The sequence below is a fragment of the Neltuma alba genome, unplaced genomic scaffold (assembly GCF_004799145.2).
Source record: "Neltuma alba isolate B1F8T4 unplaced genomic scaffold, ASM479914v2 tig00011241_pilon, whole genome shotgun sequence".
Lineage (NCBI taxonomy): Eukaryota > Viridiplantae > Streptophyta > Magnoliopsida > Fabales > Fabaceae > Neltuma > Neltuma alba.
The window spans coordinates 44,171-107,254 of NW_021635959.1; the positions used below are offsets into that span (position 1 = coordinate 44,171).

At 37.3% G+C, this 63,084-nt stretch overlaps 7 protein-coding genes and 1 non-coding gene across 13 annotated transcripts in view; 5 read left to right on the top strand and 3 right to left on the bottom strand.

The window, feature by feature from the left end:
• The window catches only part of LOC114762749 (cell division cycle protein 48 homolog), a 4,729-nt gene extending 2,832 nt beyond the window's left edge, over positions 1–1,897 (bottom strand). Inside the window, exons 1-4 of the mRNA XM_028952314.1 lie at positions 1,785–1,897; positions 1,491–1,656; positions 1,050–1,278; positions 1–652 (exon numbers count right to left, since the gene is read on the bottom strand). The exon at positions 1–652 is cut by the window's left edge and continues 115 nt beyond it. Of these exons, the coding sequence (XP_028808147.1) occupies positions 1–652; positions 1,050–1,278; positions 1,491–1,656; positions 1,785–1,813 (1,076 nt within the window). The 5' untranslated portion in view covers positions 1,814–1,897. The remainder of the gene's footprint in view (positions 653–1,049; positions 1,279–1,490; positions 1,657–1,784) is intronic.
• A 3,510-nt stretch (positions 1,898–5,407) lies between these two features.
• Positions 5,408–12,174, top strand: LOC114762711 (ABC transporter G family member 3-like). 5 transcript variants are annotated; one of them, XM_028952262.1, is made up of 13 exons: positions 5,408–5,527; positions 5,641–5,786; positions 6,396–7,021; positions 7,127–7,206; positions 7,656–7,942; positions 8,573–8,744; positions 8,993–9,106; positions 9,356–9,478; positions 10,142–10,333; positions 10,426–10,512; positions 11,109–11,381; positions 11,544–11,651; positions 11,792–12,174. In XM_028952262.1, exons 3-13 carry the CDS (start codon positions 6,550–6,552, stop codon positions 12,047–12,049), a joined length of 2,166 nt encoding a protein of 721 aa, XP_028808095.1. In that variant the 5' UTR covers positions 5,408–5,527; positions 5,641–5,786; positions 6,396–6,549; the 3' UTR covers positions 12,050–12,174. The 5 variants fall into 5 exon arrangements, with proteins under 5 accessions (XP_028808095.1, XP_028808094.1, XP_028808097.1 ...); XM_028952261.1 differs by lacking the exon at positions 5,641–5,786; XM_028952264.1 differs by lacking the exon at positions 5,641–5,786 and having other exon boundaries at positions 9,359–9,478.
• A 3,117-nt stretch (positions 12,175–15,291) lies between these two features.
• Positions 15,292–17,399, bottom strand: LOC114762761 (UDP-glycosyltransferase 86A2). Its single transcript, XM_028952334.1, has 2 exons — positions 16,821–17,399; positions 15,292–16,600 (listed from the first exon to the last, which is right to left on the bottom strand). Exons 1-2 carry the CDS (start codon positions 17,359–17,361, stop codon positions 15,615–15,617), a joined length of 1,527 nt encoding a protein of 508 aa, XP_028808167.1. The 5' UTR covers positions 17,362–17,399; the 3' UTR covers positions 15,292–15,614.
• Positions 17,400–27,210: 9,811 nt separating this feature from the next.
• On the top strand, positions 27,211–32,733 carry LOC114762767 (dolichol kinase EVAN). Its single transcript, XM_028952341.1, has 14 exons — positions 27,211–27,672; positions 27,830–27,942; positions 28,276–28,461; positions 28,619–28,723; positions 29,168–29,238; positions 29,326–29,406; positions 29,482–29,693; positions 30,240–30,429; positions 30,560–30,625; positions 31,279–31,367; positions 31,480–31,594; positions 31,790–31,841; positions 31,922–32,022; positions 32,231–32,733. Exons 1-14 carry the CDS (start codon positions 27,470–27,472, stop codon positions 32,342–32,344), a joined length of 1,698 nt encoding a protein of 565 aa, XP_028808174.1. The 5' UTR covers positions 27,211–27,469; the 3' UTR covers positions 32,345–32,733.
• Positions 32,734–38,695: 5,962 nt separating this feature from the next.
• On the top strand, positions 38,696–39,527 carry LOC114762712 (auxin-responsive protein SAUR50-like). The gene has a single exon (XM_028952266.1). The coding sequence runs from the start codon at positions 38,725–38,727 to the stop codon at positions 39,199–39,201; it is 477 nt and encodes a 158-aa protein (XP_028808099.1). The 5' UTR covers positions 38,696–38,724; the 3' UTR covers positions 39,202–39,527.
• A 1,998-nt stretch (positions 39,528–41,525) lies between these two features.
• Positions 41,526–41,721, top strand: LOC114762776 (U2 spliceosomal RNA). Its single transcript, XR_003742283.1, has one exon. It is a non-coding gene; the product is annotated as a U2 spliceosomal RNA (small nuclear RNA).
• Positions 41,722–46,143: 4,422 nt separating this feature from the next.
• Positions 46,144–47,561, top strand: LOC114762721 (uncharacterized). 2 transcript variants are annotated; one of them, XM_028952276.1, is made up of 2 exons: positions 46,144–46,301; positions 46,876–47,561. In XM_028952276.1, exon 2 carries the CDS (start codon positions 46,887–46,889, stop codon positions 47,274–47,276), a length of 390 nt encoding a protein of 129 aa, XP_028808109.1. In that variant the 5' UTR covers positions 46,144–46,301; positions 46,876–46,886; the 3' UTR covers positions 47,277–47,561. The 2 variants fall into 2 exon arrangements, with proteins under 2 accessions (XP_028808109.1, XP_028808108.1); XM_028952275.1 differs by having other exon boundaries at positions 46,144–46,292.
• Positions 47,562–50,605: 3,044 nt separating this feature from the next.
• LOC114762729 (heavy metal-associated isoprenylated plant protein 3) lies at positions 50,606–52,160 on the bottom strand. Its single transcript, XM_028952287.1, is given in 6 exon segments — positions 50,606–50,877; positions 50,879–50,976; positions 51,076–51,163; positions 51,294–51,514; positions 51,783–51,933; positions 52,033–52,160. Coding segments are annotated over 6 exon segments (735 nt in total). The 5' UTR covers positions 52,042–52,160; the 3' UTR covers positions 50,606–50,709.
• Between the last annotated feature and the right edge of the window lie 10,924 nt (positions 52,161–63,084).

Here is a 63,084-nt window from a genome sequence, read left to right on the forward strand (position 1 = left end):
GGATCAATGCTGTTTGGACGATTAGTAGCACCAATAACAATAACATGAGACCGAGATTTTAATCCATCCATGAGAGTCAAAAGTTGTGAAACAATCCTCCTTTCAACTTCACCATGTGTCTTCTCTCTCTTGGGCGCAATAGAATCAATCTCATCAATAAAAATTATGGATGGTGCATTCTTTTCAGCTTCTTCAAATGCTTTCCTGAGATTGCTCTCACTCTCCCCCGCCAATTTAGACATAATCTCTGGTCCATTAATACAAAAGAAGAAAGCTCCAGTTTCATTAGCAACAGCTCTTGCTATTAATGTCTTCCCGGAACCTGGGGGTCCATACAATAAAATTCCTTTGGGAGGTTTCACACCAATTGATTTAAAAAGTTGAGGATGCCTCAATGGAAGCTCTACCAACTCACGAATTTGTGCCATTTGTTTCCTAACACCACCCACATCATCATACCCAACTTCATCCAACCTTTCCTCGTCCTCCCTTTTTACAGGCTCCCCTTCACAGAAGATTTCAGTGTCTGGAGCAACCACACAGTACTCCCCAGGATCAGTCTCAATGACCTTGAACTCTACACTTCTCATCCCTCCACGGACAAGAAACAAATCCCCCTTTCTAACAGGGCGGTAAGCCTCCAAGAAGTAAGCTGCAAATTCAGCATATGCATTTAATATTTATAGATATATGATTAATACAAAAACAAAAAAAGAAAGTTCATAGGAAATCAATTACAAATTCTTCAAATATATAGATCAGGCGCTTCATTTTCTATCGCAAGAAAGAACTTTCCCACACCATATAATTCAAGAAAATAACTGGATATATTTACAAAGCACTCCATGAAAACCATCATATGCATATAAGTCAAGTCAAGTAGACGTTCAGCAACCGCATATGCATAACATAGAAAAGAGAGTGCCAACTAGAGAAAGCACAAAGGATTCCAATAATAGGCACAAAACAAATCAGAAGTAATCAAGTCTTGGAACTTTTGAAACTGGAATTCAACTGACTCCCACAAAGAAAGCAGGACAGAAACTCACGTTTCAAGTAAGCGTCAAACAGATTGCCAGTGACCCCTTCAACAGTATCATCGATAGGTAGAATATGGACACGTTTCCCATACTTAACATCGGGGCACTGATGCACAGATACAACATCGCCAAGACGAACCCTCAAATTTGACCTTACAACTTTATTCATTCTGATCTTGGGCTCCTCACATGTGTCATCAGCAAGAGCTATGCAAATTGTATCCTTTCGCTTCTTCCCCTGTGATACGAACCAGAAACCATGCGTGACTCAGAAGAACTCTCGAAGAAACCAACATAACACGAAAGAAACAATAAAAAGCACTCCGATGTACAAAGAATTGCCAAACATTAAAACGAAAAACCAAACAGGTCAAACTAATATTTTCGGCCGACGAAGAAAAAGGAGTGAAAATTTGAGCACAGAAGAAGAGACAATGGCGAAATTTTCACCTTGATAAGGATTGTATCGCCTCGGAAAAGCTGCAGCTTTTCCATGGTCTCAGGGTGCATCGACACCACTGAGTTGTCGTCGTTGACGGCCTCATCTACAACCAGTCGATTCGGCGACTTCTTACGCTCCAAAATCGCCGTCGAGAAGTCCTTCTTCCCTGATTTCCTGAAACACAAACGAACATCGAACATCAGACTGCAGACAGGACAGCAGATAGAATGAAATCGAACTGCAAAAGCGAGCAAAATTTTTGACAGTGAAAAGCGAAAAATAGCATAAACAAGTGAGCTCACGAATCAGATGATTCAGCTTGGTGAGACATTGATCGTATTGAGGATCAAAGCACAAAACTTTCTGGCGATGAAAGAGGAGAGGGCAATGCCGGACGGGAAAACAGTACAAGGAGTTTGGCTAGGTTTCGAATTTATAAGAATTTAACTTAATAAGCTTATTTGGCAAGAAAAGTGTTCGGACAATTACTTTATCTTTTTTTGTTAATAATTCAAAATATTTTCAAATCACTTATCCCGTCTACAGGGGAATTATTTTATCTTTGTTGTAAAAGAAAGACTATTTTTTTTTTTACCAGCAAAAGAAAGACTAATTATATATAGACACACACATAATTATCATATTTTTTCACATTATCCTTTTTTTCATACAAAAATTACCTTATCTTTTTTTTTGTAAAAAAAAAAAGAGTAATTATGTATAGACACACACATAATTTTGTTTTTTTTAATGCAAAAGAGGGCTAACAGCCCAAATTACAAAAAAATCAAAACCCAGTATAATCATCATCCACAAGAGTCTTCATATTGTCCGGATAAGTGAAGCGTCCATCAGCGAAGAACAGGATATACCCATTTTTCCATATTATCTAATTATCCAATATCTGATTTGGCAGACCTTAAGTTGGGCCTTCCTCGACCTATAACCCATGTGACCCTGAATGAGGCGATTCCTCCTCAGCTTTGGGTTTGCATTTACATAACCAAAAAAAAAGGGTAAAAAAAGCCATCTTCAACCTATCTATATTAATTTATCAAAAAAAAAATCTATCTTCTATCTATCTATATTAAATATTGATGTCATATGAGGAGGTAGATTTTTTTCCTTTATTTTTAAAATTTTATTTTATCATCAAACTGTTAATTAGCCATCCAATAGCATTACTAAAGTCTTTTCCTGTTACCAAAATAATCATATTAAACAAAAATATTGCTTAAATGATCATTTAGACGCTTGCGTTTTTTTTATTTTTATTATAATATGAAGTTTAGAAATTTTTTTCTGCGTGTTGCATGTGATAACATAGAAAATTAACTTTTAAATATACATTTAAAATATACAAAGCTGATTGATTTTATAATCCTAACATTTTTTTACAATTTTTAACCACATCTCCTAAATTTGTCCATTTGGTTATTACATTGTTTTATCATATTATAAAACTGTTGGTCGGCCATAAAGATATTCTTGATGAATTATAAATTTAACCCGACAAGGGGCGAATGTGTAAATAATAAAATAAGACATGTTTTAACACAAAAATTAATTAACAAATATTATCTTCGGTCCTTGATATAAGATCTCGTTTAATTTTTATTTTGATTCTAAATATAAAACAATAATCCACTTGTCTCTTATATTTAGGTTTTGTTTTCAAAGTAGTCTTTTTAATAATGTTAGTTCTGACCAATAAACTTGATCAGTAGAGATGTTTTATAAAAGATAACAACTACTCTTCCGGTCCTTAATATAAGACCCATTTAACTAATTTGATTAGATTAAGGAAGTTAGGTAAGTTAGTTGATTATAAGAAAAACGATACATTTTTCCTAAAACACCATAACCATCTTTCTTAATACCACATCTCCCTCTTCTACTTGATTATGGTTGAGACAGTATCCATGAGGGTAATTCAGAGAAAATTGATAAATATGAGAAATGGATCTTATATTTAGGACTATAAACCAACTCAAAAATTGGTTCATATATTAAGGACCGGAGAAGTATTTATTACAAATAACTAACTTAACTTATTTTCTTAATTTATTCAAATTAGTCAATTAGCTTTTATGTTTAGGATCAGATGTAGTGTTATTTTATTTAAAATATATATATAATGGCGTTGATGAATTATAGTCAGGTGCATTTTTAAAATAGACTAGAGGTATTTATAACTAAAAAATAAATTAGTGATCAGGCGATTTTACGCTAATGAAAAAAAAAATTGTTAGGTCTAAAATGAGGGGAACAATAAGTATTGCCGATTGTTATAAATATAATATCTAGTTTGCACTACAAACTACATATTATATTTAAGACATATTGATACCACTCGTTATGAAAGAAAACAAAGAAATGAAAATAGGAGGTACAGAGAGGGACCAAGAGAGAGCAGATGAATGAGAAATTGGAATTCATCTGCGGTACAAATGACTTGAGTAATTCTATCTATAGCTTATTCTCCTATACCTCAATGTCTTAGGGAATAGACGAAAATACTCTTCCGGTCCTAAATATAAGACCCTTATACATACTAGTCTTATACTAGTATGTATAAGGGTCTTATATTTAGGACCGGAAGAGTACAATATAAACAAAAATACCAAACACTAATGTAACCAAAAAATAAAATACCAAACACTAACAATCATAACTAATGATCTCTTCTAATTTTCATATGACAATGCCCCCTTCAAAAGATCCTTGCTCCTCAAGGATCATTAACTGGAAATCTAGAAATTACTTCTGAAAATTATACAGAGATATACAAGTAGCTTCTTCACTGGGCATACTTCTCTATTGAACAAGAATTCTAGTAATGATCATCTTCTTCTTTCTCCCAACATTTCTATTTAGAATCCTCTCAGAAAAAAGAGTTACATAAATAGTCGGCCAATCAAGTAGTAGGCGTATTTGCTTCACACTCGGGTTAGGACAAAGTTTCAACATAAAAACATGAAACGTAGAGTGAATTTTGGACTCAAGAAGTTATTTTAGTATAGCTTTGTCGGTATGCCTTCCAGATTAATAAAAAGTATACATTTTAAGTTTGACCTGATTTTTATGATGTTGAGATTAATTAATTGGATTTTTTGTCAGCTGAATTGAACAAAACCGCTTAAAACAATACTTTTTATATTCATGATTTTCACTCGAAACAATACCCCATCTCATGAGGCGCAAGCCAACATATTGGGATGTGGTTCAATTCAAGCCATCTTGTTGGTTGGGGAAAAAAAAGGTCAAGTATTAGCATAATTTTTCCCCCTCTTTTCATGTGTTCGAATTAAGTGTTAAACTTTCAATTCATGTAAAAAAAAAAAAAAAGTTTTGGAGATTGATTGGCTCAAGGCAAGTATAACTTCTTTTAAATGTGAAGTCAAGCAGGACAATCGATCAGTTTTATCGATGGTTTCCTTAAGGGTCCACTGTTCGGCGAGGCATAAACATGAAAAGAACAAACCTTGAAGCGTTTAAGCAGTTCTGATTTGTCACGGTGACTGTAGACTGATGTTCATTTTTTATAGCACAGAAGAAAGATTGAATTTATTGCCAATCATGAGATCACACCAGAACATTAAAAATGTTCTTGCATGACCCCATTGAGAATATAGTAGCATTTGATAGAGTGCTCCATTGTCGAATGATTTATCAGGTTTCATAATGTTATTATCATTACTCAAAGGGCTTTGCAATCAATTATTAAAGCATCAAGTCAAAGGGGTCCCAAAACACAGCAGGGTGGGCACCTGGTACCTGGAAGCCATCATCATTACATTGGAGAAAAAGAAATGCTACGCGGCGTAGGAAAAGACAAAAAAGATGGAGGAAAATAAAATAAAGATAAAGTGAGATGCGAAATGCTAACAAAGCATGCAAAAAAACCCCGGGATAGGCGGCTTCAATCAGTAGTGATCTCCCACTCAATATATTCAGAGCGTATCCGCGAGCTCTCCTGGTCATTGCTCAGCTTTCGAATTCACTCTTCTCTTTCTCCCTTCTCTTCTATCTTGCTTAGATCCAGGTTTGTTTCTTGCTATCTCCCCTATTTTTTCCCTTTCCGAACTCGTTTGTGGAGGTTAGCTCCATATGCTTTATTATAAGTGGTGGCTTTGTGCATTTTGGTTGGTTGGTCAGTGCAAAGTTCGAAAAGAGGAACCTTTAGTTTTCATGTATTTGGTTTTGCTGATGTCCTGCTACTTAAGAGGTGGGGCTTCTGCTCAATCTTTATTACCCGCGAGGAACTCTATGTGCCAGCGTACGAGGTTAGGCTTGGTCCTTGGGTTCGTCTCTTTTCTCAGAGAACACGTGTACTTTGTCTCGGTGAACAACTGAACATGCATGAGTTTTCTCTGCAGGATTTCATTCATGCTCTTTCACTAATAGCTTTATGCTCCTGACTATTGAGTTCTATGGCGGTTCTTCCCTCCGCCCCCTCCATGTTTATATTTTGGGTTTTGCTTGAAGATCTCACTGTGTGTGTGATTTTATCCGTTGGCTTTGCCATCGTATTAGGTTTCTCTTCTATGAGCAACAGTGAAGGCAGCAACACACTTGAGCTCTTAATGTGCTTATATCTTCAGAACTCTGGTTTTACTTTTCACCAAACCAAAACCCATCATGGAAATCCTAAGGAATATTCTACCTTATTGACTAGATTTTAAGTCATTTACCATAGACAGGCAAACTTATTTTGCAATGTCGAGTTTAAAAAGTCTTCTTTTTTCTCACTGTTCCCATTATCAGAATTAGTCCCTTCTTCCGCCCATGGTTACTTCGTTACCCCCCCCCTTTTTTTGTTAAAATAATTTGTCGTTGTGTTACTAAATAGCGAGAGTAGATGAAATTCTTGATTTGGCATTGACCTTTTGAACATTTCATTCCCTTAACAGGCTGCCAAAATGCAAAGAGTTCTGTTAGAGCCTGATGTTGAAAAAATGAGACTTATGTGCTAGAAGTTTAACAAGACAGCTGTATCGATAGGATGATGAGAAATATCCTGCTGACAATGATGTCTAATATTTGATGTCTTGAAAATTGAATATAATGGAAGAAATACAGTCTCAATCAGATAACTATAGGTCATCATCATCAGCAGCAAGCAGCCCAGCAAGCAGAGTGCCGTCAAGTAGCTTCTTTTACCTGCGTAAACCTGGTTCACTTAGACAGCCTATCTCATTTGAGGATTCACCAGAGTGGGAGGATACCAATATTGATGTTAGAGTTGAGGAAGGAGGTGACTCTATTAATGTTGCGACTACTTCAGCTTCTCCATCCCTTTCAAAGCTCAACAGCGGTTCCTTGCCATCCCCACATCTACCAGATGGTGCAATTATTCCCAGAAAAATTGCTGGGGCTTCTGTTGTGTGGAAAGACTTGACTGTTATGATAAAGGGAAAAAGAAAATACTCCGATAAGGTTGTCAAGAGTTCAGCAGGTTATGCATTACCTGGCACTATGACAGTGATTATGGGTCCTGCAAAGTCTGGAAAGTCTACATTATTACGAGCTATTGCAGGTTTTGAATCATGCTTCCTTTGTCCTTGCTTAATAAGCTTTCCATCTTGTTCATTTCTCATATACTTGAATGGTTAAAGCTAAAATGACTTTCCTTTTACACCAGGAAGATTGCATCCCTCAGCTAGAGTTTATGGCGAGGTTTTTGTGAATGGAGCAAAATCGCACATGCCTTATGGATCATATGTGAGTTCAGTATCTCACATTGTTGAGTCTTTGATTTTTTCCATTACCTTGATATTAATGAACGGTCAATCATAGTCTAATTATTCATCATATATCACACTTTTATATGCTGCATTATTCTAAGGTCAGAATCTTAATGATTGAAGTTGGACGTGCTAGCTTCAATGTGTCTTTGTGCCATTTTAGTTTTGGAAATAAGCGTTTTTTATTTCTGTTTGTTATGTTATTATGCATTTTCCGTACTGACTGATATGTATGGTGATCTCTGTTGCATCTAGGTAATTATGATTTTATATGCCCTTGTATTATCTTATTGTGTGTGATTAATTTGGAACTTGATTAACAATTAGCTTTTACAACATTTTCCTCATATGAGCCTGTAGTCATCCCAAGAAGAAACTTCTTCTGCTTTGGATTGTTTGTTTTAATTTCGTTTTTAATTTCTGCAGGGGTTTGTGGAGAGAGAAACTGTTCTGATAGGATCCCTCACTGTGAGGGAGTTTCTGTACTATTCAGCCCTGCTGCAACTTCCTAGTTTCTTTTGTCGGAAAAAGAGTGTGGTGGAGGATGCCATCCATGCAATGTCTTTAGGTGACTATGCAAATAAACTTATTGGGGGACATTGCTATATGAAAGGCCTTCCTAAGGGGGAGAGAAGACGTGTTAGCATTGCTAAGGAGCTTGTTATGAGACCGCATATCTTATTTATAGATGAGCCCCTTTATCATCTTGACAGGTGTTTATTTCAATTCTCTTAAACTTTTTTGCACTGATTTTCTCTGCTCTATATTTGGCATGGCACTTCTGAAGAATTCTAAAATTAGTTGCTTCATATTTACTCTTACAACAATTTATAATTTCATTAGTAGTTTGGCAAGTATTAGTTGACATGCATTACTCTATAGGATCTATGAAATGATGTTCTACAGTCTATCTCTGTATGCTAGACCTGGAAACTGTTTAGTTAACATGCTATTGCATCTATCCTTGTAGTTTTTCATGTGCTTCATGTGGTTCTCAGAATAATAATCTATGTTTGCTAGGGCCTAGACCATAAAGTATGAAATTTCTTGTAAATTACAAGTTTAATTATTTCCCATCTTTTTATATGCATTGCATTCATGTTACATCTTTTGAAGACCTAACAACACGAACTGCTTGGTCTATTCTCAGAGCATTGCATCAATGTTATTCATCCATATGCCTTATAGCTTTTATCTTGAGTAGGTCCCTTGTATCAACACACGGTTTAAGATGAGCTGCATTGTTCATGTCTTATGGACAGTGGGGATCCATACACTTCTTATATTTTCTATTCATGTTGATAATATTGATGATTCTTGCCATTTAATTAATTTTCCTTCAGTGTCTCTGCACTTTTAATGATGGTTACATTGAAGAAGCTTGCAAGCACTGGTTGCACTCTTATTTTCACTATTTATCAGAGTAGCACAGAAGTATTTGGCCTTTTTGACCGAATTTGTCTGCTTTCAAATGGAAATACTCTTTTCTTTGGAGAAACATTAGCCTGCTTACAGGTAAACAACAGTACCATCCAGCTGATTTGATCTTCCACATGAAACCTGAACGAGAAGCTATTAAGAAATCACCAACTAAAATAGAAGGAGGCAGATATTGATTTTTATGCTTGATAGGGTTGCTATTTGTAATGTGAAGATATGATATGAATGGGCTGCAAGATTCATAATATCCTTTTCTCTTACACTCTTTGCTTTTAAGTGCAATATTTACTGTATTCCTAACTGCTGTAACTCTGTTGATGAAGCACTTCTCAAATGCTGGATTTCCTTGCCCAATCATGCAAAGTCCTTCAGATCACTTTCTACGTGCAATTAATACAGATTTTGACAGGATAATTGCAATGTGTAAAAACTGGCAGGTACTTATTTCTAGTGCACAATTTTCTTAAGTTTTTAGTCTGGTTGGTGTTACATGAGGATAAGAATGTGAGAATTCTTGCACTGTAAACATATGTGGATATGCAACCTATATTTATACTTGAAACTATATTACAACTAGGGGAACCATGGCCAGATGATTAATCAGGTCAATGCATTGTTTTTCTCTTATTGGCTAACCAGATTAAATGTATTTGATACTATATTGACACTGTCAATTGTCATAATAGCAGGACGAATTTTCCTCAGTGAACATGGACACTGCAGTTGCTATACGGACACTTGAAGCAACTTATAAAACATCTGCAGATGCTGCTGCTGTGGAATCTATGATTCTGAAACTCACTGAGAAAGTATGTTGCTATTATATTGGTCGAACTAATTTCCTTATTCATCTAGTGATTTTGCTTGGTAAAAATTATAGTTTAGGCTTCAATTATCGATACATATAGGTATTTGTTTATGGTCCTTGATTTTAAACCATGTCATAGACGGGCGTAGCAAGAGGGGTATGTTCTTTGTAAGTTGTCATATATGCAGCGGTCCTTGAACATGGATAGATTAGATTGTGTTCTCACTTCGCAATATTTATTGTATGCAGATAGTCCCTGCATGATACTAATCTTTTTAATTAAGTAAAAAGTTAATTTAATTATTGGCATAGTTATTAAGTGGAGGCACCTAGTTAGGAAGCTATGCGTTTGATCCAGTCAAAGATACTTCTAGTGTGTCAAAGGGAGGTGTCCCTGTTGGTTCAGAAGAGTATCTCCGTCTCTCCTTATTGAGAAAAGGTGCCTCCAGTTAGTAGAATGGAGATGTGCGTGCCTCCACTTAGTAGAATGGAGATGTGCCTTTTCTAAATTAGCTGTGTTAACAACGAGTTCTTTGTCTGACAATGAGGCCACTACTTAGTTTTGGTGCATCCACTAGACTTTTATCAGGCTGTGTCTATGTCCAAGGGGAGTCACTGTTGAAAATTCCTTTTACATATATTTGAAAAGATGCTTATTTCACAGGAAGGCCCAGGTCTCAAAAGCAAGGGCAAAGTTGGTATTGGAACTCAGATAGCAGTCTTGACGTGGAGATCTTTATTAATTATGTCAAGGGAGTGGAAATATTACTGGCTTCGCCTTATTCTTTATGTGCTTCTCACACTCTGTATTGGCACTGTATTTTCTGGTTTGGGGCATTCTCTGTCGTCAGTTGTGGTGAGTCTCAGCATTGTGATTGCATTTTATCTTTCAATTGTTGCTTTTGCGGCTGTGCGCTTATGTTATGCTTCACATCTTCTGCATTGCAGGCAAGAGTTGCGGCAATATTTGTATTTGTAACATTCTGCTCACTTTTAAGTATTGCTGGGTTGCCTGCACTGAAGAGAGAAATTAAGGTAATCTTGTTGCTACTTGCATACAAGTATTGCTTTGCAACAATTTGAAAGTTTCCGTTTGATGTGCTGTATTATTTATAAAAGTAAGCATTATTTTTTCATATGGGATGTAGTTAGAATCTGTTCAGCCTTCCCCCCCACCCTTTTTATTTGATGCCCTGTCCTATGCAGACAGCAGCCACTCGCTTTAACACGTGAATTATATGGAGCTTGCTTAATTGAAATTTACAAGCCTAGAAACCTTTTACAATTCTCAAATTCATACTTTTGTTCTTTTCTCAATTTCTCCAGGGAATAATTGCTGGGCTGAGAAGCCCTTGTGACAATTTACTGCTTAAGTCATATATTGTTTCAAGTATAGTAAAATGCTAGCATTCACAGTTTATTTTGACTTTAAAGTAGGACGAGCACTCTATACTTCTCAGCAGCAAAATTGAAGAGGCAAATATGTTTTACATGCTTTTAAGTCTTCTGCTGCTGCTGCTGTTTTTGGTATCATTAGTTTTGACTTTATCAAGGCTTATGTTTTTTATTCAATGGTAACATTCTGCTCTCAAGACCTTTTCAAGGGAATAAACTATTTTGCTGTTTTGCAGATATATGCCTGCGAAAAATCTAACCAGCACTCCAGTGCATTAGTCTTTTTGCTTGGGCAACTCTTCTCCAGCATTCCATTCCTGTTTCTCATGTCGATTTCATCCAGTCTAGTCTTCTATTTCATGATAGGGCTGCGAGATGAGTTCAGCTTATTGATGTACTTTGTGCTGAACTTTTTCATGACTTTGTTGGTGAATGAAGGACTTATGCTGGTCGTCTCTACTTTATGGGAAGAAGCTTTTTGGAGTGTATTGACACTGTTGTGCATACATGTGAGTTCCATTGCCTGCTGATCAGTTTCTGTGTAAAACACTGACAGAACTTAAATGCTGCTCAATTAGTTTATATCGTACGGCATGTCCTATGAACTTAGGCACCGTTGATTACCAAGCATTTCCTAAACTAACCTTCAATGAAAATATATGCTGATTCAGGTGGTCATGATCCTTTCTGCTGGGTATTTCAGAATTCGAGATGCTATGCCTAGACCAGTTTGGATGTATCCAATGTCTTATATAGCCTTCCATACATATTCAATCCAGGCAAGTAGATGTGTTATGGTTGTACGTCCCGCATGGTTGGAAAATTCAACAGGCTGGCTTGTTTATATGTATGTCAATGACAATTTTTCTTTTTACATGGGGCTTTTCTTTGAAAATGTTTAGTGTATTCATATTTGTAGGGGCTATTGGAGAATGAGTATCTAGGCACATCCTTTGCCGTTGGGCAGGTGAGGACAATATCTGGCTTTCAAGCCCTCCAAAGTGCTTACAATATCTCCCCCGACAGTAATTCCAAATGGAAGAATTTGCTGGTTTTGTTTCTTATGGCGGTTGTTTATCGAATTTTCATGTTTTTAATATTATGTTTTTGTATGGGTAGAAAAATATCCATGTTCAAAAGCTTTCGGTGTAATCGAGAGACCACAAATACAAGATGATCATTGTTCATGTGAACCTGTCATTTCGTTTTGCGATCTTATCTTGAAAATTGAGGTGCAAACATGAAGTTTCTTGTCCGATACAGCCGTGCTTGATTTATTCAGAGATCGTTTTTACCTCGGAACTCAACTTTTCCATAAAAACTGTCCTCTTATCTTCTGCTGCGTTCCTTGCTTCATCCTGGATTGCGACCTCTGGATATTTCACGTTTCTCGGAACATCATTACTGTTGAGGGACGTTTAAGCACTTAATTACTTTAGGCATCTTAGTAAGAAACAGTTTACTATTCCTCTGAACTTTCAGACTAGATTTTAACAGCTGCCACCAAAGTGTGATAATGATCTGTGCATATAGATCGGAAGACAAATCTCTACTAGGGAAACTGTTCAACGGTCTCTCTCGATTCCGCTTGATGAAACACTTGAATGAAAATTGACATGATTGATGTGAATTATGATATGCTGCACCTAGTTTGTAGTGGCTGAGCTTGAACCTAATATAACTCATAAGAGATATTGATGGGTTTTAAAGGCTTAGATTGCAATAACTGATTTTCGAGTGTTCGGCATGGAATGGCGATCTGGAACATCCTCGATTTCGGTTATCGACTTCTCCTTTTAACATTAGTTCGTTAATTTATAAGCGTTCTTTCCATTTTCTACTAGTATTTTCTATGCTATATCTCTACATCACATCATTAAAATCAAGGAGTCTTCTTTCATTTTTTATTTTTATAATTATTTTTGAGATGATGTCGAGATATTGCATGAAATATAGTTATCAGTAGAGAATTAAGATCCCATGCTAAATAAAGAATTTTCATGGAATTAATAATAATATATTTTTTGAGAAAATTAGGAGTACATTTTAGGGAAATCACTATGAGATTCTAAAAAAAGAATATAATTACTAACAAGTCTCACAATAAATGAGTAGTATGGATATGTTGTTATTTTTTATAGGAATAATATTTGCGTCAAATTCTTTATATTTCTTATCAAGTTTTTTAATCATATATAGTCATGCTCGCTATTTTTAAAATATTATCATTAGATTATAAACCCACATGAAAAAATAGTACATATAATCATGTATGATTGGAGAACTTGATATATTGAATATAGGAAACTGGATATAAGTATTTTTCTTCTTTTGCAAAAACTTATCATTAGATACAGTTCACTTATTGTAAGACTTTTTAATAATTACATTCATTATTTAAAGATGATTTTTTCTATATTTCAATAGAACTATGAGTATCATCCGTTGATAGCAAAAATTAATTTAGAAATTAATTTTCTTCATGATACACAAGGTAAAAATGAAAATCTTTTTCAACTACTCCATATACAAAGAGTTTAGATACTCTTTTGACTATGCTTCTGCTCTCTCAAGACTTGTTTCGTGAGATATCAAGTATCTACTAGCTTTTTTCTCATTTATTTTTATTTTTACTAGTCATATCCAGCTATTTTAGAGCTTGCGCTCTCTTTCTTCTTGTCCTTGTACTTATTCTGTAATTTAGACTCATTTTATCCAAATATTAAAGGAAAGGACAATTTTTTTTACCAAAGATGAAGAGTAGAATACCAATAAAGAACCTTACTTTGATTCTTCCTCAAAATTCACGCATTGCATATTGGTAAATGGATAGCTTCTTGACCACTTAGATTTTGTCTGTCTATTGTTACGAGGAAAAAGTTCTAAAATGATTGCTTCAAAGTGGAATCAGTGACTATTGAACGTGTTTTTGCCATGAGATGTAGTGACTTAGATATTTAGGTTCCCGACGAAGCATTCCATACTCTTCTCAGAAGATCCATCAATGCATGCCCTACTGTCTTCTTCATCTCTTTCGCGGTGCTCTTGATCTCAGCCCTCGAATTTTCATCCATCGAACCACTCACATCCTCTGATGCCACCTCCTCCTCATCAGCCCACATCAATCGCCCAAGTTACATACTAGAAAATAGACTTTCTTGACCACATAGATTTTCTTTCCAAGAAAAACAAGATCCTTTTATTTAAAAAAAAAAGTTCCAAGATTGGTTGTTACATAGTGCGATTAGTGATTATTGGCCATGTTTTTGACAAAACTTTTGGGTTTCAAATCATTAACGAAGCGTTGCATGTTTTTAGCAGAAGATCTATTTGTCATCGTATCCCTTAGTGTCTTTCACGTCTTTAACACATTGCTCTTCAGCTATGCCCTTACTTCCTTGTCCGTTAAAAGGATCAAGCTTTCCAACACTTCCTCCTTGCTAATTAAGCCACACCAATTTTCCGGGTTAATTCCAATCTTCCAATGATCCCCCACTAGCTTCCGATTAGCAAATTGGACAGTCACTAGTAGGAAGCAGAGCAAAGGCACTTCACTCAAATGCCTTCTAATATTGAACGCCACGCGTAATTAGTCAGAAGCCCCGATTGCAGGGTGAGTAAGCACCTCCATTTTATTACAACAAGGGACTATCATTCCATGGCCATGAACGGCCCCTTCAAATCCCACCAATGGGAAGTGTTAGTCTTAAGAGGAGTCAAGATCCGGTGAAACTATCCAAATAAAGTTCACCTGAGTTAGCAGAAGACCATTTGCGATCTCGCAAAGGTCACTTCTAGGAACAAAGAGAGGGCTACCAACACACACACACACAAGACAGAGTCGTGACACTTGGAAGCTAGCCATGAGATGCAGTCCGAGTTTGACTAGAGGCCGATGGGCACAATCATAGCAAAGTTAAGTGGCATGTTATGTCTAATGGCAAAGAAATATGGGCTTGCAAAGCAAAAATTAAATGGGATTCCAGCTCTACAAAAAATCTGCACGCATGACTTCCTTCAAGGTCTTAGACGTTATTTGGTTCCAGATTTCGGAAGTTTTCCTTCCTTGGATCATTAATGCATGCCCCAATGTCTTCATCTCTCTCGTAACGCTCTTAACTTCTACCACCAATTTTTCATCCATCGAACCACTCACATCCTCTGACACCACCTCCTTCCTCATGAGCCCACATCAATCGCCCAAGTTGCATGCTAGTAAATAGGCTTTCTTGACCACATAGATTTTCTTTATAAAGAAAACAAGTTCCTTTTATCGAAAGAAAGCAAGTTCCAAAATGGATTCCTGTATAATGCGATTAATTCATCTTCAGTAAATACAGTATGTTACAGTAAATTCTCAAGAAAGTTCCAAAATGAGTTGTTATATTCAGCAGATTTTTTGCTCTATATACAAAGATTTTAAGCTCCTCGGACTTTGCTTGTGCTCTCTCTGAGGATGTGTTTGGTGAGATATCTAGCATCTACTTTTCTTTTTCTCATTTTTTTTTCTTTTTTTTACTAGTCATATCCAGCTACTCTAGAGCTTAAGCTGTTTTTGTTTTTGTCCTTATGCTTACTTTGTAGTTTAAACTCATTTTATTCCAACATGAATTTGTCTTTAATTTATAAAAAAGGTACAGAGTTCAATAATAACAACAAATTTTAATTTAACTCTTCCTCAAAATCTGCACATCGCATATCAGTAAATGGAGTGTTTATTAATTACTTGGATTTTCTCTCTCTTATGAGAAAAATAAGTTCCAAGATGCTTGCTTTAAAGTGGAGTCAATGACGGAATGACCATTAGAAGTGCTTCTAGCATGAGATGTAGAGACTTTGGTCTTTAGGTCTCTGACAAAGCATTCCATATTTTTTTTGGAAGATCCATTTGTCATCAATGCGTGCCTCAATGTCTTCTTCATATCTCTCACAGCGCTCTTGAACTCTGCCCCCATTTTTTCATCCATCAAACGATTCACATTCTGTGACACCTCCTCCTTCTTAACCAGACCACATGCATTGCCTAAGTTGATCCCGATCTTCCAATCATCAACCACTAACTTCCGATTGGTGAATTGATCAGTCAATAATGGAAAGCACAGCAGAGGAACCTCGCTCCATATGCTCTCTAATATTGAATTCCATCCACAGTGAGTCAAAAACCCTCCAATGGCCGAGTGAGTCAACACCTCAATTTGGCTGCACCAAGGTATGATCATCCCACGACCATGAATCGCCTCTTCAAATCCAATAGGTAAAGGATGCTGATCTTCAGAGCTCACAACATCAGGTCGAAGCACCCAAAGAAAATTCACATGGGTAAGCAAAAGCCCGTTTGCGATTTCTAAGAGATCACGTTTGGCAACATGGACAGTGCTTCCAAAAGAAATGTACAAGACAGAGGCACGAGGCTTCGAATCGAGCCATTGGGTGCAATCGGATTCGGACCAGAGGCTGGTGGGCACGGTGCTCTTAGTGAAGCCGAGTGGGAAGATGGGTCCGACGGCAAAAAAGGGGACATGGGCTTGCAGAGCAGAGATGGTATGGGGCTCCAACTCCTGAACCGTGTTGCAGAGCACAAAATCTGCACCTCTTACTTCTTTGAAGGCGTTGAAAATTATTTGATGGCACACTGTGGATGTATCCTTTTCTTGCAGATATGACATCATGTCTTTGGGATGGATGGCTTCCACGCCCGGTATATAGTCAATAGAGTCATCACGAGCATCTGACCTCCAAACACATGTACGTTCATGAGTTTAATAAGCAAGAAAATAATGAGACAAGTTACTACAGAACTGCATTATGTGTATTAATCGTTCAGCACATCTTCGTATATTTATGAGTATTATACCCGCAAGTCATGAAGTGATTACGTTATAGCTTACTATAAACAGAAAGACGTATGTATATATAGAAGAGATTAAACAGAGAGATAAACTAGTTACCCTGGCAAGCAAAATGACCATTCTTTCTGAGAAGGTTCATGTGGTAATAGAGAGAGAAAACCAAAGCAGGCTCCGTCCAAAAGGAAACATAAAGGAGGCCAAACTTCTTGGCTATCATGGACGGCCACACAAAGAAAGTGTCGGCGATCAAGCACGTGACCGGGGGCACAGATTGCTTCACAAGCTTCGCCACGAGCTCTTCCACGTGAGCCGAAAACACATGCAACATGGACTGCATAAATTGCTCGTGGTGGAGAGAGTGGTCAAACCCCACCGGAAGTCCGTCGGAAACGGTGGTATAGCGTATGTCGAGGCCGGAATCTCGGACGGCGGCAAAGATGTCGTCCTTGGGGTGGGAAGAGTCGGAGGCGGCTCGAGAGGTGTGGTGGTGGATGGAGTGAGTGTTGACGAAGGTGATGACGAAGCCACATGATGCGAGCTTGATTGCGAGATGGACGGAGGGGATTACGTGACCTAGAGTTGGGTAAGCGAAGAGAATGGCGTGAGGTGGGTGTTGTTCTGGTGAGTTTGGGAATCCCATGCTGCTCTCTGGTATCGTTAATTATAGAGAAGAAGAGTGGGTGGTCTCTTTCATTTGCGGTGGCCAGCCAGCTAGTTGGGTTTTAATTATAAGGAGTGATGTCTGCTGCGGCAGCAAGTAGCAAAACGAGTGAGGTGGATTCCATGTGGATCTGACATGTTCAGAATAATCAATTTGTGGTTGGTGGCATGTGGATACCTCTGCAATTTCCATAGAAATTAAATATCCCCCCAGTTGTTAAATTAATAATTATGAAGCAATTTGTTTGCTTAACGGCATCAAATCTATATTCTATCTATGCTATATATATCATTCACCTCAATATTTTATAAACATGTGATGTCCTCACTTCTATACATGATAATAATTGTCGCATACTCCTCTAATCCTATTTATAAGTCACTCTCAACATGCTTTACAAATTTAAACACAATAATAAATAAAAAGTAAAATTGTACATCTATACAAAATTTTTTTCTCAATAACTATAAATAGGACTAAAAAATATTTTCTCTCTCTTCCCTGTAAATAAGATCAAAGGAATATTCTATTAGATGAGATGTGCATGTATTGTCATTATATTAATTGGTCGCCTCAGGACGCGATCCCTCTTCCAGTTAAAGGAAGAATACCTAATATTAATAATAATGGTGCCACTTACTCTTCCCATCACTTCCATTTACAAGTTACTTTCAATCTTATACTATATCAACTCTCTATTAAAATATAGTAACTTTGTAGTTTTACTTCATTTAGTATATACACCTTTTAAAAAAATAGTTATCTATACTATAATAAATAAATGACAATACAGTATATTTACAATAAAAATTTAATAAATTAATTTATAAATAAGATTAAAAAAATCTTTTCCTTTTATCATATAAATAGGATTAGAGGGGTAGTCTCCAACCACTCAGAGTTTTCCCGCTCGTTTTAAGTCTTGACACAGGCTGGCTCTAGCTAAGCTGGCCCGACATATAATGGGAAAACTGTGAATTCCAAGAAGCTTACCTTAATGTACAATTAATAGAGAATTATATGCAAAAAAAAAAAAAAAAAGTTGATGGAAACTAAGAGCTGGCCCCCTCTTGCTCTTCTCCGAACCCAGCATCTTACGATGTCTATTCTCATTATTGCCAGAATTATAGTCGTTTTGTTATTTGGCATTTTGGCCACTATTATAAAAACACGAGATGGTACGTAACCCTTGATTGAAAAAACATGAAGGGTTGAACATTACGAAACCTTTTCGTGCTCATTAAATTTGGTTTGTCCACATTTAATACACATGGTTTAAATTTAATTTTTTTAATGAGTATAAAATCCAAAATAAAAAATAATTTTTAATTTAGAAATTAAATTTTTAACGAAGGCACGTGCTTGGCATGCCTTGCGTGATTGCGTCCCTGTAGTTTGATTCCGTAGTGGGTCGTACGGAGTTGGCCACTAGCTGTTTGTATTTTGTTGGATGTCATGACCCAAGAGGCAGTAAATGGGCTGGAGAATATCAGTAATGGGCCGAGTAGGAGACGCAGCCGAAGAGTTAGGAAAGCCTCATGGAAATTAAGAGAATAAATAGCATGGAGTGAGGGGAGTGAGGACAAGGAATATGACGTGACTTCTTTCTTTCTGTATCTGTGATTTCCTTTTTCCCTGTCTGGACCACACTGTGGTATTTTCTGTTATCCTCTGCTATTCTCTGACCATTCGGTTATACGTATCTTTTGGTTACCATTGTAATCCCGGAGTAACCTCTGGCCTTTTGATTGCAATAGAGTTATTCATCTCATACAGTAAATTGTTGGTTTATTAGCATCTGAAAGTGTGACCATAACAATTTGGTGCTTTCATTGAGAGTCGACGATGGCGGAGGCTACCAGATTCAAGGACATGCAAGCTGAGTTCAAGGCGGTGTGCGAACAGATGAAACACCATGAATCAAAGATCACCGAGACGATCCAGAGTTTGGGTGACATTGTTAAGCAGCATGAGCTGAAGATATATAAGCAAGAGACCAATAATACGAGCAGGTTGAATCGAATCGAGGCAGCCATTGAAGCGATGGTTCAATCCCCGGATACACGGTTTGAAAAGATCGATAAGTTGGAGGCTGCTTTCGCCGGGATGAGTAAGGAACTAGAGCTCCAGCAGCGCAATACTGAGCGTATTAATCAATTGATGACGTCAGGTGGGTCAACGATAGAGATGAATTCATTTGCAGGAGGGTCACACGGACAGCCATATCATTCTAGACAAATGAAGATTGATTTTCCAAAATTTGATGGGACTGATCCACAGAACTGGATATTTCGAGCAGAACAGTACTTTACGTACTATGAAATATCAGAACCACACCGTCTGGTCTTGGCAGCTATCAACATGGAGGGAGACGTCATTCCCTGGTTCCAGTTACTCCAAAAGACAAAGGTGATTTACAACTGGGCTTCATTAACTCGAGCCCTGGAAGCAGAGTTTGGGCCATCGCTGATGGAGCAGCCTAGATCAAAGCTCTTCAAGCTCATGCAGACTCATTCGGTGGAGGAATACTGCAGACAATTTATGGCTTTAGCGAATCGAACCGAGGGAGTATCTGATGATGCATTGCTGGACTGCTTCACGGGAGGACTCAAGCCAGAAACCAGGAGGGAGGTGATAGCGAGACGACCTCCAAATCTGCAGAAAGCCATTGAAATTGCGAAACTATTCGACAACCCTGAGACGACGGTCGGAACAAAGACGAGAAATGCACTAAGTCCCCAGGGGGTCAGCACCAAGACCGTGGGGCCAACGTCGAGTGGGTTTAATACAAGAAACTCTGCCCCGCCTCTGCTGCCTACGCCGACGACCAAACCACTCGGTCCTATAAAGAAGATGACCCCTGCGGAGATGATGATTCGGAGAGAAAAGGGGTTGTGCTATACGTGTGATGCGAAGTTTACACCCGGGCATAGGTGTCCCAACAAGCAGTATATGATCATTGACTGCGACGAAGAAGAGGGGCACGGAGAGGGACCAGATGCATCTTTTGGAGACGGTGTGGGAGAGGGTCAGGAGGAACCCGTCTCTATCCATCATTTATCACTCCAAGCGTACCATGGGTCACCTGGTAAAGCCACAATCAGATTTGAGGGAAGGTTGAGGGGAGAGAGCGTTCAGATCCTTCTGGACGGGGGGAGCTCTGACAGTTTCATCCATCCCCGAATTGCGAGTCATTTGAAGCTGTCTATAGAGCCTGTCCAACATGTACGGGTGATGATAGGAGATGGAAACTCAATGAAGGGGGAAGGTATTGTGAAGAAAGTGGTGGTGTCGATACAAGGACACCAGCTCGAGTTTCCTGCTTTTGTGCTACCAATTGCAGGATCTGATATTGTGATCGGGGCTTCGTTGCTAGCGACGTTGGGGCCTCACATAGCCAACTATGCTATAGGAGACTCTTATATCAAGTTTTATAATAATGAAGACTTCATAACCTTGCGTGGCACCAACCGAAGATTGACATATCGAGCCGAATACCATCAACTTCAGAGGATGGTTGATACCGATGCTGTGCTAGAATGCTATTTGCTGCAAATGGAAGCCACTACGCTGACAGGCAAGGTAAGTGTTACGGAAGAGGCTTTGTTACCCGACGATATGCAGCACCTTGTGAATAAGTATGAGGGGGTGTTTCATAAACCCCATGGATTACCACCTCCCAGAGAACAGGATCACCGAATAGTTTTGGCGGAAGGAACCAGCGCAGTGAAGGTAAGACCATACAGGTACCCTTACAGTCAAAAGGCCGAAATAGAAAAAATGGTGAATGAATTATTAGACGAAGGATATATTCAGCCAAGCACCAGTCCGTTCTCTGCTCCAATTATATTGGTTAAAAAGAAAGATGGTACTTGGCGTTTTTGCGTGGACTACCGCGCTCTGAATGCAGTCACTATTAAAGACTCATTTCCCATGCTGACTGTGGACGAGTTGCTTGATGAGTTGGGCGGTTCAGTGTTTTATACTAAGTTGGACCTACGTTCAGGATACCATCAAGTGCTCATGTATCCAGAGGATAGGGAGAAAACTGCTTTTAGGACCCATCAAGGATTGTACGAATGGGTTGTAATGCCATTTGGGTTGTCAAATGCCCCTGCCACATTTCAAAGCCTTATGAACTCAGTCTTTCAGCCTTTCCTACGAAAATTTGTTTTGATTTTTTTTGATGATATCTTGATTTACAGTCCATCATGGCAGCAACACTTGGAACATGTGGAACGGGTTCTTGAGACGATGGTGTTTCACCGGCTATTTGCGAAGATGTCTAAGTGTACTTTTGGGCAGACTCGAGTGGAGTATTTGGGACATATCATCACTGCCTCAGGGGTTGAAATGGACCCACAGAAAATAACTGCAATAACACGGTGGCCGGTTCCTCAGGATGTGGGGCAGCTGAGAGGGTTCCTCGGTTTGACTGGATACTATAGGCGTTTTGTCAAGCAATACGCTAACATAGCATGCCCTTTGACCAAGCTTTTACAGAAAGATGGCTTTAAATGGAGTGAGGAGGCTCAGCAAGCATTCGAGCGATTACAAACAGCTTTGGTGCAGGCTCCATTACTAGCATTACCAGATTTTTCGAAGCCCTTCATACTGGAAACTGATGCCTCTGGGAGAGGAATAGGTGCTGTGTTGAGTCAAGACGGACACCCGATTGCGTATTTCTTGAAGCAGATGTCACCAAGGATGCAGGCGCAATCTGCTTATGTCAGAGAATTATTCGCGGTTACTCAAGCCGTAGCCAAGTTTAGACACTACCTGATCGGTCATCATTTTGTGATACGGACAGATCAGGAAAGCTTAAAACATTTGAAGGGGCAAGTGATACAAACTCCAGAGCAAGAAACGTATTTACCGAAGCTTATGGGCTATGATTTTTCAATTGAATATAAACCGGGGAAGACAAATCAGGCGGCAGATGCTCTGTCTCGAATTGCACATATGGCTTTGATTCAAATTCAGTCTTCATTGATGGAAGAAATTCGACAAGCAGCTCGTACCTCACGCCATATCCAAGACGAGATAGTGAAGTGTGAACAACACCCTGAAACGATGATCGGGTATTCGGTGAAAGATGGTTTATTACTGTGGAAGGGACGACTGGTAATACCTCATGAGTGTGCCGAACTGATTCACCGTCTCCTGCTCGAATTTCATTCTTCGGTGATAGGAGGACATGTTGGTGCATTTCGAACTTTTCAAAGGCTAGCTAGGCTGTTTCATTGGTCTAACATGAGAAGGGACGTAAAGCGCTTCGTAAGACAGTGTTTAGTGTGTCAGCAAGCCAAACATGTACAAACTCATCCTGCGGGGTTGCTGGCTCCATTACCCATTCCCAAGGCTGTATGGGAAGATATTGCTATGGATTTTATTGTGGCTTTACCGGTCATTAGGGGCTATTCTACCATCTATGTGGTTGTTGACAGGTTAACCAAATATGCACATTTTATTCCCTTAAAAACATCATTTACAAGTCAACATGTGGCTGATGCTTTTATTCAGAATGTGGTTCGGTTACATGGTTTCCCTCGAACCATTGTTTCAGATAGAGACCGTGTTTTTATTAGCTCTTTCTGGAGGCAGCTGTTCAAATTACAGGGAACGGAATTGCGCATGACATCAGCGTATCATCCTCAAACAGATGGGCAGTCCGAAATCCTAAATAAATGTGTAGAAATGTACTTGCGATGTTTCGTATTTGAGTGCCCACGTCTGTGGCTAGACTATCTTCCCTGGGCGGAGTATTCATATAATACTTCTTATCACACTGCTATCGGTATGACCCCCTTCAAGGCACTTTATGGACGTGATCCTCCTCACCTGTTGGCCGCTGCGCTCTCCGATGAGCTACCCACAGATCTGTATCAATTGCTTCAGTTACGAGACGATATATTAGCCACACTGCAGCGAAACTTGCAGAAAGCTCAGGCTAAAATGAAGAAGTTTGCTGATAAAAAGAGAACTGACGTCCACTTTGACGTAGGTGACCTGGTATTTGTAAAATTACAACCGTATCGACAGCACTCCCTGGCCCTTCGGAAACACCAAAAATTGTCCCTCAAATATTTCGGTCCCTTCGTGGTTGAACAGAAGATTGGCTTTGTCGCTTACAAATTGCGGCTTCCGGAATCGGCAAAGATACACCCTGTTTTTCACGTTTCACTACTCAAGAAATGTGAGAATGATGTCGCAACACCGTGTGTTCCTCTGCCCCTTCTCACCGAATTAGAAGGACCAATTTTACAGCCCATCGAAATTGTAGAGAGCCGGAACGTGCAACGGGGAGGTACATGGATTCAACAGATCTTAGTGCAGTGGCAAGGAGGTGACTCACCTACCTGGGAAGATCTGACCGAGTTCCAACGGTCATATCCTACATTCGACCTTGGGGACAAGGTCGCGGTCTCAGAGGGAGGCAATGTCATGACCCAAGAGGCAGTAAATGGGCTGGAGAATATCAGTAATGGGCCGAGTAGGAGACGCAGCCGAAGAGTTAGGAAAGCCTCATGGAAATTAAGAGAATAAATAGCATGGAGTGAGGGGAGTGAGGACAAGGAATATGACGTGACTTCTTTCTTTCTGTATCTGTGATTTCCTTTTTCCCTGTCTGGACCACACTGTGGTATTTTCTGTTATCCTCTGCTATTCTCTGACCATTCGGTTATACGTATCTTTTGGTTACCATTGTAATCCCGGAGTAACCTCTGGCCTTTTGATTGCAATAGAGTTATTCATCTCATACAGTAAATTGTTGGTTTATTAGCATCTGAAAGTGTGACCATAACATTGGACGATGCAATTACGAATGAATAATCGCGAGGCATATAATTGTACGTTGAGACAGAAGCCATCTGAGACGGATTCATGGGTGTGCCCACTGCCTTGGAACGCACAAGCGAAGAGAGGTCCAAGCGTCTTGCCCTGTCCACCCCATGTTCCCCCGCGTGTGTATGTTTGTTTACCAGCCCACGACCCTCTGCCCAAAACGCGTGACCTATTTATCACCCAGCAATATGTTTTTATTTCCCATTATTGTTCCCCATCGATCTTATTGCAATTCTTAATTTAAATATCAAGATAAAAGCGTGTGTTAGGGTTTTTCTGTTGTTTTATTACCCCCTGTAATGTAATACTACTTTGTCTTTCATATTTACTTAATTTTTTTCAAGATAGTCTTTCTAATAATTGTAGTTCTAGCCAATATAGTTGATTAGTAATGATATTTTAGGAAAGACAACACTTATTTATTACAAATAACTAACTTAACTTTTTTCTTTAATTTCCTCAAATTAGTCAACTGGGTCTTATAATTAGGACCAGAGGTAGTATAACATAATGTAATTTAAACATGATTTCATAGGAAGAAACTTTAGATGTTCTTCCATTATGAAGCAGCCGGCTTATATAATTGATCAGTTTTTAAATTCTTGCTTGTTAAAAGGAATTTAAAAAAGTGTGCTCCTATTGATAAATCATGAATATGATGACATTGGACGGTTATTTTATACAGTATTGTTTATAAAATTTAAAATATAAATTGATTTTTTTTTTCAAGTCCCCTTTCCCCGATAGAGAAATCAAACTCAACAGGTTATGCATCCAAGAAACTAAAGAAAAAACATTATTTGGGCTTTGACCCCTTATGCATCCAAGAAAAAGAGGGTCTGCAGGAAAAGCTAGAGAAAACAAAGTTTTTTCCCCTTCTTTGTTTAAAAAAAAAAAAAAAAACAGAGAGGCAAATTTGAGAATCAATTTCGCCTAGGTTACCAAAACCTTGTTCGGCTTGCAAACCCAAATGGCTCATACTCTATTTACATCTGATTCTATGTGGTTGTACATACCAACAACGCAAAACACTCATATGTTATTATTCAAAAAGTATAATACTCCTTACTAGCAACATTGTCAGTTACTTCAGAGCTTAGGCTCTCTGTGTTTTTTTTTTTTGGGGGGGGGCTTCATACTCTGCATTTTATTCTAATATGAATTAGTTTTTTTTTTTTATCAAAAACAATACAAAGAGTTGAATACTAATAATAAGAAACAACTTATTATAAGCTCACATCCACTCTCATGTATATAAAGGCTTGTAGTTTTTAAAAGTTATATATTATCCATTGTACAATAATATCTGCCATAGTTTTTTTAAAAAAAAAAAAAAAATAAGTCCCTTAGCAGTGATTTTCTCTGGACAAGTTTTTGCCGCTAGACTTGGAGACTTTGACCTTCAAATCCGTAATAAAGCATTCTAGATTTTTTTTTTCCAGAAGATCCATTGCTTGTCAACGCACCGAAGTTTCTCATCTTTTTTAATATTTTTCCTAAATTCTCCTCACCATTTTTTATCCATCCAACGGCTCGCATTTTTCGATATCTCCTCCTCCCTTATCAGCCCACATCGATCACTCAAGTTGATCCCGATCCCCCAATCATCAACCACTAGCTTCCTATTAGTAAATTGATCTGTCAATAAGGGAAAGCACAGCAGGGGAGCCTCACTTCACATGCCCCCCAATATTGTATTCCACCCACAACCACAAGGAGTCCAAAACCCTCCAATGGCTGGATGCGTCAACACCCCAATTTGACCACACCAAGGTATGATTATCCCACGGCCATTAACTGTCTCATCAAATCGAAGGAGCAAAGAACGCTGACCTTTGGAGCCATGGCATCGGGTGGAAGCACCTAAATGAAGTTCATGTTGGCAAGCAGAAGCCCATTTGCTATCTCCACAAAAAAGTGTTTGGGAAGATGAAAAAGTATTTTTCAAAAGCATTTTTTTACCAAACAAGATAGACTCTTCCACATATTTATTTCGTATACCGTAAAAATATTTTTAAAATCATAACTTAGCTCCTGTCTAAACACCCCCCAAAGTGACGCTTGGCAATTATGGGCATAGCTTCCGAAGGACACGTATAATACGGAGACATGAGGCTTGGTAATGAGCCAATGGGTGCAGTCGGACTTAGACCGGTGTTTGAGCCTGCAAACCTGTGAGATGCATGGGCCTTAGTGAGGAGAAATAACGAAGAAGCAGAACTTTGATTTAACCCCGAGAGAAAATGAAGAAAAAAACTAGAAAAGTATATATATATTTTATTTGGACGAGAGAATAAAAGTGGGAGACTAAAGAAAAATTGGGGGAGAATTTATCTCCAACTCTATGGAGAAAAATAAGAAGAAAATTTATTTTAGAAGTATAGGCAAGCTGTACAAAATTCTTCGAAAACAATGTTATATCTCGTTCAAGATATATAATAAAGACGGTGGCTTCGGAACCGCGACCACCACAATTGGACGGCGGACTGGAGAAACATCACTACCTAGAAGACTTTTCTTTTTATTAGGGTTGAACTTGAAACTGCCAATAAACACGTGTTTTTTTTGGTTTTAATGTGCATATGTTCGGATTGTTTATACAAATTATTTTTTTTAAATAAATTAATAGTATTACAACCCAAGCCTCTATAATTTTTTATTTTTGAGATAAAACTAAGAAGGAAATCAAGGGATGTGTATTTGTAGTTATGCAGTTTTATTCAACTGAAGTCTTTCATTGTTTAAAAACAAAAAGGAATAGTTTAGCCTATAAGGTGTTCTTTAAAAAAAAAAAAAAAACCGAAGAAGAATGACGTGCCGTGCAAAGTTCTGCGGTTGAGGTTGGCCGGCCCATAAGGGTGAACCGTTGAAAAATGAAAAGCGCGGGTTTGACGGCTGACCTCGGGCGGGCGACCCAGTCATGGATCGTCCAGTTGAAAGGCAGGATTGTCAACAAGGATGCCAGGCCCAGCCATGATGAAACCCACAGGATGAGCACATTCTGTCTCATCCTTCGTGATCTAGTTCTCATCTAACCAACCTCTCATCAGCAATCAACAATGATCTTTATAAAATTCGTGATCTAATTCTAATCTAACCAACCCCTTTCCTATGTTTCTCACTTTTGTCTCTGAGCTGAGATAGGGGTCATGCGACTGCCTGTCTCATCTCTTCCCGCGTAAACCCTTCTTCCCTCCTTCTCGTCTGTGATCCTTGTCGTCCCCAAGTTTTCATCCTTCAGATGGGGACCCTGTCTTCTCTCACGATGTCGTCCTTCTTCACCGGCGAGAGAGCTGTCGTCCTCTTCTTCATCTCTCTCATCCTCTGCTCCCTCCCCTTCTCTCTTCTTTCCCACGCCCTTACCCTCTCTCTCCTCACTCTTGCCTCCCTCTTCCTCGAGATCCGCTTTGAGGCACCCAATTCTCTCTCACTTTTCCCCACTCGGTATGCATCACCTTCCCCTCTTCCTCAATTCCCCTGCCATCCAATTCTACTGAATTTCATGTCCCATGCCCTCTTAATTTATTTATTTTTTACATCCCACCATCTCAATTATCGAATGGATGCTTGGCATTAAGTCTTAAACTTGTTTTTCTTTCAGGCCTGGTGCCTCATCTGGCATACTGCTTGGGACGGTCACTCTGCCGGCGGTCATTCTCTCAAAGATGATACAGCTATCAAGAGGATTGTCGTTGGGTGAAGTTAAATTTGAAGGTATTAGCTTCCCGAATAATAATAAATTTAATCACTTTGGGATTTCAATGATGCGTGATTCGAGGGAATCAGCTGCTTGCCTGCTTGGTTCCGTAACTGTTGAAATTCTTATCAAATAAAAAAAAAATGCCCTGTTGAAATTCAATATTCAATATTATTAAAATTTGACTAAATTTTATGGTTTGCGCATGTTTTTATGACCTTGTGACTGGATTGCCTTCTGGTTCTCTTAAAACTACCAGCGCCTTGCTTTTGTTCTGTCTACTTCAGGAAGATAAAAGTTATAATTTTGACAATGTAAATACAAATATTCCGTTTTTTTCCCTTATATAGAGCTTCACTATCTGACATTGCAATACTGGGCAACGTCTGCCAGCAGCGTGGGTGTACTGATATTCCTCAGCTTGAGTCTGCGGCATGCACCATGTTCACGGAGTGATCGGGTTTTAAAGTTCAGCTTATGCTTCATGTTCTTACATGCTGCATTGTGCTGTGTGTCCCTTGCTACAATATATCAAGGTGGTGATTTTTTTTTACAAAAAAAATTTACATGCATGCTGGGCCTTTCCATACAGCCTAATTTGTTGAAAAGAAAAGGTTCACGTTTGCGCATTACTTGGGCAGAAAGTCCTTTTAAATAGACATCCACTAAACTCCCAATTACTCTTTCATACAGACTTGCACCCAGCACTAAAACTGTCCTGGTTCGTTTGTCACGCATTGGCAGCAGTGAAGTTAATTCAGCATTTTCTCACAACTTTTCCATCTTGTGCTTCCATTGGTATGCTTAGATGTTTCAGTCAGGAATTCTAGTTGGTACTTTGACTCTAAATTATAGTTTTGTCAGAAGGGGAAGCAAGATAGTTTCTATTGAGCTCTTTTTATAATTCATGAATTTTTCTGAATTTGATGGGAGTCATTACTCTTCCAAGCAGTAATGTATACGGGACAGTAAAAGTGTGAACTATCCGAAGCAAACTTCCCAGTATAGAGGGGTCTTTTAACATGGGATGATGAGCAATTTTTTTTTTTTTTGGGGAGTATAAACAAGATGAGCAAAACTTTCTTATTACCTAACCTGACTCAGGTGTGGTAGCATTAGTTTGTTCATTTTTTTACGGAAAAAATATGTATAAAGGTTCTATTACCACCAACATATAATCATATCTCAGGATAGTTGTTTGGTGGATCAAGGAATAATTTGTTGTTTTTCTTCTGTTCTTAGGGGAGGCTCTTCTTGTGACTTCAGGTATTGTTCTATATTTTGGTGACATGTTATTGCGTACGATGGAAAAGGTTAGTGTTTCTATACGAAACCATATTGATTGCAGACAAATTAGATGAATATATACTTAATTTCTGGTGATTACCTTATTTATGCAGCTATCTGGACTTTCGATGTCATTGGAGTTGCATCCTACAGAATATGGAATTAATCGAAGTGAGATAAGCACTTTTATTCAGGTACGAGTTCTTAACTAATGAATTTGATGATAAACTTTATGTCTAGATCAATAAAGGTTGTCACTCCTCTTTCAGGGATTGTTGCTTGGCCTTCTGCTGTATTCATTAGCTTTCAAATATATTATTCAAATAGGGGAGTGGTTCATCAAAGCTGCTTCTGCTGAAACAAGATACAATGAGATTGGAAGATCTCTTGTATTTTTTGCTTCCCTTGGATTTGTCATGATTGTGATTGGACCATCATGGATGCAGTTTGTTCAGGAGTTTCATGTGCATCCCATTTTTTGGTATGAAATCAATATCTGGTTCATTGGCACTTTTTCTGATGATTACTGGTTTTTGGATGTCATGTGTGTTAAGTGGCATCGTGAACGTGTGGTGGTAATTGTGGGTTGTTAGGAGTTAGGAAGTATAGCTCTTATCAGTTGTATGTTAAACAAGTATATTGTATTTGTCATGCTGATAATCCCAATATGAGATTGCATGACTTACTCGGACTTTCAATCTTGTATGGAAGTTTAAAGCGTAACTAAAATAGTAAAATTTATACGTGATATTTTGTTTGTACCATGCAACCTGTATTTGTATGGAGATAAAATGGCAGTGGAAATGGTTAGGCCTAATCCAACTAGGTCTATAACTTGGGAAAATTTGTAGTAGTCTTGTCCTTCAGAGTTATGTTATATAAAAAGAAATCTTTGCCAACTGGTTGACATGGAAATTAGGAAGGCGGTCTCAGCTTCAATTCTCACTGACAACTGTTGTGTTTATCATCATCTTTTTTCATTGATATTGTCATATCACTAATTCTATTCTTGCAATATCTTTTGCAGGGTTTTTTCTTTTGTATTTTCGGAGCCTGTCAAAAGACTGTCATTATGTATATATTGGGTGTGTGTCATCTGCTTTTCTGTTTTGCGATTCTATAACATTTCAAGAAGCAGTAAGATTGAGAGGATTCTTTTGCGGAAATACTACCATATGTTAGCTGTCTTGATGTTTTTGCCTGCTCTTATCTTTCAGGTGATTTCTTGATGGCTTTTTTTTTTTTTGGGGGGGGGGGGGGGAGGGGTTGTAAGTATTATGATGAGCAGTGCATTAGCTGTGTGTCAGACATAATGCTCAATTTACTTACTGCTCTTTTTGCTTTCAGCCAGAGTTTCTTAATCTAGCTTTTGGTGCAGCTTTGGCGGTTTTTTTGACTTTAGAAATTATTCGGGTAAGTATCTAGACTCTCCTTCAATGGAGCGTATTACTTGTCACAGAATTGGTGCTCATTGCTAGCAATTGATTACAACTAAGTGTCAGTATGTGGTTTGAGTCCAAACAAAGCAAGCTATAAGGTTCCAGCACTGCTATGATGACCACCAATGCTTTTAAAACCGGACGACCACTGAATTGGTGGAGGAATTTTTACTATATGAGAGGATAATGTTTCGTGAAATAATCATTAAATTGTCATCACACTTTTGGTTTGGATTTCTAGAAATTGTACTCAAACTTTTTCTAAACAACTATAAAGATTTTGGTGTTTGTAGCTTAGGAATGGGGTATTGGTAAACGAATGCAGACTCTTAAGCCTTGGCTCAAATGATGCTTAAGCAAAATGTGTACTGTATCTTCCTCTGATGTTGACTGATGCAATTACGGAAAATATTCAGTGCGTGTTAGATTGAATATTTAGAATGCCTTAATTTCTAGATCAGAACTTTCCTTCTTTTCCCTTCCCAATTGCAAAGGTTCTAGTATTGTGACAATGCTTCCTAAGAGTAGGAACTTAGTTCTGTCAAATGTTTCAGAGAAGGCTAATTGGTTTTGCACTTATGATTACATATTTATTGTTGGCCGTTGCACCAACATTATTTGACTCAGGTGTGGAGAATTTGGCCTTTGGGACAACTGGTGCATCAATTTATGAATGCATTCACTGACCATCGTGACTCTGATCTCCTTATTGTCAGGTATTGCATGTCTTTTTCCCGTACTATCAAACTGTAAGGCATATATTGTTATGTGTATAAGAGTTCCTGCTTCTGAGCAATACCGTTACATGATCTAATGTTCTTTTTTCAGCCATTTCTCACTCTTACTGGGCTGTGCACTTCCTATTTGGATGTCTTCTGGGTACAATGATCGACCTCTAGCCCCTTTTGCAGGAATATTGAGTTTGGGAATTGGGGATACAATGGTAAACTTAATCTTTTTTGCTATTTGGCTTAAGTTGTTGTCTTTGCGTTGTTTGATTCTTCATTTGCGCTAGTCTAGGGATAAATGTTAACATTGCACACGTACATGAGTGAGGTTGAAGTAAATCAGTACGTCACTGCTGCTTTAATTCCAATTGATTGTTGATCGTGTACCCTTGCTTCTTTATGATGTTAAGGCTTCAATGGTTGGGCACAAGTATGGTGTTCTGAGGTGGAGTAAGAGTGGCAGTAAGTATTTTGTTCAGTAGTGAATACTGATCTGTACCAGAATTTTCCGGTATGACGAGAATGTTCTTCCAATTTGCCAGAGAAAACTATTGAAGGTACGGCCGCTGGTATCACATCTGTCCTGGCTGCTTGCTCATTGCTCCTTCCACTCTTAGCGTCAACGGGACATATTCTTACCCAGGTATCTCGCTCTCTCTCCCCCCCCCCCCCCCCCTCTCTCTATATCTGTGTTTTTGTGAGTTTGACGGTAATATCGGTTCCTTCCGCCAATATGCATATGCATGCTGAAGCTTTCTGGCTAACTCGATCGGACTTGTTTAAGATAACACGGGATGTTTTCATAGCTCACTCTACTTCTAGCTGATGTCTTCTTTACCAACTGTTTGCAGCATTGGTTCTCTCTACTAATAGCTGTGACCGTAAGTGGTTTGTTGGAGGCCCACACCGCACAGCTTGACAACGCATTCATACCACTTTTCTTCTATAGTCTTCTCTGTTTGTAGATGCAATTCCTTCCTCCCCAAAATAAAGTTGCCTTGGATGAGCAGCGACGGAATCCAGCGGAACCCTTCAAGATTTCTCATGACGAGCTTTCTCTGCTTACATTCTTTTTGTGTATATGTTCATGTATCAACTAATGCAGCGGTACTGACACAGAATGCTAACAGAATTACGTTATAGCAATATAATTCTTGATAGTTTAGGCTGATATAAACAATAGGGTTTTATCTTACAGAAGTGACGTGGATAGTTTTCTGCATATGGTAGACCATATAGACAACTTCTTTCAAAGAAATGAGATGATATGTGGCTTGGGGAAGAGTAGACTAGAATGTAGAAAGCGGTTGAACATCTAGCTAACTTGATCTGAAAGAATTTTGTCTACCTTTCATTTCTTTTGAATGGCCATGATGGCTTCTTGGTGATGCATGTTTGCACCCACTATTAGTGGAAGCGTCCACATGGGTGGTTGTTGCAAAATGTTGCGATGTTACCCTAAATGGCTGATTCATGTCAGCCTCGTATTCCTCAGGGGATTTAGAGTCACCGAGGAGCAAACCTTTTTTTTTTTTTTGGTCGGTGGTTATGAGGAGCAAAGATTTTATCAGGTTTGGATTGGATCCACTTCAGGTTCTTCCTTCCCTGAACTCCGTTAGAATAATTTTTTAAAGGAAAAATAGTGTAAATTTCTAAAACACGGAAAGACTGTAAATTATATAATATATATAATGAATTCTGTATAATTAACAACCTATGAACAATGTAACTTTTTCTTTAAAAAAATGAAACTGTTACTTATATTTTAAACTCAACGAAATGTATGAAGAAAATGTTTTATTGTGGATGTATTTACATATGTATTATATCATAGGGATCTAGTTTCCGTGCTTCTAAGTATTTTAAACTTATCAGATATGAGCTGTTAATATTTTATTTAAATGGTTTAGATTTAATTTTTTTTATATTTTTATTTGTTCAAAATAATTATTTTAATATGTATAGGATCTAAAATAAAAATAATTTTTTAATTATTATATTTTAAAAAATATTTTTTATTTAAAAGTAATTAATTAAAGACTTTAAATTTGAACCATTCTCAGTTTAGATTTAATGAGTTTAGAGTTTAACATTCCGTGGAAAATTTAGGACCCCTCAAAAAAAAAAAGAAACAAAAAACTGCCAACTGGGGTCTAATAAGAAATAAGGATTTAGACCACAAATTACGCAGCATAACGCATCGATGAGATATATCAGGTCGAAGTCCAGCCTCACAAATTTATCTGTCCATTGGATGTTATCCGGAAGTAGAGAATGATTAGCGAAGTTTTAATTTCGGACTCTTAGCTTTGGACATGAAAGCCCCAAAAATTTCGTCTTACTCGCATGTCAATTTCAGAACAATCGAAACATTCATCAACAGTAGAGTTTTATAATTTGAATACTCATCACTTTAATAAGTATTCTAAACTTATCAGATTTAGATTGTGTACATTTGATTTGACTGATCCAAATTTAAAATATTTAATTAATTATTTTTAAATAGAAAAAATTATTTTTTGAAAAAATGATAGTTAAGATATTACTTTTATTTTAGATTCTTTACATATTAAAATAATTATTTTGAACAAACAAAAATGAAAAAGAAATCAGATCTGGACTATTCAAATGAGATATGAACAATCCAGATCTAATAAGTTTAAGATGCTCATCAAGAAGATGAGTATTGAAATTGATTCAGTTTTATACGTAGGAAGCATTCCAATTTTCTAAAGAACGAATTTTAGGATACCTATATTTCACTAAAAGTAAAATACCATGACAGAGCCAAAAAAAAAGGGTGATGGTGGCACAAGGAGGTGACCGGTCGGATCAAGTTGTGTGTTGGAAGGACTCGAATTAGCTCCAATATGACTGATCTTGAAGCCTCATGTGTTCCATATGCGCAATTAATGTATCAATATATAATTATACACAAGTCTGTGCTACCAACAAATATGAGTCACATCAAATTCAGTACAAACCACGCGTAAAATGCATCACTCTTCCATTTCCATAAGTTGCAGTTGCAGCAATTATCCCCTCTGGGTTTTGGATGGATTTCCAAAATCCAGTAAAAATGAACTATAACTGATAAATTGCCCAAGACAGATGAACTCATTTGTTTGTCTATAAAGTTGCTTCTTTTAATTGAAGAAAGGGCATGGTGGAGCAAAGTTATGAGTATAAACACTACTACTTTCTATCCAAAATATAATATCTAGTTTATAATGTAATTTACTCTATAAACTAAATCTTATATTCATGACAGAGAGATTGAAGAATTCTTAGAAAAAGATAAAATGCACCGATTGTAAAAGAATACAATAATGAGTGCGATTGGGTTGAGCCCAGGCCACTATTTCCAAATTGGGTACGAACGAATTAAATGCGGGACGACTGTGAGCGTTTTGGTCCGTCGCGCATGACACTGGGATGGGATCAGACATAAACATAGTATGGTCAAATCGAAGGAACTAGCGTCCACCTTTCTGTACATGTCCTTTTCTTTTCGCTTTTTTCTCCCCTTCTTCGAATCTGCATGATCCGTTGATTGAGGTAACATTTGGACTGCTTCTACGTTCCCAGGTGGCCCCTCTTGCGCATAGCAAAGTGAAAAGGCAATCAATTTCTGAGGGATGAACAGCCCCAAGTGGCAACTAATAACAATTCAAACTGGAGATTTTTTGCTTTTGGTTGTCAATTCTATTGGGAAGGCGTGTTTGGATCCAAATATAAGGACGCTTGAACAGGACAGGTAGCGGCAGGAAATGACCGACATACGCATGCATGTGTATTTCTCCCAAAACGAAAGTACAGTACTCATAATATTTCTCTCTATTTTGTCATCTTTTGACGTCTGAACTGTATACCCTCCACGCCCCCCCCCCCCAAAACACACACACACACACAGAGAACTGCCTTCCCGTATGTCCACGCAAGACCAGACCCTCCATAACCCTCCACGTCACTGTTATGCCCCCTTCAACATGTACGCTCTAGAACGACCCAAACGTAACGTGCCATCTAATTCTGAGGTCCCATTTTTGATAGTGAAAGGAGGGAAGCTGCAAGCAAGTCCCACATACCTTTAGACAAAGAAGTGACATGTATTAAAAAAAAATGCATCTCCTTGACAATATACGTTGGTGACAATATTTAGAAATTGAATTCATGGAAGTTTTCACAGATGACGGATCTTTGCCTATATGTGTTTCCATTAGAAACGTAATCTGATCTTTTGAAGAAAATTATTTTGTTAAAGTCGATAAGAGATTCAGTGAAAACATTGTTTGTCACAAAATACTTGTTGTTGTCGTTGGATTTTTTTTTTTTGGGAGCTTGATTCGTGAGATAACCTTTGATTTAGGGTAAGTGATTTATATGTACAAGACAAGTTATGTGCATTTGGTTCGGGAAATTTGAATTGTGCTTTCCTTCACTATTATTGTTTGGTTAGATCGAGGGAGGATAAGAATTTAATTTGTCCCCTCCCCTCCCTGGAGTCAAACCAAACATGGAAACAATTATCTCTCTCTTCGCCCCGCCTCCTCTCCCTTGCATATAAGATATAACCAAAATTAGGATCTTTTACATATGTTTCTTTTTTTTGGGTTTATTTTGGCATATATAATAATTAGTCATTATAAAAAATGTGAATTCAATTTTTCTAATGCGTCAAAAATTGAAGTTACTCAAACGAATAAGTGCGCTGGGAAAAAAAAGAAAAGGAGCAAGTACTACTCGCAATAATTGAGGTTATTTTGACATAGCTTACGCGTAGAGGCCATTTTGTTCTCGGGGTCAAAATTTTCAGCAGTTATATGCTTACCTTAGATTTCATGGAACACGCTCAATCCCACATATATATTATGAAGGCAACTTTCTCACATCCACTTACAGGAACCGTTGTGACGTCAGTAATGGAGCTGCGCGCTTCCCTTGCGTCGCTCACAGGTCTTTTTAGCCGCAGATACTTTCTGCCCTTGTCATGCAATTGAATATATAGATATAATAATCTTTAGAACTAGCTACATAAATCATGCAACGTCGTTATGCTATATCACAACTAAGTCTTCAGATAATTTGATCAAAAAATCTTGGTACAATAAATTTACTTAGTGTTTTTCAGTCTTTTAATTTCATTTTTTTTAAAAGACTTTGTACTGTTTGATCTATTCCACTTATTGGCACACCCAATGATGCATTTGATTATATAAATATAATCTCTATCCTCATGTAAATCTGCAGCTGGGTTTACCACTTCCCAATGATGGACCCTTTAATTAGGCTAGCTGCTGCTTTCAATTCGATCTCAAGGATGAAATATTTAAGCGTACAACGTAACGTACAAGTAGAAAATAGTCAATATTATATTTCACCTTTTTCTTGACAGCTAGCCAGGAGTTGAATAGTTAATTATCATGGCAATAGCAACGTAGCATTTTCCCCTTCCTTTACGTAATTTGGTCCCAAAACGTTTCCGTTTTGTTTTGTTTTATAGTTCCGCGTTGCCCAAGTTAATTAGCCCATGTCCTGCGTGCTTTTATCTGAGTGAAGGAGACTATATATACAGCATCTGGGTCCCTCCCCCCACTGGTCTCTCATGAAAATCATATATTCATCAACACCCATTAAAACTCTCAAAGAAATATCAGATTTCACGTGATGTGTCCACTGATATATCATCTATGGACCCACTTTGTTCACTACTTAGATCATATATAACCCATCTCGTTTTTCTTATGCTTAAATAAAACCATCGATCGCCTAGAAACAAACACATATTTTGGTTCTTATCATTAACCGTAATATATAACTCCGATCCCTATTATTGCCTCTACTGCACCAACGCAGGCTAGCTGGCTCTTAATAGATTCCTCTCATTGGCACGTGTCCTAAAACAATATAGAGTCTAATGTGTATAGTTATCTAACATGTATGATCATATCAAATTCTGCACATAACTACTCGTATATAACTTAATTATATTTATTGTACGTATCCCTTCCATATCTCTCTTTATATGTGCAATGCAGTATAGGATATTCATTATTGTATTAATTTTTTCCCCCTTTCAATTCAAGAGCTCAACTACTTTTTAATTATATTTGCAACCATACTACAGAAAATAATGCCATTAATAACGGACGACCTTGCCGCAAAAATGCACATGGACGGAGCATCCGTGAAGAAGAGGAATATCACTTGCTGAAAGGAGAGGCAAAGTCAAAAAAGTATCCCCAAAAATGATAAGAATTTCATGGTTGAAGTTACTGGCTTGCCACTGCAACCATGAATGCAGAGATTGGTGGATTAAATAAAAACATGTGTACACTTTGTGTTCCAAGTACATACTATAAATAAGCATATGGCGCCGTTGGCAAAAAGTAAGAAAGAAAAAAGAAACAAGTATAAATAAGCATGCCTCATAATGAGTCTTCCAAGATGGTGAATTTAATGAAGCCATATATAACGCGCTAGAAATTCCCCAAGATTGATGCCTCTTGAGCTGTAATTGGGCCAAGTTCAACTCCTGAATTATTATCTTTTCAAGGTTAATGTAAAATATGTCTACTTTGTGTTTTACTTACAGATCAGGAGAGATCTTGCAATTCCATATCCCAATAGGTAGGAGAATTTTTAGATGCTTTCCCTTTAAATTCACTTTTTTTTCCCGTATTCCATGGAGATATTTTAGGACATTTATCAACTACTCTCTTATTTTTATTACAGGCCATTCTCAACTAATTCTTCTATAGCAAAGAACAATAGTTAAGTAATTAAATCTGTTATATATTAATAAATTTTTCCAATTTTGCCTCTCTTTAATGTGATTTAATTTTACCAACTCTGAATCTAAATTAAAACAAGAGTAAAATGAGAAAAAATAATTAATGAGGTTATTGATGACTTGTATTTGGGACAAAAATTGCCTCTAGAATATGTTCTATAATAGAGACAAGAGGAGTAATTGAAATTGATAATTAATTTTGAAATTACGCTTTGAGATGGTAAATGTAAAATGGGTATACGGAGTGATCAAGGCTAATATAATTTCGGAACCAAACATAAGCAAGAAATGACACATCATGGGTAAATTGAAGGCTCGAACACACTCTCATCCACATGCGCTGGTCTCCCCGGCACTACACGCGCACGACTCTCCCTCTCCCTCTCCCTCTCCCTCTCCCACCCTCTCTCTACCACGCAATCTTATCTCTCTGATTCTCACACTCCTTTTCCATGTCACTATAAATAGAGTAACCTACCTGCTAACTATCCTGCAGTAGAACTTGGTCGAGGAAGCAATCATATGCACACACCACTACTATTTTATTATATCATGGCCAAGTACAAAAACAACAACAACATCATCAAGGACAGCAAGAAGAAAGGTGGGGGGGTGAAGCTAAAGATTATAATTGAAAAGCTGCAGAAAAGTCTGTTACTTGGAAAGAGATGGTCAAGTTCTTATGACGTCCCAGAAGATGTGAAAGAAGGCCATTTTGCAGTGATAGCTGAGGATGGTGAGGGGCCAAAGAGATTTGTGGTACCACTAAGATGTTTGACCCACCCTACGTTTTTGAGGCTATTGGAGCAAGCGGCCGAAGAGTACGGGTTTGATCAGGAAGGTGCAATTAGTATTCCTTGCAGGCCCAGTGAGCTTGAGAGCATATTATCGGAGCCATGGCTTAAAGAAGGAGAAGAAGCTTATGAAAATTCTGGAGTTAGCTGGAAGTCTGGAACTCTCGTCAAGCCATGCTTCGAAGCTCCTGCATATGATACCAACATGAAGAAACGGTTTTGCCAGTCTAGCTAATCTTTTGTTATGTCCAGTTTGAATGATTTATTTTTCTAGAGTGAAATCCATCCATCTGGTAGCTAGGCGTTGTCAACATATGACATATAGTACTGAAACCGATGCAGTTTACTCAGAAGGGTTAGACAAGATTAATTTTGAGACGCAGTATATCTCATTATCAGTCTCGTCCATTATCTGTAAAATTCATGATTAGCTATGGGAGTAAAATCTAGGCAATCTACTTTTGGAACAAAGCTAGCCCTGTCTGCGATATCTCCTGTAACAGACTATATTACAGAAAAGATGATGCAAAGATATTAGAATCAACAAGTTTTACAGATTTATTGATTATATGTTGTTTTAAAATATCGAGCGAGATATATATTATTTGATCTTTATTAGGATATTAATTGGTCTGCACTGACGAAGTTCAAACCTGAATTGGGAGAGAGATAGAGAGAATTAAGCTTTGCTGTTCTATATCCAAGGTGACTGCACTTTTTGGGCCATTTTCTATTTTTAGCATCAAAATGATTAAAAAGTGTTAGGAAATTGAAGGCAAAATGGCTTGTTTGCTTCCTCCAAAATCATTTATGATAGGATAGATATGGTTCATATGTTGCCGATCAACGTGGGGTCTACCTGCCGGTTTTGCCCCATACTGAGCGGTGATAGCATTAGGATTCCGGCAAGCATGCTGCATTAAAGTCTAGTGTTGTCATCCAAGACAATGACCAGCAATATTTAGGCCAATATTAGAAGACTGTTAAGCCTTAGCTGAGACCAAATCCTGGAGGTGATAATAGCCTTATTTTCGTGTCCTTTGCTTCCTAATGAGTTGTAAATATCTTTCCTACTGATTTTAAGAGTTGCCTCTGTGAGAGAGAGGGAGAGAGAGTTGTATTGCTTTCTCATTACCAGATCTGTTTATCTGTGAAACACAACACACATATATATAAGGTCGATGGGCAGGTTTAATTTGTCACCCTAGCTAGAGGAATTAATTATTCTTTTTATCAGGCATGTGCTTCATATGTATAACAAAATGTTGAGAAATATTATATGTTAGGTGTAAATGCATGTTTGATATAAGTTGGGCAAGTCTTGCATTAATAAAAGGAACATGATTGCAAAGAGTCATTGATTGCAACAGTCAAAAACTTCCAACTAGAAGGGCGCCTACTGGCTTATATATTGAAGGCGCCGCGACCTCATTTTTGACCCCTTTATGCTTGCCATCCCATAATTGCGTCATCCATGACACCCATAGATGAAGCTGATATGATTAACATCAAACCATGACTCACTCTCCTTGTTAGATTTTTTTTTTTTTTTGTTTTTGCTACAATTAAACATTAAATTCGACATCTTAGCAGTTGTTCCACTACCATCAAATCAGACATTCTAATATTTATCAACTCAATACATCAAGTAAATCTAAGAGGGGAAAAAATAGAACGTGCGGAGTCTCTCTCTATATGTTGAGACCTCTCTCAATATATATAGATGAGCGGGTGGGAGAGAGGCAACAAACAAACGCATGATAGTAAGTAATATCTCTTTGTCATCCCAAAATGAGATAAACAACAAACTTCGGTCACATAATATCTTTGAGTTTCATCCTGGTCAGCCTCAGATAATTCGTTGAGCCAATCAACTATATGACCATGTTTGTTGGCCAAAAACAGAAAGAATGAACAAGTGTGTCAACTTTATGGGGTGGTGGGTTGATATTTTTTATTCACATAGACGACGTTGTTCTGCCCCTTAAATCACCAATATTGAAATCTGCTTTGAACTTGGCCACTCGGATTTATAATAAGTCCAGATGTTGACGCACTTGACTTTGATCCGTCTGGGAAAAAAAAAAGATGGGTTTTTGGTCTCTCACTGCTGGCAATTTATACTGTGGTTCATATGGCTTATGGCTTTTAATTCCTTGGTGAATTGATAGCGGATATGCATATGCTGATCTGGATGGATGTGGAGAGCGCTTATGTTATTTTGTGACTTGCACGAGCCCATCATTTCTTTCAAAGATTAGAAGCAAGAATTCGTAAACCCAAATTTCTTTACACCAACTGATAATTGCCTGAGTTAAAATCCAAAAGAATTAAGTAGTATGACTTAAATTCATAGGCAATCGTAAGTATTTTAGCTAAACGGAGTGTTTCCCTGCGCGATTCATTTAATGGTTGTTCGGCGTTTGCAGGTTCTACACTTGCGCTGCGTGATGATGAAGATTTTGTCTAGGACTGGAAACACAGTTCCACATCGGGGAGTCATCCCGTGAGTAAATGAGGGAGCAGCTATAAAGGCCATGAAGAACCACGAAACAAAGCATACCTTTCTCGGCCTTTTGGCTAAGATCAAGTGTAGTATCTGTTCTTATCAGTTTAATATCTGATACGTGGGCCATTGTCCCACATGATATTAAATTAATTTCTTTTGGGGGAGGGTCCGCCCCAGTAGCTTGCTATTGCGACCCTCAAGCGTCGCCCATGTGCTGCACTACTGCACGGGCCTGGCGCACCCTACCAAAACTAAGTCCAAACTTCGTCTCGCTTCAATTTTCGTATTACGTCTTTCTTTGTTTTTGTCCAATTTTTCTTATCTTTTATTCCGTCGTCTGTTTAGAGAGGCCAGTTTCCAGATAAGAAAGCGTCTTCGACTATATTGTTCGGCCCGAATTGGTTAATCTTCACATAGCCTGTCCTTCGATGAACTTTGGGTTTTGAAAGTGGCTGAGGCCCGAATGAAAGAGAGAATTTGTGTTCGAAAATTGTTCGTAACATTCCTATATGAAACATTAACTTTTCTACTTCTTTTGAGTTATGATCAATATTATCGATCTTTTTTTTTTTTTTTTGCCAACGATCAATATTATCGATCTTAAATTCTATGTTGGTATGGGATTCGTGGTTTAATTATTTTTCTAAGAAAGTTAAAGGCATGTGTGTTGTATCCTTCGAAATAGAAAAATATGTGCAAAGCATGTGGAGTTGCGGACGGCACACTGGTTAAATTAAACTTGAGTTTTTTTTTTCCTTTTAACTTTTTATTGAAACAGCATCACACCAGAGAGCCTTCACGCCAATTAACTTCATTGCGATTAGCGTCTAAAATCACAGTGATACTCAAACTTTAGGCCCCTAGCTTTAAATTAAGGGAAAATATTCCCATGTCATATTCCGTAAATCAAGATATATAATACTACTTCTGGTTCTTAATATAAGATATTGCTTGATTTTTATTTTGATTCTAAATATAAGACTCTAATCCACTTTGTCTCTCATATTTATATATTTTTTTTACAAGAAAGTCATCCTAATAATAATAATTGTTATAACCAATATACTTGATTAGTAATGATATTTTAGAAAAGACAACACATATTTATTATAAATAACTAACTTAATTTATCTTTTTAATCTCTTCAAATTAATCAACTAGCTCATATAACTAAAACCGGATTGAGTATTTATTATAAGTTTATTATTATTTAATTTGGTAAGATTTTTTTCCTGCATATTACTTTCTTTTATTCATAAGTATAATAAGGGTCATTTGCACATGAAGTCCAAAATCATACATCCATCATTTTTTTATGCTACATCAGGTGAAAATTTTCTTTGCCAACTACATTAAGTGAAATTTTTTGGCCAAAAAAAAAACTAGATTAAGTGAAATTTAATCATTATTAGATCCATCTAGAGATGTTCATAAATCTCATATAAATATTTGATAAACAAGTACATATAATTTATTTTTTTTCCCATAAAAAATTAACTATAATGAAAGAAAACACAAATAAAAGACAATTTTTTTGGTCTAAAAAAGACATTTTTGAACTGACCTTTTTGCCCGTCTTCCCCAACCCCGAAATTCCTCTTCGGCCCGGAACACTCATGACTCATCCCCCCCCCCCAGTGCATCCTGACTCCTGAGTAGAGAAAGGACCTGCTTTTCAGCCAAGTGCGAGATCTAGTTTGTCACTTTTGTAATATCTCAAATTTTAGAGCTAAAAATTTATATGATGCGTGACAGGTTTAAATAATTAGTTAAGACCTCAGAAATATAATTTTTTATTAAAATTTTATTTTCAATTAAGAAGTTTAGGAAAAATTAGGAAAGGAATATTACTAAAGAGATACAAAGGCGGCCCATAATAATTAATAAAATTATAAATAATTATTTTGGGAAACAAATGAAGTTATGAAAGAGTTTATTTTTTCTGGTAAAAAAAAGAAAGAGTTTATTTTTCAAAAAAAGGTAAAGATAATTTAAAATCTAATTTCTTAAATTAAAGGCTTGTTTCTTAAGAAATTAAAAAAAAAATAGTTACAGGTTAATTTTTAGTCGAAAATTTTAAGAAAATTATTTTATTGGTTCAGGAAGTTATACGAGGAAGAAAATTCTTATAATATATCGAACAATTAAATTTTTATAAGAATAATGAAATTTACCAAACGGCAGGGTTGAAATAAAGATGCAAGTGAAGGGCAAAACAGTCTTTGCACTGTACCCATCTACACGTGTTACCTTTCACTACTGAGTCAGCAGCCACCGGCCCAAATTCCTCGTTTTTAATTTTGTTTGTTTGTTTTGGGGTGAAAGAAGGGGGTATAGCCCAGATCATCATTCTTCTAGGAACAGCTACGCCAGCAGAGTCGTGCTTTACTAGTTCTTCAACAGCTGCGGGAGGTATAGCCCCGATAGTCCGCTTCTCACTCATTGTGTGGCTCAAAACTGCAACTTTATGGGCAACTTGATTCCCCTCTCGATAAATGTGATTAAATTCTACCTGCTCTCACCTGAATCAGTTCTCTTAGCTTTTTAGAAAGCCTGTAATTTCCTTTAATAATCCCGTCCTTCCTGATTTCATCCACTATTTGCGCCTCATGGCATTCGACTTCAATTTGATCAAAACCTAATTGCGTACACAGTTGTAGTCCTTCTATAATACCCCACGCTTCAGCTTGTCTGATATTACCATCTTCCAACTTCACTGAGTATCCACAAATCCAGTCCCCAATTCCTTTCCTCTCGCACGACACGCACTCTTCCCTCCTCCTTGCAGAGTACACTTCCCTCCTACTTCACTCACACACAACACCTTCAACGAAAAAAGGCGGAGGGGGGGAGTTAGATCGAGAGAGTGAGAGAGCGGCTGAGGAAGAGAGGCGAGAGAGGGCAAAGGAAAGGCGTGATGAAGCAGAAGAAGGGAATGGAAGCCACATGCAACATTAGGGTCTGATTAAAGGCAAGCCCCTAAGCCGAAGAGATTATAGCTTCTCTATTTTTTTTTTTTCCGATTAGATAATTTCTGCTGGGAGGGGGTGATTAGCTCTGGCTCTGAGTAAGAGAGAATAATGATTAATGGCTGAAAACTGTAACTAGAGATAGATTAAGTTAATATTTAGTATTGCATGTGGTTGATTAGCTGTGTTTTGTGGTTTGTTGCTGTCCGAAGAGATTATAGCTTTGTGTATGTAGACTCTGTTTTATGACAGTGTAGAAGTCGGAGAACTTCTTTTGTGTTTGGCTTGCTGATTGTATTTCTGATTTTGTGGCTATTCTACAACGAAATTCTTGAGTTTAAGATGAATAATTTTGTATTTAAATGGGAATGCTATAGAAGAACTACACACACACACACACACACATATCTCTCTGTGTGTGTATGTGTTCAGTTTCTTATGTGAATTGCTGCATATTGAGTTGTTAAATGGAGTTATGTGCCTATTCCCTGTTCGGTCAAATTGATTTAAAAGAATTAGAATTTCTGTGATGGGTCCAATTAATTTAGTATTGCAAATAAAGAGTCACTAAGCTAATCATATGCATATAATAAGTATATATATTTGGTGCTCTAGTATGTTAGAAATTGATTTCTCAATGCCAGAATGATTTTACGGCTGTGGGAAATATGAGGGAGAGGAGAAAAGGAATCAGTTAAATAGTTGAGAAGCTAAAACCATGTTAAGGGCTTGTTGTTTATCATTTTGAATGCTTAATATATAGATATATATATTCTTTTAAATAGGCAAGTCACTGCTGTAAGTGTAGAAAGATACTTGGATTTGTTGTCAAAAGCTATAGAGAATTTACTGTTAATACTTTATTGTGTTGACCCGGGTGATATGTTAAAAATGAGATGGTGTCCATAAAAGAACTAACGTTTAGAAAACCAAAGTATGAGTAATTGGCAAGTTGATGAATGACATTAAATCTGAAAAAAATTTCAAGAATAATTTACTCCATGAATGTGAAATGTGTGAAATACTTGAATGGGATGATTATATAGTTGTATGAATGTCATATAATGGATGTGCCAATACATGCTCATTAATTTTGAATGTTTGGAAGTTGATATAAACTTATGGTTGTCACTAATATTAAATGCTAGCCACTGATTATAATGGAAGAAAACAACCTAAATTTAGGAATTCTTATTTCTACTAAGAGTAGCTATAGTTGCTGCGTGAGAATTCATTATTTTGCTATTACAACGCCTTGTTATGTAATTTTGAGGCTAAGGATATATACTGTTTCGTCAAGAATGATAATGTGTCGATGAATGAATTATTTAAATGCTGAAAGAATTCTTAATGAAACTGTGAGAAGTTTGCTTTTTAAATGCCAAAAGGTTGGTGATTAACATTTAAATGCATTACTTTGAATTTGAGACTTTTAGAGTGATGATGTGTTGGTTGAAAATTATAAAGGAAATGGAATGGCATGACTTATGATATGGTTAAATGGGCTAATCTTGGGAACGGAAATATGATTTTTCTTGCTATGATGGGTTGTTTTTTGTGTTGGAAACTGAAATTTGATAAACACATGCTGGTTGCTATTCCTGATTGTTTAGCAATAGTCCCAATGGTTAAATTAAGGTTCTATTATTTCTTTGGCATAAGATTTCAGCCATAATTAATAAATTTGCTCCCATCTAGGTCTATATAGTGGGGTGCTAGAGTATCAATGTCCGGCGGAGCTTCCCTGGAAAAGATGATCCAGCTCTGAATCCTTATGGTTTCCTGTTGCATGGTCGCCGTTCATCTCAGTGCTGGCTGAGTTTAGGCTCTGTGCCGAGACCAAGAGAGGTAATCATGGTTCCCCTTCTCCTGTATTCGAAACTCTATTCATTTTTAGTTACGTGACATCGGTTGAATTATCTGCTTAGATGTTAAATCTGCCTTCCTTTTTTTGGTTCTTGACCATGGGTATTCTTATAGTGGCTGGAATCTCTGTTCAGAGCGAAGATTAACTTCCTATTTTGGTTTGGTGTTATTTTAGTTAGTTTTATGGCGTGAATCAAATTGGGAAGATTAGTTTAGGGAAAATATGATATCTGCCAATTTTGCCCTATGTTTGGATAGCGAGTTGTGAAAGTCTATGTGACTGTTTCGAAAAAAATATTGGAAGCTAAAGTTGAGCATTCTAATTGTGCAGTATGAGCATGAATATGATATCTGCTTTTTGAGTCAGTTCAAGTTAGTATTTTTTTTAACTATATATTTACATTGCGCGTCTCGCCTAGAACATTAAGCAATTGAGATGGGAATTTAGCTCTGTAGATTGTTGAATAGCCGGCTATATCTATATTTGCATTGGCCTATTCTTAAATTCCTTCGTTTAATTTACTTGAACTAATTACTATGCTTGACTTCTTCCTCTGCACTTTAGATCCTTGAAGAATGACAGTTTTGAAGCGGTATGTGATGAGATTATTCATATCCATAAAGTACATTACTGCGAATGTGGTAGACAGAAACAACGGGCGGATTGTTGCAGCTGCTTCAACTGCAGAGCATGCCATTAAGGAATCAGTAGAGTGTGGCCGGACTTGCAATGCAAAAGCAGCATATATTGTTGGAGAGGTATTGGCCATGCGGCTCAAGGTTGAGGGACTTAATGACGGACAGGGACGAGGCATCCACGTGAATGTAAACAAGGAAATAGAGAAGAAAGGCTTCAAGAGCCAAACCAAGGTCTGGGCTGTGGTTAATGCTCTGAGGAGTCATGGAGTTAAACTCATCCTTGATGATGATAACCTTGATGCAAGTAATTCTTGGTCGAGCCATTAATCTTCTCAAGATTCGTTTGGTCCATGTATGTCTACTAAGAATGAAGATGTCATGTATGTATTTGAAAATTTTGTATGTAGAACCGCAGGGTCTTGTCCTGAGAATGACACTTGCAATAAACAAAAGTATACATGGAAAGACGAATTTAACCTCAAATCGTGCTACCAAAATTATGATAGGCATAGTTATCAGATGATTCTCAACAGGGCATCGGATTACGTTTAGATGTACATTTGGATTAACGCTTAACAGGTTCGGTTGTTTTGGATGCAACCTGTTGACTTCTGTGATGTGGGTTGTCGGATGTTAGACGTTGCATTTATATCGTGCGATTGACACAGCAATACTATTGCAATGAAGTTAACAGGCGTTTATTTTATGATATTGATTGTGATATTCATAAATTGATATGAAAATGAGATGAATTCGATCACATTATAATTATCTCGCTCAAGTTGAAAGTGAACTTATTTTAAAGAATGAATTTGAATATTAGAAATGCTTCTACTTGACTATTTGGTAACCTCCCAACCTAAAAGGTGAGGCCACGGCACGATGGCGAGGAAGTAAGGAGCGTCATCTGCGACGAAAATGAAAATGGGAATTGTGCTTTTTAGTAAAGAAACAAAAGTGAAAGTCTTGTGTAGGGGTCATCTTCATAATTGTGTCCGCTTTATGTTTTTCCAACTTCAAAGGAAATTTCTATCTGCCTCTCAAATATCAATGACTTGAAGCCATGCAAGGACTTTGTTCCTGTGATGTAATGATAATGGTAATGGTAAGGAAGGAGGGGAAAAAGCAAAGTGGGGAAAAAAAGTGACATCGAACTTTGAAATTTGCGCCTTCAGCTCCATGACTTTTCCATCCCATCGAGCCCACCTGTACAGCGAGCTCCTTAATTGCACAAGAGTTTTAACTTCAATCATTCATAAACTAATCATGGCTATTGACCGAGAGATCCTCCGAATCGCAAAGAAGATTAGCAGATTTCGCCCGATAATTTTGCTTGTTCAATTTTCAATTCCGTTTTTGTTTCTGTTTTGTGCGCGCGATGTGATTTCTGTATTTTAGAATGCTTGTATTGCATTTTAAATTTGTGTGTCTGTAAATATTTCTTTATTGAAAGTGTACTGGCGGACCCTTTATATGTGGCCCCTTTCTCAATAAAAAGTTGTTTCTTCTTTACTGACTGTACTATTTTAGGGCGTAATTTTTTTGTGTTTGGCTTCTTGTAAAGCAAAACCATCATTGTGAGAAATTGCGATGGCATGTTGACATAATTGATAATTCACATCGGAAAAGGGGGGGAACTGAGCACTTTGAGAAGTTTCATAGTAATGAGTCGTGTAAAAAGTCATTGAGAGTTACAATAATTGATTGGAGAAGCGGAAAAAGCATGGAAAGAACCCAAGGCATATTCTGAACTTTCTGATGAAAATCTTTGAAATGCCCTTGGAAAAAAGGGGCTCATAATCTGCTTTGCACTTTCCTTTTCTTTTCGTTCCTTTTTTCCCCCCCTTTATCCCCTTGACATTCTTTGATATGCCCAGCACTGCTTAACCTCACATGGGTTTGTGTTTGAACTCATGCAATACCATCATGTCTAGCACCTAAGGTAAGGAGAAAGACATAAAAGGTGGGGGAAAAAAAAATGTAACCATATGGTGAGTGGAATCCCAGAAATGCATATACTTTTACTTTGTGAATATACGAAAAGCACACTTGCGAATACACACTTTAGTTAGCAATAATAAAACATATCCTGAAAGTACTCCATCATTGGATTAGATCCGCTAGTAATTGAGTTTGAATAATATAGAAAAATGCAGGTGTTCAGTTTAATAAGATGGATCTAGTTGAGAAGTGTGAGGTTTTATATTACTCAGATAGAGAAACTCATGGATTTGGAACGGGTTTTGTTGGTTTTGGTGTCTCACACACAGAAGTTACCTGAGAATTTCTGAGAAGGTTGGTGGCTCTTTTTCCAAAGGCAGACAAAAATGGAGGGGAGGTTTGAGTGCGTGGTGTGTAGGGGCACGGAGGATCATCATGACATGCAACATAACTTGATGCATAAATACCCATTAAATTCACATCATGATTGATATCGCAGGTTGGTGCTTTCTAGAGCCATGAAGCCCCGCACGTGCTTCCCAAATTGAGTCATTTATAATTGATTGCTTCCTTTTAATCCTTTTCCGCTACCCTTGTGGGACACACTATTTTATTGTGGTCAATTGATAATTACTATTTACTACACCCTTAACAGTCTTTAAGATATGGTTGTCAAACATATCGTCTTCAATCTTTTAGAATGTGATTTTTGTTCCTGTAACAAAAACCATACGAGAATTGTAGAGAATCAGTACACAATCATTCAAACGACTTTGTTGTGCGTTTTGTTCTGTCACTGAAATTGAATGAATGCCTTGGCACCGTCTGGTGGCGGTTTGCCCTGCTATGCCACTTTGTATGGCTAGGGTGCATAAGGTGGGCACAGACATTGGAATAGTACACACAGTACCATTAATGCGATCAAGAATAACGTGCCAATTCTCATCATCCAGCCCTTTCTCTCACACCACAAAAGAAAAAGTAACGACGATTACGATATCTCCATGAATCTGAGCTCCCAGCCCTCAACCCAAATTCCCCCATTTTCCCAAAGAAACTAGTCAGGTTGCAGAAGAGGCCCAGGAAGGAGCCTAAATTGGAATCGTATGGAAAAAGAAAGTAAAAAATATAGAATAGAATGAATAAGCAGTGACCGGCACTGCCCTGAACCGTTGTGTCCCCACAGGTGGATCTCATGGTAATGCCCTGGCTTAAAGCTTGAAGCCACTAACGAACCTGCCCTTCAGAATTTGGCAGAGTCTCTCGGCCATGAATAGGACAAAATGCACAGGCCAAAAGGACAGAATAACTGATAGAGAGTGACCGACTCCATCACCCATAGGACAACTAATATGAGCATGCTTTGCTTAGGCCAGGCGTGATGGTTTTCTATTCGCCTTCCCAATTATTGCAACATTTTTAGCTTCACGCTCCATTGAAAGAACCTGAATCTGAATGGGCAGAAAGTAACATCCCAGAGTGGGATACAGAAGCCATTGTCTTTATCATTTACATCGTCTAGTTATAGTTATTCGCATGAAAACCTTTCTGCTAACCACAAAAGCAACTCTACTTCCCTACCCTGCATCCATTCACTCAAGCCTATCCAAAAGACACAAAAGGAAAAAAAAAGAAAGAAAACTGTATTCCCCTGCATTCTGGTTAAGACATAAACATCTGAAGCCTCACATGAGGGAGCAGGCATTTGGGTTTTCGTCGCTGAACATCTGTGGTGGATGCACTGGCTCCATATAATAAACCGGACCGCAGGTATACCCATACGCATAGGGAGGCAACATAAAATCCATCCTGTGCTGCCCTAGTTTCCCTCCGCCGTCGCCGCCGTCAGCTTCCTCCTCAGCCTTCTTCTCTCCACCACCTTTCTTCTTCCCGCCGCCTTTGCCGCCTCCTTCTTTTTCACCCACGCCATCTTTCTCTTTCTCCTTGTCCTTGTCCTTCTTGGGGGGAACCACCTCAACATTCCTCTTCAGCCTCTCCTTCAAACTTTCGACAAGAGCTTTCACGTCCATAGACCCCTTCACCGTCACAGTTTCCTTGTCCTTGTCTATGGACAGTTCCTTAACTCCTGGATTGCCATTGTATAAGCCGTCAAAAGCATTCATAAAAAAAACGAAACAGGGGATCGGGCAAATAAGAACTAGGAAACACGATCAAACCATCCCACCTTTGGTTTTGGATACTGTCTTGCGAATCCTCTCGATGCATCCCTGACAGTGTAATGCCATCTTCAGAACTGCCGTTGACTGCTGAGGCTGTTTTATTAACAAAATAAAAATTATCAACGACATACACAGGATTTTGGATTGGATACGTATAATGAACAGAATGCAACTTAAAATAGAAATGGTGCTCTAAAACTGGGGCTAAATGTGAGGAGTTGACCTCTTTGGATTTTTTATCGTCGGGATTCTTCTTCTCAGACTTGTCGTCGGGCTTCTTCTTGTCGTTTTTGGGGTCCTTGTTGTCCCTCTTGGGCTGGGGAGAGATAAGGTCCACCTTCTTCTTGGTTTTGTCGGCGAGCTTGTCTCGGAGTTTCGACGGGTCCACATTACCGGTGACCGTCACCTTGCCGGAATCACCATCGACTTTCACAGTTTCCACGCCTTTAACAACAATGTGGAATTTCACTTGAGTGGAGTACAAAGACAGTAAATAGGATATTAAAAAGGGAAACCGGGGGGGAGGGGAACGGTAGAGAAATTAAAGAAAACAAATAGGTCTTTAAGTGTGAAAATCAGAGGAGTAATGGAATTATTTGGAGACAGAGAACAGGAAGGAAATATTGGGAGGAAGAAACTCCGTGATCGACAAGAGGGAAAGTGGAAAATCGGGGAAGAGCGAGTGAAATGAAAGAGCGAAAAGGGCGCAGACCTTGAAAGCACCTGAGGAAACGAGTGATCTTGGAAGCACAGCCGTCACAATGCAAGTCGACCTTCAAGACGACGGTGGCAGGAGTAGTTTCGCCTTTCTTGGCGGCATCGTTCTTCTCGTTTGTTTGGCCATCGTTCTGGGTCTTCTTCTTCTGCAACATGACACAAGGATCAGCCAAAAAAGAAAAAGAAAGAAAGATGAAGGTTGGGGGGGGGGGGGACGGAGGGTGGAAGGAGGGAATTCACCAGACCTGGCCCATGGGGATATTTGGTGGGAGATGGAAGTGAGGGACTGAGGGTTGGAGGGTGGTGGAGAATTTATAAGGAGGCAGAAAGAGTGGCCGGGGTGGAGGGGTTAGTTACGCGAGGATAGTGGGGAGTGGTAACTGGCGAGATAGTGCTCGGAGTTCAAGTGTTGGAGTTGAAGACGAAGGCATCATCATCATCATCATAATATACGACAATGTGATGCATAAGCATATGAGTCCGTAGGCGCCATTATGTGCATATTCCTATGCGTGACGTATTATGTGGGCACGACCATGATCAACGTCAATATAAAATTATAATCTTTTATCCACAAATTCTGAATAATATGTGAAGTTTTTCTGGCCAAAAAAAAATAATATGTGAAGTTTTATGCAACACATAAGTCGGCCAAAAAAAATAAAACACATAATATTACTTCTTTCGTAAAAGCTTAACCCGCATGAAATACCAGGTCCAAAAAAAAAGTGCATGAAATATGATATTAAAATAATAATAATAATAATAATAAAGGCGTACGTATGTTCTAAACGTTTACTTAGGAAATTGGGTAAGAGAAAGAGAATGGATGAACAAAAATGGTGTTTTTTTTGGGTCCGGGCCATAGTCAGAGTGTATAAGAAGTGTGGTGAAGGATGAATTATGTATGAGCCGGCCCAACTTCCAACTCGTGGAGCTCGACGTCAACAAATATTAGGCCTGGGAAGGGGAAATGTCATGAATAAGAGAGGCCCTTTTATATTATGGTTGTTTCCTGAAATCAGGCTGCATGCCGAAGTCGTTACGGGCTTCACCACGTTGAAGAAAAAAGGCCACCGGCCCAATCCCCCTGGAGAGGGGATGGTTGATAGATGATGAGGATTTCCAGGGTGGCGGACAAATATAGCAGAAAACCTTGAGATGAAGGATACCAAACAACATGCTTAGTTCTCCGTATTCATTCCCCTTTTGAATTACTGACTATCAAACACAGTCCGTTATACTGTGACCATTCATTATTCTTCAATACTCTTTCATCGGTGGTGTCACTTGCATTGATACGCATCACTTCCCATTTTCGATGCTGCCTTTCATTGGCTGCTTGTTGGGTCTGGGAAGCGAAATGATCACGTGAGAAGGGCATAAAGTTGGGCCCAGGCCCAGTAGGCCCACCGGGTGCTCTCCCTGTCCTGGGACCCACACCCACACGGGGACGTGGCCATGTCCTGTGATGCGTCAGATAATCCTCCACGTGGCGTCCACCCATTAGGGGGGCCGTCAAAACCCACGCGCTCGTCATCCTTTTAATCACGTGGCCTCAGCCCAGACTGGCTGTGGGGCACCCCGGCGGGTACGCGCGCGCCTTTCTATCCCCTTGCGCATCGCAAACAATAATTGGATATCTTTGAATCCTTATCCCCCTCCCACGCCACTGTACAATTCAACTTTACAAAAATCAACGCACCTAAATATTGCCGACTAGTCTCGTGTTTCTTTTAATTTTATTACAAATAAGAACATTTCAATCGCTATTATAAAATTTAGTTTGTAATTAGAAAAACACGCCACTTGGAATTCATAACCAAATAATTTTATGGTTCATATGATGACGACACTTTGGTGGCCAGTGCTAGATGATCAAATTTTGCCGAGAAAGTTAGTCAAGCTTCTCGACACTAGTATAGCAAATTCATAAAACTTCCTTATAAATAAATTTTCTATCGGACACTTATTTATAATTTTTTTCTTAAAATAAAGTATCGAGAACGTCAAAAGCAACGTTAACAACTTGGGCCAAAAAGATTAAAGAGAGCCTGTCCTATACACAAACATACTCATGGATGTACTATATCTATTTGCTGTCTTCTGTGAACTTTACTTTCTCTATATATATATACACACAAACACAGAGAGGGAGGGAGGGATGAGAAGGGGGAGGGCAGTAGGATTAGAATAGAGGAGAGAGAGACGAAACTTTTTCTCCGGTAATATAGAAGGATTAGGTATTGGTGGTATTATGAGGGGTTGATGCCATGGTGGCCTTTATCTGCATTTGCACCTGCACTTTGTTGCTCGCCTCTCAACCCTAACCGTCCAAATCAAACCAGAAGAGCCATGAGGTTGAGTCCTGCGTAATTAGGTGCAGGTGCATCTGCAGACAAATGCTATATTGGCTTATATGCGTATAACCCTGCTAGCTTCTTCCTGATGCGTTTCAGGACAAAAGGCTAAATCTCTACAACCTCTTTATATATTCATTTCTATTGTAGGATCGACAAGTAATAGCAGTAAAGATGAGAAAGTTTGAAGTTTGATGGACGCCGCCAACCTTCGATCTGTCTTTTAAGGTCCTTTCTTCACTTAGATCTACGTTTTCGACACTGCAAATAATATTCTCACACAGTAACTATCTATCAAGGTGTATTTATGTATAGTTTCCCTGCAGATCCAGATGCAACTCATGGGTTTTTTTTGCTGTAAAGACAACTAATGAATGATTTAATTTAACCATCAATTAATTAAACATTATCAGGATTGACAGATCTCTTGCTAGCTAACTTGAGAAAATGATCAAAAATGGGAAAATTAATGAATGATTTCCGAAATGGACTTGAGGTTTTCGCTGAGAAATTTTAATGTACGTACGAGAGACGTACGGAAGAGGAAGAGTTATTGAGACACAGCGTACTGTGAAGCTGGGTAGCTGAAGATTGGTTTCTACTTGCAGTCTACTTCGTTTTCACAAGAGAATCAACAGTTATTTGTTGAATGCTTGTTTTTGTGGAAAGCGACTCTATCCTCGTGTTGGCCATATTCATACATATAGCTAGCAAGAGGAACATATTCCAGTACATGAGAGGGAAACCTCAGGTGTGTTTGTGACTGTGTCGCTATCGATTCTTTTAGTTAATTTGCTATATACGAACCTTTGTACAGCTATTTATATATGTCTAATACATATATGTATATAACGCATGATGTCGCTTGATGTTTCATATCTCTTGACTGATCCTCTTTGACCCAATCTGGCTTCCGAAAATAATCTACCATTTTCTTTTAATTTCTGCTTCGGCCGGAACGGAGCAAGAAATTGAAGGAGTTGAACTTCAGCCTAAAATCCCTAAGATCATTACATGAAAAAGATCCAGTTGCTCATTTGGTAAATAATTTCAATTCCTGTAAGATCCTCTCTTGGTTTGACATTGGTTTTGCGCGCGCGCACACACGCACACACATATATATATTAGTGATAGGACGTGTGGATCAGATTATAACTGAGCATCCCAGTATCCCACTATCATTTTACTCCAAAAAGTGAAAAACTTTCAATTGTAAATGGCTTTGAGATTAGTTCTGCGACTGAATATTCTTCTACCTAGCTATATAGAGCAATTTTTTGTCTGCACTTTCATACATGCACACGCATACATGCATACATATAAATATGTGTGTGTGTGTGTGTGTGTTTGATATTTAAATTTATTTTCCCACTTATTGCTTAGCAGAGTGGTTGATGTAGCTTCTTACGTCGATTTTTACTTATAATTAGTCTTTTTTTTAAGAGGGTTATCTGTCAATATTTTGTTAAAATTCAAAGAGGTAGTACTTGCAATGGATCAGAGTTTAAAGGAAAGGTTGAAATAGCAAATCCTCACTTATAGTTTCCTATCATTTACAGCTTGAAAATGAAGCTAGCTAGGTGAGTTCCAGAAAACAAATACAACTTCATCCGCACAACACTAGTACAGTAGTCGACAAAAAATGAGAAAGGGAAGGAAAAAGATCAGTTGGCGCTATTTCAAGAAGGCTTGCGAGTTAGATATGAACCTTTATTAGTATCTTACGGCTACAGTTTAATGAGCTGCTTATGATAATTCAAATCTAAACTAAATCTTTTACACGATTTGCTGGTCGCCACATCATGGCAGAAGGTGCCCGATCTGTCTCTCTATTTGTGTGTAATGTAAAATTGATTTCTGTAGGGTTTTAAGGAGCTTCAGCAAGGGCTATGTAAATTTCATAATAGCTAGGATCTACCTTTTTTTTTTTCAAGTTAAATCACAAGTTCTGAATTTCACTTACGTCCCATCACATTTTACCATCGGAGCCTAATAAGCTAAGTACTAATATGTACTAGCTGCATATATATACATTTCAAAAATTTTTATTATAAACCTATAACTAAGTATGTACAGTGGTTTGTATTAAAATATCACAAGATCCAAGCGGGCTTATAACGTAGCTAGTAAACTATAGGATCTGATGAGAAGAAACAAAATTAGAGGGACGTGACTCAAAGGCTGATAAAATTATAGAGATTGACAGATTAATTTTTCATAAAATATTTAAATTAAATTTTAACTATTTTGTCAAGTTTAGCAGATAAAGCAAATTGCAACCAAGATGCCAACATGTGGCAGCCTATTTTATTGGTTTTGTTTATTATTAACTAAATGTTAAAAGTCCTTGTAAACCTTTACTCGATCACCTTAACTGAGTTAGGTTAGACCACAAGCATACCAAGTCTTCTCACCGATAGTTTTATTCGTTCATAAAACTTATTTATGAAAAGACAGTAGTGTAAACTAAGCCAAGAATGGAGAAAAACAAGAAGATTCTTCCACCGGACTTGACTTGTAATTCAGTTTTTTATTTGATAAAGCCAAGGGTAGGGTTGGTTTCCAGATGCATGCTCCTTAAATTAATAAAATATGATTTGAGAGATGGTTGGATGGGATCAGCTGGGCTTATCAATAAAATGGATAAGGTTATCTGCCCTTTTTTTGGGTGTATTTCTCTTTTTTGGGCCAATATTCTGGGTGTATATTAGATACTGTTTCCTTCGCCCTAATGAAAATTAGAATTAAAATCATGGCAAGATGAAAAATGGATATATAGAAATATATGATAAGTTGTACCCAATTTAATACTCTCTCAGTCTTTAATATAAGACATAATTATTAAGTTGATTTTGCTCCTAGATATAAGACCTATTTTTCATATTTATCAATTTTTCCTAAATTACCTCTATAAATATTCCCTCAACCAAAATCAAGTAGAAAACGGAAGGAGCATATCAAGAAAAATGATTATGGTATTTTAAAAAAAAACATGTCATACTACATCCGGTCCTTATTACAAGAGCTAGTTGACTAATTTGAAGAGATTAAGGAAGTAAGTTGAGTTAGTTATTTGTCATAAATAAGTGTTATCTTTCTTAAAATATCCTTACTAATCAAGTGTATTGACTAGAACTACCATTGTTAGAATGATTACTTTGGGGAAAAAATGTATAAATGAGAGACAAAATGGATTCGGGTCTTATATTTAGAACCAAAATAAAAGTCAAACAAGGTCCTGTATTAAGGAATGGAGGTAATATTTTTTATAACTAACTAACTTACTTAACTTTTTTAATCTAATCAAATTAGTTAAATAATCTTATATTAAGGATCGGAGGAGTATATGATTAAAACAAGTTTTAAGATTAAAAAGTACTCACAGGAATATTTACAAGTTATCTATCAATAATAACTTTATATTAGTAATGGAATTTTTAACTATATAGTTGTATGAGATTAATTAAATGATATATATGGGTGAATTGGACCAACTTCTGTTTAAATCATAGCCTTTTTATAGCGAAAAGTGTAGTCATTCTTAACAAAAGTGATAGCTGCCGTGCATTATAAAAAAAAGAAGGGAATGGGAGAGGCAGGTGAAGATAGGGTCCCACATGGCTGGGAAAGGGTTATCGAGGATTTGGGAATGAGCTGCGAGGATAATTACGTGATTTGAAAGAATTATCTGATTCTGAGATGATCAAGCATAATAAAGAGGGATGGAGTGTTGATTTCATTCGTTGAATTTTTTCTGAACAGGTATTTCACAAATTTAGACTAAAAATGTTATTCATATTTTCCAGACAATCATGATTGAAATTCATAGATTATTAGAGATAAGTCATAATTGTCATTTTCAGTAACAATTTTTTTTGGCCAAACATTATTCTCAACAATTGAAAATTATATATATAAACACAAAATAATTTCGGCATGAATATTTTGATGGTCAGTAACTGTTGAAAATAATTTGATTTTGTTTAATTTACCGCCATTAATTGTTGATAATATTTTTTCTGATATTATTTCAGGCTTTAAAAATATTTTTACAAGTAATGAATTAATCGCTTGTTGTTGAATAATTAACTAGGGGGTATTTGATTTTTTTCAAAAGTACTTTAAAAATAAATTTTGATTTGATTTCCATTAAAAACTGCGCCAATTGAGTTGGAGTGGACGGCACCAAAAGTCAAAACACATCCCAAGACGTAACGTCATTTTTTTGGGTGAGCATTCTCATATGGCCAATTGACTATTATTAATTTATTTATCATTTTTTGGCATCGTACACAATATATATTATCTGAATTGGATGAATACTTTGTAAAAACATTTTTTCATAAATTAAGACAAATTTCTTTACGTATTTACTTTATAAATTGTAAAATCACTTCTAAAATTATAGTTTTGTTTCTATTCAAACACCCTCTTAAATTAAACAGTTGTGTAATTGGCTGGGGATTTAGAACCGCAAGTCGTTTTATCTTTTTGTTTTGTTTTTCTTGTTGTATGGTAATTGGTCGGAGTAAACTTTTCTATCACAGACATGAAAGTAAAATATAATCAATATAACTTATAAATCTCTTCCACTCAAGTTACTGTTCATAAGCAAAGCCAAACAATTTTTTTTTATAAATTTATCCCACGTGAAATTTGAATTATCCCGCTAAATCCTGACCTTCATCTTTTGAATTTTGAATCCAATCTCATTTCTCAGCATAGGATCCAACATTCAAATCCCCTTTCCTTCATCTCGTCTCTCAACCTTCCCTCCAAAAATTTCTTCTTCCACCCCTGGCTCTCCATTGGTTCCTTTATCTTCTTCAATGTCCTTCCTCTCCGATGATGATTCAATCCTCTTCATCTTTACAGCCTCTTTTGTTTGCAGGTCACGGCAACTGGGAGGGAGTGAAGAGAGAAGAACTTGCACAAATATTCTTCCTTTTCTCATCATCGCTACAAAAGCGAGTTTATTGGTCAACTGCTAATTTCTTCGTTCCTATCCCTCGTCTTCTATGATATATGTATGGCTATGTTCAAATCTTCTTCTTTTTTCTGCTATAATATTTTGTGATGTCCAAGCTTCTTCCTTTTTCCTTGCGTGTGGCGTGATATTCAGCTGGCACTACCCTTTTTTTCAAAAGAAACTTGCATGTTTTTTCTTTTCCTCATCTACCGAGTATGCACTTGGTTTTTGTTATGCTGACTGTTGGGACTTCCTCTTAGACGATGTCATAACAGTGATTCAATTCGAGAAGCGTCGTCATCATCCAGCCACTGCAGACTAAGTGCGTGCTGTAATAATTGAAAGAGATAATAGCAAGATCGTGGGTATTTATTTTTTCCCTTTCAGATTTCGTTTTCACTTATTCAAGGGGAACAATAGCAATTGGATGCTAGGTTTTATGTGATAATGTTGAATTGTGTGCTTAATCTTGTATTGAAATTCAGCTGACAATTTGACTCCTGTCATTCCTGTAAATCTTGCACTGGATCTAAAACTTTAGATATGCTCATGGCAATGCATTTGATTGTGATATTCCGTGTCCTTTTCTGTTTTATTGAATCCTTTTCTACTAATTGAAGTTGAATCATTGACCATTGTATATTACATAAGGTTTTTCTTATTAAGTATTATATGCTTCTATGAGCTTCAATTATGGTAAATAGAATTCAGCAAACTTAGTTCAGTGAATTCCTTACTTAGTCCGGTGAACTTAGTTTTTTCTTATTAAGTATTATATGCTTCTATGAGCTTCAAATGAACAAGTTCTTTTTTCCTTACTTTTTTATGCACTTGATCTTCTTCCACAATGAGTTAATGTGACCAGTGATCCATGTCAAAAAACAAAACTTGGTTCATTTGCATAGAAATGCGCAAAAATCTTATGCTTTTATGCATATATACTCCATTATTTTTACTTCCATGGCCTACCTTGTGGTGGTTAGCCAAATATTGTGTTTAGCCTGCCAAATACATCTCAGCTACAGGATTTGATGCTAATTTCTTGGAATTTTTGGAAATGGAATGATGCAATCTTTTATCAAAGCACATACTCTATCTCCACAAGGAAAAATATTTGAAAAATTGATGTAAGGGTAGGTAGTGACTTCGTGTGGTTAGTAAAAAAATCAATAATATTTAAATCATTTGATGTGGGTGTTCATGGTTCTTTATAAAATTTTTGATTAAAACTTTCAATATCTGTGAATAATTATTCTCCCCACGAGTCATGTATATTTGAATTAGATGTGGGCTTATGCATTGTATGGAGTTCAGGAAATAAGTTACATTTTTTTATGATTTACGATCAGCACAACTTCTTATAGATTATATGTATTGTGCTGTAGCATATATTGAAATTACTTTTCTTGACTGAGAGGCATAATCTATGGGAAGACTTCTTATTGGATAACCTTGAATTTACAACTAATAATTTGATAGTAAATTTACTAGATTATCCTATATTTGCCAACAAATAAAGACTGAATTGATTGAGCTTTGGGCTTAGCTTTGAATTGGATTTAAATTTTTACCTCACCCTCCACAGCATTAGTTCTTTTTATCTTTGTGATTTGTTGACTAAGTGAATTTGGAATGTAACCTTAGAATATAAATATTGCTCACTTGATTAAGTATATGCACTTTCTAACTCTACCTAATGCTACATGCCCAACATCATTTATGCATTATTTTAACGGAAGACATGAGGGAGCCAAAGCCGATCGCTAAAATTGCAAAACAAGAAGATTTCATCAGTTGGAAGTTCCAGGTTCTAAGTAGCCTCAGCTATGGAGTGATACCTTCAAGTTCTTTAATCAAGGTCCTTTTTTCTTTGCTGTAATGTAATTAATGATTGGTTTTGTATTCTATTTAATCATTATTCTTGTGTCATATTTGTTTAAAGTGAATTTCATTAGCATGGATTTGTTTTTTCCTTTTTCATTGGGAAAGGTTGATCATACAGGCAAAAATCTAAAACTGAATCACGGACAACGTCTACGAACAAATTAGCACATCTATTTGCTTTTCTAAAAGCATACTGGAGTATCACTTCATCACCCAAATTGGCGCATCTATATTTGACTTTATTACAGAAATTGGTTTCAATATTCACCGAGTTTATTAGGATCTACCTTTTATCCTGTTAGTGGCATTGGGTGAAAGGAAAATGATGTATTTTGCAATGCAAGTAGCCTAAGGGTAGAGGTTCCTATGAATTTTGTTCTCATGAATTCATATGTGCACAATTTTGGAGTTCATATTTTATTAAGTAAAAGATCCTTATTACCCACACATTTCTTTCTGTTGCCAAATTTGACAGTAACTCCTTGAAATTTTAAAGTCTGACATCACTAAAATGAATTTGAGGGATATCATCACTAGGTGCCCCTCCTGCCAAGGGATAGTGAACTTGATGATGCTGAGAAGTCCACTATGCAATATCATCACTAAAATTAAAGTCTGACATCACTAGGTTCCTGCTTTTTTTCCTTATTTTTTTTAGCATCTACTTTTGAACTTGATGATGCTGAGAAGCAGAGGACTTATAAGACAATTTCATTCCAGGAAGTCCACTGCAATTTTATAGCTCAATGTATTTGTACTTTCCATACATTTCTTGAATGGGCAATGTTCACTAGATTTGGGAGACTTTAGCATTCTTATTGTATGTGGTAAACACTATACTTTTCCATCCTTTTATTTTTTTGTTCTGAATGCACTTCACTAATGACATTGTGAAATCCTTGGCTGAACCAGTTTTGCTCAATGAAAAATTTGATGATTATTTTCTCATTAGCGAAATATGTTTCTTGATATCGCAGCAGGGATTAGCAGATCGGCTGATTTCCCTTTGGTTTTTGCTCACAATGATTTGCTCTCTGGAAATATAATGATAAATGAAGAGGAAGGTATTCACAAATCTTGATGACAAACATAGTCGATAGTCCGTTCTAATGTTTTTAGCAAAAGTATGTTCCTCATAGGAACTTTAGTAGTTAGCATGCTCATACTTTAGTAATTAATTTTACAATGTTGCATTGCTCTGTGAATGGAAACCTTGAGACACAAATTGATGTCATGGAAGTTATGGGTTAATTGACATATAGCTCCTAATTACTTCTGACCCACTTTTTCTTCCTCACATTTATGACTGATATGCCTTTCTATATAATTATATTTGGTATTTAATCCTATTGGCTAATCTAGATTCAAACTTTTGAGCTGAAATATGATATAATCTTTTTTAACAGAATTTTTTCAATTGCCCAAACGTTGCATTATTTGTTAAATTATTTTGTATACTATACAGAAAAGAATCACAAATACTGTATCAGAAATCATTTTTTCTTAATCATAGTTTTGTTGGTTATTTTAATTGTTCTTTTTTTTTCATTTTAATATATTTGTAGTTTTTTGCATGTTGAGAAACTCCCCATTCCTTCCATCAAAAAATATATGCAAGTTATGGAAGCGTAGGCAATGGGGAATTAGGAAAAGTAAATGGCTTTTGTTCTCGACTGCTACTTTAGGTTGACACATCACAAGTCAACAACATTTTCACATTTGGCTTTAGTATGATAAGATTGTTTGCGAATTTTCATTCCATCATAGTAGTACACAGAGTAATGCTATGAATTAATGTACTTTTTTCATGGATCATATTTCTGTAGTGTGTTGAAGGATAATGGGATCATTGGTTGGGAAATCTCTGTTGAAATGCACAAGACCAATTTAGGAAATGATTGAGAGAATATTGTTTTTTTCTCTCTTTTTAGATCAACAATCACAATGTTAGTGGCATATGAAAATCTTAGACTTGGTAATACGTAGAAACTATACTTTAGTTTCATTAATTGAAGTTTAATGTTATGTATCTTTAATTTTGAAGAGTTTTTGGCTGTCTGGGCTAAGCGTCATATATTGTTTTT

What these genes read in the sequence shown, in the direction of transcription:
- LOC114762711 (XM_028952262.1), top strand. Translation starts at nt 6,550, where the DNA reads ATGGAAGAAATACAGTCTCAATCAGATAACTATAGGTCATCATCATCA. An exon ending in CAATGTGTAAAAACTGGCAG is followed by an intron (nt 9,107 to 9,355) that starts GTACTTATTTCT and finishes TTGTCATAATAG; the next exon opens with CAGGACGAATTTTCCTCAGT. An exon ending in TCCATACATATTCAATCCAG is followed by an intron (nt 11,652 to 11,791) that starts GCAAGTAGATGT and finishes TCATATTTGTAG; the next exon opens with GGGCTATTGGAGAATGAGTA.
- LOC114762721 (XM_028952276.1), top strand. Translation starts at nt 46,887, where the DNA reads ATGACAGTTTTGAAGCGGTATGTGATGAGATTATTCATATCCATAAAG.
- LOC114762767 (XM_028952341.1), top strand. Translation starts at nt 27,470, where the DNA reads ATGGGGACCCTGTCTTCTCTCACGATGTCGTCCTTCTTCACCGGCGAG. An exon ending in CATGTGCATCCCATTTTTTG is followed by an intron (nt 29,694 to 30,239) that starts GTATGAAATCAA and finishes TATCTTTTGCAG; the next exon opens with GGTTTTTTCTTTTGTATTTT. An exon ending in CGGGACATATTCTTACCCAG is followed by an intron (nt 32,023 to 32,230) that starts GTATCTCGCTCT and finishes AACTGTTTGCAG; the next exon opens with CATTGGTTCTCTCTACTAAT.
- LOC114762761 (XM_028952334.1), bottom strand. Translation starts at nt 17,361, where the DNA reads ATGGGATTCCCAAACTCACCAGAACAACACCCACCTCACGCCATTCTC. An exon ending in TGGTCATTTTGCTTGCCAGG is followed by an intron (nt 16,601 to 16,820) that starts GTAACTAGTTTA and finishes TTTGGAGGTCAG; the next exon opens with ATGCTCGTGATGACTCTATT.
- LOC114762712 (XM_028952266.1), top strand. Translation starts at nt 38,725, where the DNA reads ATGGCCAAGTACAAAAACAACAACAACATCATCAAGGACAGCAAGAAG.